The sequence below is a fragment of the Lactuca serriola genome, chromosome 4 (genome assembly GCF_051521515.1).
Source record: "Lactuca serriola cultivar US96UC23 chromosome 4, Lser_US96UC23_V15, whole genome shotgun sequence".
NCBI classification, from domain to species: Eukaryota; Viridiplantae; Streptophyta; class Magnoliopsida; order Asterales; family Asteraceae; genus Lactuca; species Lactuca serriola.
Window position 1 is genome coordinate 47269272 of NC_136411.1, and position 72089 is coordinate 47341360.

Genomic DNA, 72089 nt, shown 5'->3' on the forward strand with positions numbered 1-72089 from the left:
GCCCCATTGGGCCTGTAGTCTATCTGGGCCGCCCTGGGTATGTTGGCCTACAACACAAAGCAGGTCCACCTCAACCCAACCCCAAACATACAGTCAACACATATATAACAAATGCTATCATATATAAACAGTCAGACCGATCTAACAGTTCACTAATCATAGCATCATCCTGTAAACCAGGATACCGAGCTAACAGGTCACTAAACATAGCATCATCATATATACCAGGATACCGACCTAACAAGTCACTAAGCATATCATCATGCGATAACCAGGATAACAATCCAAAAGAAGGGTCGGCATTGGTGCCTTCAACCCTGTCAGTATAGTGAGGAAAACTCACCTCACAAATAGTGCTAAACTGATAATTAAATCCCAATTCACAGCTCCAACTCAACTGCGTGTAACCACTATATGACTAATTCCATTAAAAACCCAAATTACCAAAATATCCTTAGAAGTCAAACTTGGTCAACCATGGTCAAAGTCAAAGTCAACGGTCAAGGTCAATGGTCAACTTTCCTCATTATTCCATCCTCACGTCGTGACTGTGACATCCCCAAAATCACGGCCAGAAAAGACCGGTTTGTTTATGCTTTGTTTAAAAATCAGAGTAACATTTTAAATAAAAGTGTTGCGGAATTTGTCCCAAAACAAAATATGATAAAGATTTATCAAAAGCATTTCCATAGAAATGTATTTCATTAAAAGACTTGGGATGTCATGTTCGTACAGATCAAAAGCATAAACAGTACAATATAAGCCTTACTACATTATTTCATATCTACAGGCCTATATCCGTAATCCCTCGTCCAACATCATATCTATGCTCAAGCGCCACTACCTGTAATACATAAAACTGAGTGGGTCAGGCTTGGGAGCCTGGTGAGCACATAGAGTTTTCAACCCACAATAAATAAGTTTATTAATTTCACCAATCAACAATAACCCGATTACCCATTCCCGTTATCCTCACTTTACGTCCCTAAACACCTATCATAAGGGACCTAGCCTAAGGATCATCATCGGGACGGACACTACTGCTAAGGGGATTCCTCAGCAATAAATGTCCTAAAGGCAACCATGTGGGGGATGGAGTACACCGGTGAACACATCGTTCACAAACACCTACAGGTTGCGAGCCTGCTAGTGTTCCACTGGACTGTCTAGAAGAGTCTGTGGTCGTCATCCATACTCCGCTAGATGACAAAATCAACAACATCAACATCGAGGCCTCTCATCATTTTATCACACATCACCTATTACATCTACCCATGTTTTACCCCAACATTTTCATAGATATAAAATACATATACAGTTTAAATCATTGAAAACATGTATAACAATGTTCATCCAGCATAGATAGCAAATATTCAGATAATATGCACACATAGCACGTAATTTATATAAAATACTTCATATCTATGTGTAAGCTGAAAGTAAATATGCACTCACCTGAGTAGGTGGTGACTCGACGCTTGGACAACACTTCGTTACTCTTAACATACTTTTTCTTCGGCAAAACCTAGTATCATTGCCACTAGGGTTTAGTCTAATATTCACCGCGACTAATTAGTAGTCTAGCTATTATTACTATTATATAAGCGTTAAACGATACTTATATAACCCATAATAATAGCCCAAGTACTTATTATAAGGTCCTAATAACATTACTATATTAAAACATAAGCTAAACTAAAGATAGGATAGGTACAGCTCACTTACAGCGGGTTTTCTCGAAAACCGGGCTTCGCTGGAGCAGCGTTCCCAAGCCGAAAGGCTCTTTTCTCGGGACTCCAGGAGCCTCGGGGCTTCCTTCGGGTGCTAGGGGGTTTACCTAGGCTTTATGGGGGTTAGGATAGGCTAGAGAGAGAGTGTAGAGAGAGAAAGAAGTGGGGAAAGGTGTGAGAAATGAGAGAACCCGACACTTCTATTTATAGGGTGAAATCCTGACGGACTCGCCGAGTCGGTTCACTGACTTGCCGATTCAGTGCCACGTGTCATCATCTGATGGCTTTCCTTGGGGAGAAAGCCTTGGCCCATATTCACCCACGTCACCTCTTTTGCAGCAGCACTCTGCCAACTTCTAAACCCCGTAACTTTTGCATACGAGATCCGTTTTCGACGTTCTTTTTTTCCACGCGTAGGTAAAAACAAGATCTAAAACTTTCATTTAGGTTCTGTCGGCTAATTCTCGACCGATCTCAAATTTAACAGTAAGAGGCGTTTAGACTGTTAAATGACCGCGAAGAATTCGTAACTCCTTCATAGGAACTCCGTTTTCATCCATCTTTTTACCGTTGAGTTCCTATTAATGAGATCTTCAACTCTCATTTAGGTCGCGTAAGCCAAAAACCGCTCGAACAAAAATTCGAGTTTCGGGTCGTGCATTGCTAAGCCGAATCTTAGAAAAATCATAACTTCCTCATACGAAGTCAGATTTGGGCGTTCTTTTTATCGAAGTTATTAGTTTAACATATTCTACAACTTTCGTTTAGATTGCTAAGGCTAAATCTCACTCTATCGTAAATTCACTATTTACGCTTCCCGGTGTCATGCCGGTTTTGCCGTAAAACTTCGACGGGCCATAACTTCTTCGTTTTAACTCGGATTTCGGCGTTCTTTATATGTACGGAAACCTTGAGACATATTATACAACTTTATGTAGAGATGTCGGGCTTATCTCACACTTTAATTTTGACGCTTATTTTTATTCTTTATTTATAATTAAATTGTAAGCACATAAATACACATAATTCACATAATACTCAAATATTTCATCTTTATTACTTCAAAAAGAGTTACAATAGTTGACCTAGACTATTAAATTGACAAATATGCTTAGCCCTGAAACCCGGGCATTACAGTGACCATCCCTGGCTCACGTCGTGAGAGTCAACTCATCTTGGGTCGACACAGCGAGTCAACTCAGTTCACTCATTTCAGGGTTTCAGATCGAGGCAAAGCCATTCTCACGTTGTGAGACCATACTTCTCAAGTCATGAGAACTGTTCTATGAGCATTAAGCTCTTAATCCTTTTTGATGCACGCTGGGACTTTCTAGGATACCATATCTAGCCTAAAGGACCATAAAAATCATATCTTTTCAGTCATGCATAACTTAAACACTAGTTAGGTCAAAAGATAGGTATAAACATCAAGATTCAAACTTGGAGTCCAAAATTTGCACCAAAATCCAGATCCAAGGGTTCTACCACGGAAAATAACTTAATGGTCCATAAAGTTGCTAACTTTATGGACCTCATGCATGATAATTCAATATCCCATGCAAAGAAGGTAACCATACCCTAGATCTAGCAAGGTTATAAGAGAAAGGTGGGATCTTTGAGACTTACAGAGGCTTATGTGTAACGTCCCAAAAATACGACCCAAAAATTTCGTTTTTCTACATAACCAAAAACCATAATCTGAGTGTCATATCATAAACCATACATGATGTATCTCAAAATAATAATAAAAACACTATGCGGAAAACTGTATCATATCCATGTTATATAAAAATCAAGAACCAATCAACTCCCAGGATAAAAGCTGAAGCTGTGGTGTGTGCGATGCCATCATCCCGAGCTCCTCTCTCTACAAGCGGAAGTACCTGAAACCAAAACTGAAACTGTAAGCACGAAGCTTAGTGAGCTCCCCCAAACTACCACATACCATACAATACATATAAATCATATACTGGGCCTTGCCCACTGCATCAGACCGAGGTCTGGAACTAGCTGCATCGGACCGAAGTCCGGAACTGACCGGAACCTTGTCCCCTGCATCGAACCAGAGTCCGGAACTAACTGCATCGGACCGGAGTCCGGAACTAACTGCATCGGACCGAAGTCCGGAACTGACTGCATCGGACCGAAGTCCGGAACTGACTGCATCGGACCGAAGTCCGGAACACATAACACAAATATGCTTGAATCACAAAGACGTCAAGCCAGCTAGCTACTACATCAACTAAAGACCGGAACTACTGATAATTACACGGGCTGGCATTGTGGCCGTAGACCCGTTCCTACTGAAGGGAGACTCACCTCGTGAACTGGCTGCTGAGTGAATAGCTCTGTGGGCTAACTGTTGCTGCTCCGGTATCTCCCCGGCTACAAGTCCATAAACATACTCAATCAAATACTAAACACTGCATTGGGTAAAATGACTCTTTTACCCCAGGTCAAAGTCAACTCTCAGACAAAGTCAACTCTCGGTCAAAGTCAACCCATAGTTGACCTGACTCGCCGAGTTGGGCCGCCAACTCGTCGAGTCCCTATTCTCACTCCTCGACTCAACTCGCTGCTACTCGTCGAGTATGGCATCGACTCGACGAGTACTCTCCCGATCCAAGAACTCAGACAATCTTCATCCGACTCGCCGAGTCCTATGAACAACTCGACGAGTTGTTCTTGAGCTTAAGAAGATTGCCTTGGATTCGCCGAGTTGTATGAACAACTCGCCGAGTCCCTCCATCACTGAGTCTACTCTCAACTCGCTGAGTCCACTCTCTAACTCACTGGATCCACTCGACACTGATAAAAATGAAGGAATCGGGGACTCGCGACCCAACTCGCCGAGTCGTTCTTCCCGACTCGCCGAGTTGCCGCCATGCAACTGATTTTTACTCGATTTTGTTTGAATCCAACACATACAATTGATAGATTTGAGTCCAATAAGCTGATTTACCACGTAAAGTTTCCAACTTTACGTGTACAACCTCATGAATAAGGGAAATAAGGCTAAAAGATGCACAAAGTGGGTAGATCTATGGTTAATATGCAAAGTAACTCCAAAAAGGCAGTAGATCTGGGCTCTACAACACCCAATCATTCAGATCTATAGATATCTCGACTTATTAAGGCATTCATGCAAACATAAGGCTTGGAACAAGCATCAACTAGATCCTAGGAGGGCTCTAATGGAGGTTTAAAGCATATAACAAGAGGGAAAGTCCGAAAATACCTCAAATAACTCAGATTTGCCCTTGGATCTTTGCACTACACCTCTTCTCCTTGCTCCTTGCTTCTTCTCCTTCTTCAAACCTTCACAAAATGGCACAAAACACTTAGCTCACACAAGGGTGGATTAGGGTTCTTTCTCACAGTGTTCTCAGGGTGAGGGAGGCGAGAATGGGGCTATAATGTGACTTAAATAGTGGGCAACCCGGGGATTTAGGGTTTCACCCAGACGGATGGACTCGCCGAGTCAGGGATATGGACTCGCCGAGTCCCCGGCTCACTCGTCCTCGAAGTCTGCTACGGCTGAATCTACAAATAACTCTGGGTAGTGCTCCCTCATCTCCTCCTCAGCCTCCCACGTCCACTCAGACCCCTTCCGGTGCTGCCACTGCACCTTTACTAACTGAATTTCCTTGTTCCTCAAGGTCTTGGTCTTCCGGTCTAGAATTGCGACCGGTCTCTCAATATAATTCAGGCTGCTATCAACCTGAATATCCTCTAAGGGAACGACTGCTGACTCATCCACCAGACACTTTCTCAACTGAGACACATGGAAAGTGTTGTGGATCTGGCTAAGCTCCTCAGGAAGATCTAACCGATAAGCAACCCGACCCACCCGGGCCAAAACCCTGAAAGGACCAATAAATTTGGGGCCCAGCTTGCCCCTCTTCCGGAACCTGATGACACCCTTCCAAGGTGAGACTTTCAGAAGGACCATATCCCCCACCTGGAACTCCAAGTCCGAACGCCTCCTATCGGCGTAGCTCTTCTGCCGACTCTGAGCAGTCTGCAGTCTACTACGGACCTGCTGGATCAACTCGGTCGTCTTGAGCACCACCTCTGTGCTCCCAATGACTCGCTGACCGACCTCGACCCAACAAATCGGGGTCCTACACTTCCTCCCATACAGCATCTCAAAGGGAGGTCGATCAATACTCGCATGATAACTGTTGTTATACGAGAATTCCGCTAACGGAAGATACGTATCCCAACTGCCACCGAAATCTAGGACACATGCCCTAAGCATATCCTCGAGAGTCTGAATCGTCCTCTCGCTCTGCCCGTCTGTCTGAGGGTGGAAAGCGGTGCTGAAATGGAGACGAGTACCCATCTCGTCGTGGAACCGCTTCCAAAATCTGGATGTGAAACGGACATCTCGGTCTGACACCACCGATACCGGCACTCCATGACGTGCCACAATCTCACGCACATAGATATCGGCTAACTTCTCCGCCGATATACTCTCCTGGATCGGGACAAAATGGGCACTCTTCGTCAACCGATCCACTACTACCCATATCGAATCCACTCCACGTGTGGTCCGGGGAAGCTTGGTGACAAAATCCATGGTAATGTCCTCCCATTTCCACACGGGAATGTCTAACGGCTGCATCCCGCCGTGAGGCCTCTGGTGCTCCGCCTTGACCTTCTGGCAGGTCAGGCATCTCTCGACGTACCAGGCGACGTCCCGCTTCATGCAGGGCCACCAATAATCGGGTCAAAGATCTCGGTACATCTTCGTCGCCCCTGGGTGGATAGAAAACCGAGACTTATGAGCCTCATCCATCAACACTTGCTGTACTCCACCCCAGTACGGTACCCACACTCTCCCGTGAAGCGTCAACAAACCCCGACTGTCGTAATCAAATGAAGCTACTCGGCCCACGATCCTCTCACACTTCTGTCTCTCCTCCTTGAGACCCTCTACCTGAGCCTCCTTGATCCGCTCCAACAACGAAGTGATCACTGTCATCCTCAAACATAGATCCCTGATAGGGGCCGCCGACACCTTGCGGCTCAGGGCATCGGCCACCACATTGGCCTTCCCTGGATGGTATAGGATCTCACAGTCGTAATCCTTTAGCACATCCAACCACCTCCTCTGCCTCATATTCAGACTCGGCTGATCCATAAGATACCTCAAACTCTTGTGATCCGTGTATATAGTACAACGGACCCCATAAAGGTAATGCCTCCAAATCTTTAGGGCAAACACAACTGCCCCCAGCTCCAAATCATGGGTAGGATAATTAGCCTCGTGAGGCTTCAACTGTCTCGAGGCATAAGCTATCACATGGCCTCGCTGCATCAGAACTGCTCCCAAACCTGTGATCGAGGCATCACAATAGACTACAAAGTCCTCTACTCCCTCTGGCAAGGTAAGGATCGGAGCCTCGCACAATCTCTGCCTGAGGGTCTCGAATGCTGTCTGCTGCTCCGGACCCCAACGAAATACCACTGACTTCTTGGTCAGTCGGGTGAGCGGCACTGCTATCTTGGAGAAATCCTGAATAAATCTCCGATAATACCCTGCCAACCCTAGGAAGCTCCGAATCTCAGATGGAGACTTCGGGACCTCCCACTGCATCACGGCCTCTATCTTGGCCGGATCTACCAGAATACCCTTCTGGTTGACGAGGTGACCAAGGAACTGCACCTCGCGCAACCAGAACTCACATTTGGAGAACTTTGCGAAAAGTCTCTCCCTCCTCAAAACCTCCAGCACCTCCCGCAGGTGCTCCTCGTGCTGCTCCTGCGTCTTGGAATATACCAAGATGTCATCTATGAACACTATCACTGACCGATCCAGCATCGGCCTACACACGCGGTTCATGAGATCCATGAACGCGGCTGGAGCATTGGTGAGCCCAAATGGCATCACCACAAACTCGTAATGACCATACCTGGTCCTGAAAGCAGTCTTCTGTACATCCTCATCTCTAACCCGCATCTGATGATATCCGGAGCGTAGATCGATCTTGGAGAACCAAGACGCTCCCTGAAGCTGATCAAACAAATCATCTATCCTCGGGAGTGGGTAACAGTTCTTCACCGTTACCTTATTCAACTCCCGATAATCAATACACATACGATGCGACCCATCCTTCTTCCTCACAAACAGGATCGGCGCTCCCCAAGGCGAACTGCTCGGCCGAATGAAACCCTTGTCTAACAGCTCCTGCAGCTGTGTAGACAACTCCTGCATCTCAGGGGGAGCTAGTCGATACGGTGCCTTGGCTATCGGAGCCGCACCAGGGATGAGGTCGATCCTGAACTCAACCTGTCTCTCAGGAGGTATCCCCGGCAAATCCTCAGGAAACACGTCCGGGTAGTCTCGAACAATAGGAACATCATCAACTGTCGACTTGCCCTTCTCCCGGGCATCCAAAACGTAAGCTACAAAACCGGCGCAACCCTGCTGAACATAGCGCCTCGCCCTTGCGGCGGAACAAAAGGTCGGTCCTCGCTGTGGCCTCTCGCCCTGAATCACCAACTCTCCCCCACTGGGAGTGTGAACCCTCACTAGCTGAAGCTCACAATCAATCACCGCCCTATTGGGGCTTAGCCAATCCATACCCACAATAACCTTATTCCCTCGCAAGGGAATAGGTACCAGATCCACTGAAAACTGCTCATCAAATAACTGAAGAGAACACCCTCTGTGCACTCTGCCGACCCTCACGGTCCTATCATCTGCTATCTCAACCTCTAATGGACAATCCAGCTCCCCTGGAGCTCTACTGAATCTCTTGCTAAGCGCAAGTGATACGAATGATCGGGTAGCCCCCGAATCGAATAATACCAAAGCAGAAATGTCGTTCACAGAGAACGACCCTGAATAAAACATACAATCATAAGCAACATTTAATCGATAATAATAAAGAGATAAAGGGAAGATACATACCCGTCACCACATCAGGAGTCGCTCGCGCCTCCTCTGCTGTCATCTGAAACGCCCTACTCTTCGCCACTGGCGCATCAGCTCGGCCCTGCCGGCCATCTGTAATCCTCAAGGTAGCAGGGGCAGGTGCAGCCACCTTCCCCGCTGCAGCTAAACTCGGACACTGGGACTTTTTATGTCCCCTCTGATTGCACTGAAAGCAAATCAGATATGATGCTGCGACGGCAGTAGCAGGGGCCGTACAATCCCTACTCAAATGCCCAATTCGACCGCACTTGTAGCAGCCGGAACTCCCTGCCTTGCACGCTCCCTCGTGCAATCTCCCACACTTGCCACATCGACCGTGGCTCTGCTGACTCCTAGATCTGTGATCCGAAACCTTGGGCTTTTTGCCCGAACCGCCTGAACCCGAAATCGCCTCCGGTTTCCTTTTCTTCTCCATCTCGAGATCAATCTCCCTCTCCCGAGCCCTAGCAATCATATCTTCCAGCGTTTTACAGCTGGACCGGCTCACAAACTGGCGGATATCGCTCCGCAACATCTCATGATAACGGGCCTTCTTCATTTCCTCATCAGCTACATACTGAGGAACGAGAAGAGCCCTCTCCCTGAACTTGGCGGTGATCTCCGCCACTGTCTCTGTAGTCTAGGTGAGGTCCTGAAACTCCCTAGCTAGCTGTTGCACCTCAATGACCGGTGCAAACTCCGCCCTGAACCTGGTAGAGAAATCAGCCCAGGTCATGGCGTCCAATGCTGCATCATCCCCAATGGCATGTCCGACCTCCTCCCACCAATCCCGTGCCCTGTCCTTCAGAAGACAGGACGCCAATCTGACCTTGTCCCCCTCGGGACATCTGCTAGTACGGAAAGCGTTGGCCACATCCGCCAACCATCTGGTGCTCGCTATGGGGTCTCGCGCCCCATGATAGTCCGGAGCTCCACATGCCCTGAACTCCCTGAAAATAAGGGTGCGCGTCCTCATCATGGCCGCCACCTCGGCACGGAAGGTGCCCAATCTCTCATCCATCAGCTCTAGAATCCCCTCCTTGATCGAACCGAAGATCACAGGAGTCTGCTCTATAATGATGCGCGTAATCTCCGAAGAAAGGAACTCTCGGGTCTGCTCATCCATGCGCTCATCCCCCGAACCTGAACCTGATCCCTCCCCGGCACCTCCGCTGCCGGCTGCTGGTCTCGAACGCAGAACCACCATTCTGAAACACATCACAACTACATCAGAAAACAGAAATATCTTGAGGGATCATTGATACTACAACTAGCTTCCTGGTCTTGGCTCAGCCTTTCTTGATTCGAGTACGGATCCTCTGCTTCCAGTAGTACGGGCCCATACTACCTTCCACATCTATCCGTACTTTCTTCAAGAACTGCCCTGACTCCACCAAGTCACTTCTACTATTACTGATCTCTGCTACTCTCATCCTAGGCTTGCCCCAGGGAAACCTCAAACTCAACTCAACTAGTCCTCAGCTGCTGCAGGTCTCCTTATAATGCTAATTAACCATCACCTAAACACCATCACATGTGACGAAGATCAGATAATCCTTCAAGTAAAAGATCCGTCCCTATAACGGTTGGACTCAAACAAGAGCTGCGCAATAGGGCCAGTTCCAGCACTCTGGGATTATTCAACCCTGATCACATGTGGTGTAACGTGCTCACCTAATGGCTAACTTCCATCACTCAGAACTCCCATAAAGCACGAAGCAAGCAGCATTCGGAATAAGGAAACATACTCAGGCAAAACTATTCTCAAAACGAGAAACTGATCTAGCATACAGTGCTAAGCTCATACTATCAGGCATAACCTAAACAGGCTATCCTACTGCTGTCTACTCAATACTAGCATGCAATACTCATAAAGATGTAACACATAAAGCAGGCACATAAGGCATCCTCCTAGATCCTTAGTCTTATACTAGCATGTTGTTCTACTGAAACTGAAACTGAACAAATAACTTGTATGGGTAATTTGGGAGTACTTACTTGAGCTCGGCTGATCGCATGCACCACACCCTTATCTTGTTTAAAAATCTCTTTCTTTCTAAGTACTTTCAAAATTCTTTTAGAAAACATTTTCCTTTTTAAAAAAAAAATCTTTTTATTTCCCCCTTAGTTTGAGTTCAGATACACCCGGAAGTGTATCCGAATCCCTCAAACCAGGGCTCTGATACCAACTTGTAACGTCCCAAAAATACGACCCAAAAATTTCGTTTTTCTACATAACCAAAAACCATAATCTGAGTGTCATATCATAAACCATACATGATGTATCTCAAAATAATAATAAAAACACTATGCGGAAAACTGTATCATATCCATGTTATATAAAAATCAAGAACCAATCAACTCCCAGGATAAAAGCTGAAGCTGTGGTGTGTGCGATGCCATCATCCCGAGCTCCTCTCTCTACAAGCGGAAGTACCTGAAACCAAAACTGAAACTGTAAGCACGAAGCTTAGTGAGCTCCCCTAAACTACCACATACCATACAATACATATAAATCACATATTGGGCCTTGCCCACTGCATCAGACCAAGGTCTGGAACTAGCTGCATCGGACCGAAGTCCGGAACTGACCGGGACCTTGTCCCCTGCATCAGACCAGAGTCCGGAACTAACTGCATCAGACCGGAGTCCGGAACTAACTGCATCGGACCGAAGTCCGGAACTCACTGCATCGGACCGAAGTCCGGAACTAACTGCATCGGACCGAAGTCCGGAACACATAACACAAATATGCTTGAATCACAAAGACGTCAAGCCAGCTAGCTACTACATCAACTAAAGACCGTAACTACTGATATTACACGGGCCGGCATTGTGGCCGTAGACCCGTTCCTACTGAAGGGAGACTCACCTCGTGAACTGGCTGCTGAGTGAATAGCTCTGTGGGCTAACTGCTGCTGCTCCGGTATCTCCCCGGCTACAAGTCCATAAACATACTCAATCAAATACTAAACACTGCATTGGGTAAAATGACTCTTTTACCCCAGGTCAAAGTCAACTCTCAGACAAAGTCAACTCTCGGTCAAAGTCAACCCATAGTTGACCTGACTCGCCGAGTTGGGCCGCCAACTCGCCGAGTCCCTATTCTCACTCCTCGACTCAACTCGCTGCTACTCGTCGAGTATGGCATCGACTCGACGAGTACTCTCTCGATCCAAGAACTCAGACAATCTTCATCCGACTCGTCGAGTCCTATGAACAACTCGACGAGTTGTTCTTGAGCTTAAGAAGATTGCCTTGGACTCGCCGAGTTGTATGAACAACTCGCCGAGTCCCTCCATCACTGAGTCTACTCTCAACTCGCTGAGTCCACTCTCTAACTCACTGGATCCACTCGACACTGATAAAAATGAAGGAATCGGGGACTCGCGACCCAACTCGCCGAGTCGTTCTTCCCGACTCGCCGAGTTGCCGCCATGCAACTGATTTTTACTCGATTTTGTTTGAATCCAACACATACAATTGATAGATCTGAGTCCAATAAGCTGATTTACCACGTAAAGTTTCCAACTTTACGTGTACAACCTCATGAATAAGGGAAATAAGGCTAAAAGATGCACAAAGTGGGTAGATCTATGGTTAATATGCAAAGTAACTCCAAAAAGGCAGTAGATCTGGGCTCTACAACACCCAATCATTCAGATCTATAGATATCTCGACTTATTAAGGCATTCATGCAAACATAAGGCTTGGAACAAGCATCAACTAGATCCTAGGAGGGCTCTAATGGAGGTTTAAAGCATATAACAAGAGGGAAAGTCCGAAAATACCTCAAATAACTCAGATTTGCCCTTGGATCTTTGCACTACACCTCTTCTCCTTGCTCCTTGCTTCTTCTCCTTCTTCAAACCTTCACAAAATGGCACAAAACACTTAGCTCACACAAGGGTGGATTAGGGTTCTTTCTCACAGTGTTCTCAGGGTGAGGGAGGCGAGAATGGGGCTATAATGTGACTTAAATAGTGGGCAACCCAGGGATTTAGGGTTTCACCCAGACGGATGGACTCGCCGAGTCAGGGATATGGACTCGCCGAGTCCCCGGCTCACACGTGCTCGAAGTCGCGACCCTACTCGGCGAGTCAGGCTATGAACTCGCCGAGTCCCTCTTGCAAAACTTCAAAATAAATACCAAGGAATTACCATACCGGACACGGGTCGTTACATTATGATCTCATAAATCCCACTAGAAGGAGCTTAACTCGTCTAAAGGAACCTCCATAAGAGCTTCTTCTTCTTCTTCAAGGAAATCAACCACTATAACACACCAATACCACCAACAATGGATTCAAGGGTTCAAGAAGGCCGAATTTAGGGTTTTTCAGTGACTTGGGAGTGAAAGAGGCTGAGGATGGACGACCCTAGCCTCCTAATTCTGTTTTATACCCGATTTTCAGGGTTTAGGATCATCAGGCATGACTCACGCCGTGAGGTCTTATGCCTCACGTCGTGAGGTCTGAGAACACGGGTCAAACAGTCAAGGGTCCTACTCATGACATGACCACTATGGCTCACGTCGTGAGCCTCTTCCAATTGCAATTAAATTAAATTAATATTTTTAATACCTCAGAATTCGGATGTTACATGGACACTTATAGATTGTGTGACATCAATGTGGGATACATTACCATCCTTCATCTTCCCTTATTTCTCCTCCATTACCACACTATCGCCACCTCTTCACCCTTCATCTATTGTCCACCCTCTTTCGATTCCTGAAAAACACTACACCATGACGCCACCATCATTGCATCACCTAGTCCCCTACACCATGACTTCACCACCATCAAGAATAATCGTGATTTCAGATACTTGAATTTGCTAATTTAATGATGGACGAAACCCTATATCTATGATTCATGAATAATCTTTTGAAGCTTTTATCACCATTTAACCAATTAAAATTGATATTTCATTTGATGTTGTATGTTAATGAGATTGAATATGATTTTTTAGGTTTCTAGTTTGTATATTTTGTTTTTTCTCAAATTTGTTTATTACTGCATTGATTTTAATTTTGTGGTGATGTACGATAGAGGAAATGGCATCGGTGAACGGTGGTAGGATTGGGCGGATAGTCGGAATCGGACCGAATCGACCCAAATCTAAATAACCCCAAGACCGAATAGGGTTGATTAGAGGAACCAAAACCCATACTGTTTAACCTAATACAGATTTGGTTCGTTCCAGGTATTAATCAGTCTGGGTCAATTGTTACCCGAATAACTCGAATAACACTCACAATATGATTAACAGCTTAATATAACTGAAAAGAACCAAATAAATAGTATTATGATTCCATAACCTGAATAACAATTACAGTATGATTATAAACACTGTTTTTTATTACTTTTGTAGCTTATGCTTTCATAACAGAACTTTTATAGAAACAAATTTGTTGATTACAAATTTATTGTAAACACGAATTAACTATTCTTGAGATATAAGAATGTAAAATACAAACACTAAAATCTTGAGATATAGTTATGAAGCAATATATTAAACTCGAAACATTAAACCAAAAAAATCCATATATAAGTATATAAGTTAAACATTAAACATTCAACACTCAAAACTAAAATATGAATCTTAATTTTTTAACCATATCCTTTACCAAACACGAATTAACTATTTAGAAATATTGATTGGTTGTTTTCTCTTTCTCTTCCAAAGCTTTCACGACCTCATCGTCTTTAAAAATATCATCAATGTTGTCAACAATTAATGAAAGAGGAATAAGGAGCGATCGACTGAATTTCGGTGTAGCTAGGTAAATTAGTATTAAAAATAAATGACTCTTCAATTTTGGGTCGGGTATTTAGAACTGAATAAGCTCTTATTTAGGTAACCCGAACCAAAAACCCCGAGAACCGAATAATCCTAATATAAATATCCGAAACCCAAACCGAATTACTTCTTCGGGCCTAATTCGGTTCGGTTCGAGTTTTTGGTTCAAACGCTCATCCCTAGGTGTGTCCCTTAATTCTTAAAAATGGTTAACAAAATTTAAAAAAAAAAAAAAAGACAAGATAACAAGAAAACAAAACATGGATAAATTGGTCATTTTACATGTTAACAAAGGGTCGTTAAGGGTAAAAGTCAGAGAGTCTAAAGGCCATAAGGACCATTGAAATCATGAAGACCATCCGTAACAATTTTAAAAGGGATAATGACTTAAAAGGGTAATATATTTTTCAATTTTTACACATTTTGTCACTGATTTTTTTTTCGTCCATATTTGCCCCTTCAACTTGTTTAACTGTACGCATTTCAGTCCTTGTTACCGACTACTTCAGGTAAACAGGAATAAATGACTTGGTAGGGTAATATATTTTTCATTTTGTACATATTTAGTCCTTAATATTTTTTAGCACGTGTAGTCTTTAGTATTTTTTTTGTTGCAAAATAAGTTTTTGTTGTTTTTGTACACATTCAGTACTTATGAACGATTTATTTAGGTTTTTCTCACTGTATCCTATATAGGAAAATCATTAATGAGGTGTTCGAGGTTGTTCATGCTTATGGTCACTGCGACCTCGATTGCTTGGTGCTTAGGTCTTGTGTTCTGAATGTCGTAAATTCTTCATACGATCTTAGATTTTAATGAACTTTATATCCACGTATTTATATTTGAGTCTACTACAACTTTCGTTTAAATTACTCTTGTTAAAAAATAATATATTTTTATTTACGATTTTATTAAAAAAAAAAACGTTCATACATACATTCATAAAGAACGCATGTATATAAAAATCATAAGTAAAAATATATTACTTTTTAACGGGAGTAATCTAAAAGAAAGTTGAAGTAGACTTAAATACAAACGTGTGGATATAAAGATTGTTAAAAACTAAGATTTTAATGAAGAAGTTATTCCGTTCAAAACACAAGACCTAAACAATCAAACAACTTAGATTACTCATTATTAATGATTGAATGTTTAAAAACCTAAAGAAACCGGTTATAAAATATCATAATAAAACCTAAAGAAACCGGTTATAAAATATTGAATGTTTAAAAAACAACAATTTATTTTGCAAAAAAAAAATAATAAAGACTAAATTTGAAAAGAAATATTAAGGACTAAATTTGTATAAAGTGATAAATATATTTCTGTTAAGTCATTCAGACATAAAAACACAAGTTGAAGGGATAAATATAGACGAAAAAATCAATGAGCAAATAAAAATAAATAAATATATAATTTATTATGCATTTTAATATTTAGAACCAAAATACCACGAGTGCCAACCACATGACCAAACTGTAATTTACTAAAAAAAACCCAAAAACATGTAAACGAGGCATGTATTTTTTTTTTTTTTTCATTAAAGCATAAGAGTGGGCCCATGCAAAAGGTGGCGGCGCTTCCCATTGATTCTCCTGTATACCAATTGACTCTCCTACATACAAAATTACAAAGCTTCCAACAAACTCCCCAGTTTCAGAGATGATCGGAGAAGGGAAGGTGGTCTGTGTCACAGGTGCATCGGGATTCATAGCTTCATGGCTCGTCAACCTGTTGCTTCAACGTGGCTACACTGTTCATGCTACTGTCCGATCCCTCGGTTAGCCTCTCCTTCTCTCTAATTTTGACTTTTAATCTGCTATCATTTCAAAACATTCGGAACCTACATTTCTACCTTTTTAAGGATCAGATTCGTTGTTTATGCTATTTTCTGCTTTCGAATCCAATCCAAGTACTAGCTATAGCGAATAATTAATCAGAATCAGATTATTGATCTGCGACCAAAATTGACCCGTCTCTTATCCCTAATATTGTTTAAGAGGCATTCAGATCGTTGATTTGAATTCTAATTACTAAGTTTTATAATCAATCCGACTTTGCGTCAACTTGTTGACCTTTTTCATTCTTCAGATTTGTTTATGTTTGATATCTTCTGATAGCATTAGCTACTGTTCCATTGAAATATGGTGCAGATGATCCTAAAAAGACACAACACCTACTTGATTTTGATGGAGCCAAGGAAAGGCTTTCATTGTTTGAAGCTAGCTTGCTTGAAGAAGGATCTTTCGATTCTGCTGTTAAGGGTTGCCATTGTGTCTTTCATACAGCGTCTCCTATTATGTTTCCAGTTTCTGGCCAACAGGTTGTTTTTCCTTCTTTTTCTCTCAATTAACTTTCCCATATGTTATCAACACACAATTCCTGATTGTTTTTTTTTCTTAATTTCTATTAGGCACAAGTGCTAGATCCTGCCTTGAAGGGGACACTTAATGTTCTTAAATCAGCTGCAAAAGTTCCATCTCTCAAAAGAGTGGTCTTAACATCTTCCATAGCTGCAGTTGTGTGCGGTGTAAAACCTCTCGAGTCTGGTGTTTTGGTGGATGAAACCTGGTTTTCAGATCCGGAAACCTGTGAACAACAAGAGGTATATATATATATATATATATATATATATATATATATATATATATATATATATATATATATATATATATATATATATATATATATATATAAATTGTTTTTTAAACTTTAACTTCTTTATTAATCAAATACTATTTTGTATTTTACAGTTATGGTATCCCCTTTCGAAGACACTGGCTGAGAATGCTGCAGTAGAATTTGCTAAAAATAAAGGTCTCGAGTTGGTGGTTATAAATCCCGGGTTTGTCATCGGCCCTATTTTACAACCAACTCTCAACATCTCTTCTGAGGGCTTTATCGGTTTAATTGAAACTGGTAATTGTCTTCAACAACTAATATTCATATGTATGATTGATCGATTCATAGTCTAAATTTTTATGTTGTGCAAGGTGTTGAATGATGTATTATGTTATTATGTATATGCAGGAAAGGAAATATTCCCAGATGGAATTTATGCACTTGTTGATGTGAGAAATGTTGCTAACGCTCATATTTTAGCATTTGAGAACCCCCAAGCAAATGGAAGATACTTAATAGTTGCAGATGTATATCACTCTTCAGATATCATGAAGATCATAAACCAAAACTATCCTGCTCTTGTCTCTTCTGAAAGGTAGGGGTGTTTTTAACATTATATGGACCCCAAAAAATTCCAAATCTGGAATACTTATTTTTTTATTTAAATTTTGACAGGTTTAAAGACAGCAAATATGTTGGGACACCACCTTTCGTTGCATCAAGAACAAAGGCAGAAAGTTTAGGCGTTAAGTTTACTACAGTTGAGGAAAGCATCAAGGACACTGTTGAAAGCCTAAAAGAGAAGAAGTTCTTAAGCTTCTAAAACACAAGATGATGTTCATGGATTTGTTGCAATAATCATATGAACAATGTATTGTATTATACTGTTTTCAACTCTGTTATAAACGAAATACAATGATCCTGTTACACAAATTATCAAAAAAAAACTGGACCACATGGTTATGAGTGTATGACGTTTTAAAATCTACATCTTGATATACATATAGTTTTTTTTTTCACTTTATGACAACACTTTAACTCATCCATAACTTCAAAACTCTATCTCTACCAACCGATGCAACTTTCTCTTTCTCACCATGAGGACTCCAATCCACGGCAAAAACCTAAAAACATATGGAAAAGAAAAATACTACTTTCTTATTTGAGTTTTTGGATTATTATCTTTTTTCCTGATGCATCTTCCATTTATCTTCAAGTAAAACAAAACAAAAAAGGAAATAAAAACAAACCTTATCTGCATGACCTGGAAGATCTTGCTTCAATTTCTTTCCCTCACATCCCAAACGTAAAAAACATATGTAAAACATCATAACTATTTATCATGTAAAAGAAGAAAATGAAAAAGAAAACACTTGATTTTGCCTTGAGGGTAGTCCTTGCTACTGTAAACTAACAAAAGAGAAGTAAGGTTTTTATATTGACATAATCAGTGTTACAAAAAAGAAAGCTAGAGAAAACAATATAAATAAAGAGAAAAATGGACTAAGGTTTGCTAAAGGGCTAAACAAGGTCCAAACACAAAATGAACCCAAACAATCTATTAGGCTAATAGCTACCACTCAAAAGAAGTCTACTTTCAGCAGCAGACCAATTGCACCAAATCCGTACAATGTGTGAGAAGCTAAACGAAGATAATATTGTCAAATTCATATAGTATAAGTTGAATAAAATTTAAACCTTATTTGTTAAACACAAGATCTTCGTGTAGTGGCGAGACTATGCACATTGGTGGGTCCCTCACCCACCTATTTTTTTTATATATAATTCGTGTAGTGGCGAGGCTATGCACATCGGTGGGTCCCCTCACCCACCTATTTTTTTATAAAACCATGTAGTTTAATATTCTAGACCGCCATTGCCCACGTGACCTTTCGTTTGATACCATCTAAGATATATGTGTAGTCCAAAATTGTCTCTATAAAAAAAATCATTATGAAGAGAATGGAGACTTCATCATATATAGATACTTATAAGATAGTGTGGCACCAATGTGGGATACTCAAACAGTAACATCCTTCATCTTCACTTCTTTCTCCTCCATTACCATACTGTCGACGCCTCTTCGCCCTTCATCTATGTTGTCCACCCTCTCCTGATTCTTGAAAAACACTACACCACGCCACCATGATCGCTTCACCTAGTCTCGTACACCATGACACCACCATCATCCCACTCCTGCCACCCCATCAAGAATAATTGTGATTCTAGATAACTGTATTTGCTAAATTAATGATCGACAAAACCCTAGAATTTATGATTCATGAATAATCTTTTAATTTGAAGCTTATGTCACCATTTAACCGATTGAAATTGTTGTTTCTTTTGATGTTGTAGGTTAATGATTTGGAATATGATTTTTTAGGTTTCTAGTTTTTAACGTATGTTTTGTTTTGTCTTAAATATGTTTTATTATTGCTTTGATTTTAATTTTGTGGCGGTATACAATGGAGGAAGTGGCGCCGTTGAATGGTGGCGGGGTTGAGCGACGAATCACGGTGGGTAGTGTATCCCTTAATTCTTAAAAATTGTTAATAAAATTTAAAAAGCACAAGACATAAAGATAAAACATGGATAAATTTGTCATTTTATATGTTAACGGAGGACCATTAACAGTAAAAGTCAGAGCCTATAAGGACCATTGAAACCACGAGGACGATCATAACAATTTTAAAATTTAGAACAAACTTGCAGATGAAGCATCCACCATGGTGAGTTCAATGAGAGAGTTGAATTAGGTGTTAAGTTTAGTTGTCATTCAATAGATGAAACTCTACCATAGTGAGATGTCACATTGGCATTCAATGAATTTGAAGTTCAATGACCATTGAACTTTTCAATGGGAAAAATGAAAGTTTTTTAACGTTAAATACATGCTATAAATTAGCTTTTGTAACTTTCTATTGAACTTTGTAGAGTTGAATGCATTGTAGGAAAAAATTGATTGAGTTGTATGGAATATAGAAAAATGACGTGGCAATCCATTGCACTCTATAAAATTCAATGCATTATGAAAAGTGCGAACCACACAACTAAACTGCCATTTACTAAAAAAACCACCAAAAACATGTCAAATGAGGCATGTATTTTTTTCCTTTTTTGTTTTTTTCATTAAGGCCCATGCTAAAGGTGGCGGCACTTTCCATTGATTCTCCTATATATACCAATTGATTCTCCAATATACAAAATTACAAAGTGTCCCTCTCTTCGTAGTCCAACAAACTCCCCGGTTTCAGAGAGATGATCGGAGAAGGTAAGGTAGTCTGTGTTACAGGAGCTTCGGGATTCATAGCTTCATGGCTCGTCAAGCTCTTGCTTCAGCGTGGCTACACTGTTCATGCTACTGTCCGCTCCCTTGGTTAGCTTCTCCTGCTCAACTAATTTTGACTTTTAATCTGCTATCATTTCAAAACCTTAGGAACCTACATTTCTACCTTCTGTACGGATGAAAAATTCGTTGTTTATGCTATTTTCTGCATTCGAATCCAATCCAGCTACTGGCTTTATTGAATAATTAATTAGAATCAGATTGTTATTGTGTGACCAAAATTGACCCATCTCTTATCCCTGTTAGTGTTTAAGAGGTATTCAGATTGTTGATTTGAGGTCTACGTAGTGAGTTTTGTAATCAATATTCCGACGGACTTTGCATCAACTGGTTGACCTTTTTCATTCTTGAGATTTGTTTATGTTTGATTTGTTCTGATTCCATTGAAATGTGGTGCAGATGATCCTAAAAAGACAAAACACCTACTGGATTTTGATGGAGCTATGGAAAGGCTTTCTTTGTTTGAAGCTAGCTTGCTTGAAGAAGGATCTTTCGAATCTGCTGTTAATGGTTGTCAATGTGTCTTCCATACAGCGTCACCTATTATGTTTCCAGTTTCTGGCCAACAGGTTGCTTTTCCTTCTTTTGCTCTCAATTAACTTTCCCATATTTTATCAACACAAATATGATACAATTCCTGATTGTTTTTTTTCTTAATTTCTATTAGGCTCGAGTGCTAGATCCTGCAGTGAAGGGGACACTTAATGTTCTTAAATCAGCTGCAAAAGTTCCATCTCTCAAAAGAGTGGTCTTGACATCTTCCATAGCTGCAGTTCTATTTGGTGCAAAACCTCCTGAGTTTGGTGCTGTGGCGGATGAAACCTGGTTTTCAGATCCTGAAACTTGTGAACAAAGAGAGGCATAATTGTTTTAAGCCTTTATTGTGTAGTTAGGGTCTCATTTCTTTATTAATCAAATACTATTTTTGTATTTTACAGTTATGGTATCCCCTTTCGAAGACACTGGCTGAGAATGCTGCAGTAGAATTTGCTAAAAATAAAGGTCTCGAGTTGGTGGTTATAAATCCCGGGTTTGTCATCGGCCCTATTTTACAACCAACTCTCAACATCTCTTCTGAGGGCTTTATCGGTTTAATTGAAAATGGTAATTGTCTCCCACAACAAAAAAAATTCATATGCATGATTGATCGATTCATGGTCTAATTTTTTATGTTGTGGAAGGTGTCGAATGATGTATTATGTATTATATGCAGGAACGGAATTTCTCCCATATGGAATTTATCAACTTGTTGATGTGAGAGATGTTGCTAATGCTCATATTTTAGCATTTGAGAACCCCCAAGCAAATGGAAGATACATTATGGCTGCAGATGTATATCACTCTTCAGATATCATGAAGATCATAAACCAAAACTATCCCGCTTTTGACTATTCTGAAAGGTAATTAAGTTATAACCTATTATTAGGTTCATTTTAACTTTATATATATGAACCCAAAAAAGGCAAAATCTGAAATACTTGTTTCTTTATTTAAATTTTGACAGGTATAAAGACAGCAAGTATGTTGGGACACCAAATTACTTTGTATCGAGAACAAAGGCAGAAAGTTTAGGCGTTAAGTTTACTACAGTTGAGGAAAGCATCAAGGACACTGTTGAAAGCCTAAAAGAGAAGAAGTTTCTAAGCTTCTAAAACACCGGATGATGTTTTCTAGATTTGTTTGAAGTTACCACATGAACAATGTCAATATTGTACGGTGTCTACTGTTTTCGACCCTGTTATAAAAAATAAAAAATAAATACAGTGATCATGTTACACATATTATCAAAAAACGGAACCACATGGTTTGTCACACTTGGAAACTACCTAAATTATGCAAAATTCAAAATACCACTGCCCAAATTTGCAGTTTAGGAGTGTATAGATGATGCTTTAAAATCTGCATCTTGATATGTATAGCATCGTACTCCTATGGGAGCTGATCCGTACACAACAAGATTTATCCATACACAACAAATTTTAATAAATAGACAATTTTAACCTTTTCTCTATTTAACCAAATTTTACACTTTACCCCTTGCTGTGAAGCCACAAAGATGTACAGTAAACGATCAAAAAACTAGAACTTCATTCCAAATAAGTTCACATTGATGTTTGGATTTGAAGACTGGATATAAATTAGAAAATTTGATAACCATAGACTGATACAATATTGTGCAAGAAACTATACAAAATTAGAACATTGATATTATACAGGGACGATCACAAAATAGAATCATGATTAAGCAATTATAAATCAATTCATGATTATATAGGAAATGATTTCAAATCAGTTCACAGTTCCAAATTCGTGCTTTTGCAAACTAGATAAGAGACGCATTGAGGTTGCAATTGTACTGGAACGATCAGAAAATTGAATCCATAATTAATCAAATCAAAATCAGTTCATGATTTTAGAAGAAAAGATTGTAAATTAGTTCACAATTCCAACTTAGTGCTTTTGCAAATAAGATAAGAGACACACTGATACAGGGAAACGGTCAAAATTAGAAACAAAATCGCAATTGTAACGAAAATTAGCGCGTACCTATGAAGCAAGCCTGAAGCAGTTGATGAACGACGGCAGTGGGATAAGCCGGAGGCTACAGAGACGATGAAGCAAGCCGGAGGCGGCAACAAGGTGAAGCAAGCAGTGGACGATGATTGAATTGAATCCGTATCTTATCGTGATCGTGGGAATGGGTTATACGTAGGGAAGGGTTTTAGAGTAGAAGGGTAAAAAATGTAAAATAATGAAAGGGTATAATTGTCCATTCGCATAAATTTGTTGTGCTTTGCAAAATCTTGTTGTGTATTTTCCTATTTATCATGTTACTAGATACTAAAAAAAGAAAAGAAAACATGAGGGTAGAGTCATTACTACCACTCAAGAGAAGTCTAATGTGGGCAAATCAACTTCACCAAAGCCCTATAAAATTTGTGAGAAGCTACCCTGGGTAAATAACATTAAATTTAAAGAAATTAAATTGCTTCCTATTTTTTATGTCTCTTCCTATCCAATAAAATTATGACAAGTGTCATCATTCTATATTTTTTTAACTAACTCATTAAGGCTATATTAGGAATATATCAATTACAATTAAATTGAATGATGATTTGTCATAATTTTAGTGGGTAGGAATAATTGTAGGCATAAAAGGTAGGAGGTAATTTAATTTCTCTTAAATTTATATTATTAAAAATTGAAAGAAAATCTAAACCTTATTTGATAAACGGGGTCCACGTGACCCCAAAAGGCGGCAGCAAACGCTCATGTAACTCCATTCCATAACTTGACACGCTTAATCCATAGCCAATCAGGTGAAAAGTAAACATGGTTTTAAATATTTTCAATTCAAAAATCATGACTAGACTCGCAAATGTTTTATTTTCAATGGGCAAATTGTGATACCGTATAAGATATATGTATAGTCAAAGATTGTCTCTATAAAAGAGTCATATGAAGATAATGGAGACTCTATCATATAGAAACACTTATAAGAGTGTGTGGCACCAATGTAGGATACATTAACAATACATCCTTCATCTTCCCTTCTTTCTTCTCCATTACCATACTGTCGACACCTCTTCGACCCTCAGCTATGTTTTCCACCCTCTCTCGATTCTTGAAAAACACTACACCACGGCACCATCATGATCGCCTCACCTAGTCCCCTATACCATGACACCACCACCATCACACTTTCGTTGCCCCATCAAGAACAATTGTGATTTCAGATAATTGCATTTGCTAAATTAATGATCGACAAAACCCTAGAATTTATGATTCATGAATAATCTTTTGAAGCTTATGTCACCATTTAACCGTTTAAAATTGATGTTTCTTTTGATGTTGTAGGTTAATGATTTTGAATATGATTTTTTAGGTTTTCTAGTTTTGAATGTATGTTTTGTTTTTGTCTTAAATTTGTTTATTACCGCTTTGATTTAATTTTGTGGTGGTGTATGATGGAGGAAGTGGCACCTTTGTACAGTGACGTGGTTGTCCAACTAATGAGTGGTGGGTGGTGTATCCCTTAATTCTTAAAAATGGTTAACAAATTTAAAAATGACAAGATAACAAAAAGACAAAACATGTCTAAATTGGTCACTTTATATGTTAAGGGAGGGTCATTGACGGTAAAAGTCAAAGCCTATAAAGACCATTGAAACCACCTACCAATTTTAAAATTTAGATAAAAAAAATTGCCGATTAGTGCAAAACACATGACCAAACTATAACTTACTCAAAAAAATAAAAAATAAAAAAGAACTCCAAAAACATGTAAAATGAGCCATGTATATTTTATTTCATTAAGGCCCATGCTAAAAGGTGGCGGCACTTCCCTCTGATTCTCCTATATACAAATTTACAAAACGTCACGCTCTTCATCTGCTCAAGTGTCGGACAAACTCCTCGGTTTCAGAGAGATGATCGGAGAAGGGAAGGTGGTCTGTGTCACAGGTGCATCGGGATTCATAGCTTCATGGCTCGTCAACCTGTTGCTTCAACGTGGCTACACTGTTCATGCTACTGTCCGATCCCTCGGTTAGCCTCTCCTTCTCTCTAATTTTGACTTTTAATCTGCTATCATTTCAAAACATTCAGAACAGGCCCGGTTTTAAGGGAGTTCAAGAGGTGCAGCCGCACAGGCCCCCAAAAAAATAAGGAGTTTTAATTAAATTATATATTTAATAATTAAATATATATGAAACTCTTCGAAATTTTCCGTAAAATGTGTATAGCGCAACTGGCAAAAGCGTTTTTCCTTTTCAACCAAGCGATAATCTGTTCGACTCATATTCACGACATTTTGATTTTTAAAATTCAAATTACAGTTTTGACCCTTACTTTATGCTATATATTTCATAATCAACCCTTACTTATGTTTAGCAAATCAGTTTTTAAAAGTTATATAATTAACCCTTGAACTTTTTATAAAATTCCATATGTTTCTTTTTAATTAATTTGTTTACTTTTAAGTTTTCCATAACGACAATTCACCGTCTTAAGTTTGTTTACCTTATATATTAAAAATTATATTTAGGGCCTCATTTTTTTTAGCACATGGCCTTTAAAATCTCCGAGCCGGCCCTGATTCAGAACATAAATTTCTACCTTCTTTAGGGATCAAAAATTCGTTGTTTATGCTATTTTCTGTGTTGGAATCCAATCAAACTACTAGCTTTATTGTATAATTAATCAGAATCAGATTGTTGATCTGGGACCAAAATTGACCCGTCTTTTAAACCAAATAGTGTTTAAGAGGTATTCAGATTGTTGATTTGAAGTCTACGTAGTAAGTTTAACAATCAATCATCAACTGTTTGACCTTTTTCATTCTTGAGATGTGTTTATGTTTGATATCTTCTGATAGCTGATGTTCCGTTGAAATGTGGTGCAGATGATCCAAAGAAGACAAAACACCTACTTGATTTTGATGGAGCTAAGGAAAGGCTTTCTTTGTTTGAAGCTAGCTTGCTTGAAGAAGGATCTTACGAATCTGCTGTTAATGGTTGTCAATGTGTCTTCCATACAGCGTCACCTATTATGTTTCCAGTTTCTGGCCAACAGGTCGCTTTTCCTTCTTTTGCTCTCAATTAACTTTCCCATATCTTATCAACACAAATATTATACAATTCCTGATTGTTTTTTTTCTTAATTTCTATTAGGCACAATTGCTAGATCCTGCAGTGAAGGGGACACTTAATGTTCTTAAATCTGCTGCAAAAGTTCCATCTCTCAAAAGAGTGGTCTTAACATCTTCCATAGCTGCAGTTCTATATGGTGTAAAACCTCCAGACTTTGGTGCTGTGGTGGATGAAACCTGGTTTTCAGATCCTGAAACTTGTGAACAAAAAGAGGTATAATTGTTTTTAAAACTTTTAACTTCTTTATTAATCAAATACTATTTTATATATTACAGTTATGGTATCCCCTTGCAAAGACCCTGGCTGAGAATGCTGCAGTAGAATTTTCTAAAAAGAATGGTCTCGAGTTGGTGGTTATAAATCCCGGGTTTGTCATCGGCCCTATTTTACAACCAACTCTCAACATCACTTCTGAGGGATTTATTCGTTTAATTGAAACCGGTAATTTTTTTCTACAACTAGTATTCATATACATGATTGATGGATTCATGGTCTAAATTTTTATGTTGTGCAAGGTGTTGAATGATGTATTATACATATGCAGGAAAGGAAATATTCCCAGATGGAATTTATAGACTTGTTGATGTGAGAGATGTTGCTAATGCTCATATTTTAGCATTTGAGAACCCCCAAGCAAATGGAAGATACTTATTAGTAGCAAACATATATCACTCTTCAGATATCATGAAGATCATAAACCAAAACTATCCTTCTCTTGACTATTCTGAAAGGTAGGTATTTATAACCTATTTTTAGCTTATTTTTAACTTTATATGGACCCAACAAAACGCAAAATCTGGAATATATTTTTTTTATTTAATTTTTGACAGGTATAAAGATAGCAAGTATGTTGGGACACCACCTTTCTTTGTATCGAGAACAAAGGCAGAAAGTTTAGGCGTTAAGTTTACTACAGTTGAGGAAAGCATCAAGGACACTGTTGAAAGCCTAAAAGAGAAGAAGTTTCTAAGCTTCTAAAACACCGGATGATGTTTTCTAGATTTGTTTGAAGTTACCAAATGAACAATGTATTATATCGTGTCTACTGTTTTCAACTCTGTTATAAATAAAAAATACAATGATCATGTTACACAAATTATCAAAATAAAACTGAACCACATGGTTTGTCACACTTGGAAACCACCTAAATTATGCAAAACTCATAATACCAGTGTATATATGATGCTTTAAAATCTACATATCTTGATATACATAAAGCTTTCTTAACTTTATGACACTTTAACCCATCCATAACTTCAAAACTCTATCCCTACCACCCGATGCAACTTTCTCACCATCTGGACTCCAATCCACAGCAAAAACCTAAAACATATACAAAATAAAAATATTACTTTTTTTTAATCATCTTTTTTTTCTGATACATCTTCCATGAGAAAAGAACTAAAAACAAACCTCATCTGCATGACCTGGAAGATCTTGTTTCAACTTCTTTTCCCTCACATCCCAAACCTAAAAAACATATGTACAATAACATCATAACTATTTTAACTATTTATTTTGTTACTAGAGTCTAAAAAAGAAAAAACTTGATTTTACCTTGAGGGTGGAGTCCTTGCTACCACTCAAGAGAAGTCTACTGTCAGCAGACCAACTGCACCAAAAGCCATATACAATTTGTGAGAAGCTAAACGGGGAAAATTATATTAAATTTAATATTTATATAAAAGTGAAAGAAAACGTAAACCTTATTTGATAAACGGGACCCACATGACCCCGAAAGGCAGCAACAAACGTCCCTGTAACCCCATTCCATAACTTGACAGACTTGTCAAATGAAGCACTTGCAATCCATAGTCCATCAGGTGAAAAGTAAACATGGTTTACCAGCTGTAAATATTTTCAATTCAAAAATCTTGATTCATTTTGCTAACAATATAGGCATTGTACTTTATTTGTTGCAAATTGCTAATTATGGTTATAAAGAAATGTAATATGTTATTATGAGTAAATAATTGTAAAACTAGTACCTGTTGATGACCTGTCATTCGAGTTTTGGGACGCTTGTCTTTAGAAGGTTCCCAGAGGAACATAGTGAAATCATCACTACCTGAAACTAACCTCTCAGGAGCATCACCCTTCATCTTGTTGTATCTTTCTAAAGCTGCCTGTTATATTAAGAATAAAAAAAAAATTCAATTCTCATACCAATAAATGACTACTAAAAACACAAGAACAAAAAAAGGAGCAACAATTTACCTCTTTCATCTCTTCTGGAGATGAATACTGTTTACGTGTATGATCAAAAGCTCCAGTCCGTAAAACATACTCAGTACTTAATGCCAATGAATTCACCCAATGTCCATGACCCTATAATATATATATATATATATATATATATATATATATATATATATATATATATACATTTACAGATTAATACATGTAATCATATATGATTGAACACGAATTAGTTAGCTTGTGTCATTGTGTGGTTATTACTTATTAATTATTATACCTTCAACTCACGAATCAATTTTCCTTGAGTTGTTTCCCATACTTTGATTGTACAATCTTGAGATCTGTATCATGTAAAATGTTGTTCACTTTTTTAATTACCATTTATTGGTATAATTTTAATTTGAAACAAGATACAAATTATGATATATGTATATATATAAATAGTTAAATACCCTGTGTATATGACTCCATCTCCACCCCATTTTACACAAGTGACTGCAAGAGTATGACCACTTAGAATAATAACAGTTTTCCTCAATGTAGCATCCCAAATTCGTGCATCACCATCTTTGCTGGAGGTGACAAAGCGGCGACATGGCGATCTGAGGTGTACTGGTTCCCAGGATATACCAGTAATCCATTTCTTGTGGCCCTGAAAGTTTATGTATTAATGTGAGATGAGAGCATATAAAATAATCAAATAACAAGATTGGGGGATGGATAAAGAGAGGATTTAATTACAGTAAGCAGATTGCCAGAAGCTTTTCCTGTCCGTGGGTCCCAGATTTGGATTTCTCCAGACTTGCTTCCACTTACTAAATGTTTACCATCTGGTGACCATGCAACACAGAGAACCCAGTTCTTGTGCCCTGAATAGATATGTAAAAATATAACAATTTGTTTGGTTTTTGTGATTATGAAGTTATGATAAAAACCATCATCTTCATTACATGGAACTTGAGTTTGTAAATGTTCTTTTTGTATCTTTAAAGAAAGTAAATTTTTTATACTGGTTTCTAACCTGTACAGGTGAACATAGGCGTTTGGGTATTCAAGTCCCAGAGGCGAACAGTTGTGTCACCTGAACCACTAGCCAGCTGTTGTCCATCAGGGCTAAAAACAACTGAAAGTACAGCCTCTGTATGACCTGCAAACACAAAATTTGAAGAAATGAAATAAAAACAATGTATTAGGGGTGTATTTGATGGGGATAAAAGAAACGCATTGAGGTGGAATTCATCTTCAAAAGATAGCCACCAATTGAAATTTATTAGCAAAGTGTTGGAAAGGTACCCGCAATTGTAGAAGAACATCGATTAACTGGACGAATGCGGAAGACTGCTTGTGGTTGATACACTATTGTGACTACCTTCTCCACAGAAACTGAAGGAAGTAGAAATAACATTTCATGAGTCAGCAACAGTGCATATAACATTCAAGACGATATTATACTTGAATTTCTAGGGGTTCTTTTTACCTTTTTTCTTCTGCAAATAATCTCCTAGTTGTATAACAAGCTCTTGATCGGATATATAAAAGGCGTATGGCAGCTTTTCCTCCTGAAACAACCAGAAAAGGATTTACAGCCTTGGGGAGATACCAATTCCAAAGCTACGCATTTAAACCGAACTTTTAGTTGAAGAAATACAATAAATCGTAAATAAGAAGGGTTTACATTGTTGAGCAACTTGTTAACCATCTGTTGAAGCTCCTTAGGGCCAACGCTTTGGGGAAGATACATGGAAGCACCGAGCGGCGTTCCCTCCGGGTCAGCTAATTGACACATGACGTTGTTAGTCAACTCCCTTGATTCTTCTGCTACTTCCACCTCCATTTTTCTAGGTTTTCAGAGCTGATTGAAATCCGCTTTTGATACGATGGAGGTGAGCGAGAAAAATGATACGATTTAGGGTTTTGGCGGGGTTTAGAGCAGGACGGACGTCACTCACGAACATAATTTTAGGTCAAAAAACTTGATATACATAATTTCCCCTTCAAATTTGTGTGGTGGGTTGGTTCTCCAAACAAGTATCACTTTCATTTTTTTTTCTTTAAATATTTAATAAAAAATAAGATAAAATATTGTTTCATTTCCGATCTAATTTTATTTTTTAACCTTAGGGTAAGACTCATGTATTATATAAGTTTACTAGGTGTGAAACTCGTGTATTACATGAGTTTATTAATAGAAAGTTTTGATAACCACAAAGACTATGTTCATAAAAAAATAATAATTAAGTTTGTGACCTTTTGGTAAACCGTATGGACTATTTATGTAATTTTGTCTTAATTAATCTATATTAATAAAATTAATTAATATGAATTCACAAATGGAATGTATTATCTACATTAATATACATATACATTAATTAACTAGGTGTGAGACCCATGTATTACATGGGTTTATTTAAAAAAAATTAAATATAAAATTTTAATAATTTGAAAACTTTAAATTTATAAGAAAAATAAGAAATTTTTTGAATTATTAAAATTAATAAGACTTTAATGCATTAGATACATTACATATATAAACCATTTTCTAATAAATACCTTACATATATATTACCTTATATATTAAATGTGGATTTTAATTTAATAAAATCAAAAATACAATAAAATGACAAGTGGAAAATAGAAAATTTTAAAATTTCTAGAAAATGCCATGTGTCCAAATGAATGAGAAGATGACATGTGGCAAAGTCATTTTCATTTATTAGGGTAGATATATTAATAGAAAGAGAAATTTAAAAATAGAAAGTTATTATGTACATTAATTAATATATTTATAGAATTAATTAACATAAGGTGACATTTAATAGGTGAGATTTGAATAAAAAAGAAAAAAACTATAAAAATGACAAGTGGATATTAAATAAATCAAAAAAAAATTTAGAAAATAACAAGTGTCAAAATAAATGAGGAGAGGACATGTGGCAAAATCATTCTTATTTATTATGGTAGATTTAAAAAAAAATATGAAAATTTAACAATTTGATAAGTTTGAGTTTATAAGAAAAATGAAAAGTTTGAATTTATAAGAAATATGAGAAAAATAAAATTTAAATACATTGAATACGTTACATATATAAACTTTTTCTAATAAATATTTTACATATATACTATCTTACATATTAAATATGAAATTTTAATTTAATAAAATGAAAATTACAATAAAATGACAAGTGGAAAATAAAAAAATTCAAAAATTCTAGAAATGTTATGTGTCCAAATGAAGGAGAAGATGACATGTGGCAAAAAAGATTTTGATTTATTAGGAAGGATTTTTATTTCATCTATAGTTGTATTTTATTTTTTATTTTTTACCCCAAAAGTATGTTCTTAGTATATTTTATTCTTTCAATTTACATAGATAATCAAACACATCTTTTCTATTAATTTAATTTTAATGAATATATAATCTATATTTTTTTCATTACAATAATATTATACATACATTTATAAAAATATCATAAATACATGCTTTTGTAATATATATTTTAAATTATAAGCTTTTGTAAAATACCTTATCATGTTTTAAAATTTCAAAATGTATTTTAATTTTTATATGAATTGGATACACAAAAAACAAACTTTATATTTATAATTAATTAATATAATTTATGTATAACAAAATATTGTAAATATTAAATATTACATTTAAATTATAACTAGTAGATAAAAAGATAGAAATATATAAATATATCAAAAATAGTGACTAAAACCGACAACTCAAAATTCATCCCCGTTTTGGGGGATATGAATAATATTCCACCAAATATGGTGTAATACTATTCATATCACCCAAAATGGGGAAATAAATGGGGTTGCTTCTAGAATAATTGTTGGTTCTCTATGATCGTCTCACGTGTATTGACCACGTCATGCGTTGGGAATAATACCCAAGACCAATACATGCAATCAATACTACATAGCATATACACATGACATTTGTATGGAAGATCATGGGGTAACCCATGACACTTGGATGTTAGACCATGGGGGCAGCCCATGACATTTCAAGGAAAGACCATGGAGGTAGCCCATGGCACTTGGATGTCAGACCATGGGGTAGCCCAGCGCATTTTAGGGAAAAGGGGAAAAGGCTACGGGGATAACCCATGGAAAATGTATGTATGGTATGTGGTATTTTGGGAAACTCACTAGACTTTGTGCTTACAATTTTATATGTAACATCCTGTTTCGGATCGTTTGTGATTTAAGGCTTGTGGGTCGTAACTCGGGCATGAGAAGGTTTTGAGGCTTTGAAGAAGAAAGGATTAGGCCCTTTTTGGATATGGATAAGGTAGGTTGTGTGATAAAAGGGTTCGGGTTGTGCTTTAGAGCCCAAGAGTATCGGTAAAGGTGTTGGCTTGGTCTTTTATTAATTTTGGGGTTTTGTTCGTGGAGTTTTAAGGTTATGGTGAGTTGCTAAAAGCATAGTGCTTCTCGCTATCTTTCCGTGGATATAAGGTTCGTTGGAAATGGACTTATAACAATGAAGTTATGATAGTTTGAAGTTTTAGCAAGTTTAGTCCTTATTGAGAATGGTGGCAATTGGGCGTACACTTATGTACGTGCAGCGTACTCATGCGCTTTACATGATCGTGGAGGCCACCTAGTACGCTGGGCATACTAGGTCCATAAAGAAACCCTAATATTTTTTAGGTGAACCTATTTAAGGAACATGATGGCCTCATTTTCAGCCACCATTTCCAGTCTCCAAGCCCTCTCAAACCCTAATCCCATTTCCCCTAGCTTGTGTGAGTATGGAGGCTCGTTTGAGTGTTCTTGGTGAAGCTCTTGGTGAAGAAGGAGCCTTGAAAGAGGATAGTTAGTGCTTCTAGCTTTTAGATCTGTGTTCTACTCTTGTTAGTGCATCTTCCAGAGGTATCAAGTTCGAAATATGCTCATTGTTGTGATAGTTTTGGTTTTGGGTCCATTTTTAGGGTTTTATATCCCAAAATTGGAGCTTTGTGAGTTTGGTGAACTCTAGAGTAAATCTCCTGTCCTATTAAGTGTATTGGGTTGCCTTGATTTATAAATATGAGAACTTAGTTGTCTAGACCTCTTCATGCATGTGTTAGGATGATTTCAGAGAGTCTTAATGGTTATTTTTGGAATTTGGGTCCCATTAAGACATGCAAACTGATAAAGTTGCCAACTTTATCAGCTAGGAGCTTATAATGAAGCTTCCCTGAGGATTGGATGCTTTGGGTTGAAGTGGTTAAGTCGAAAATAGAGTTTTTGGACCTGAGTCGTACGCCCCGCGTAAGTTCCAGTATGCCCCGCGTACTAGTCTAGTTTCCTCGATCAGGAGTCGCATGTACACTGAGCGTACCAAGAGAGGTACGCCCCGCGTAGTCTCGTTGTGGGCTTGTTGTGTTTTGGGATTCGTATCCGTGGTCCGTTTTGTTTGGACCTTTTGTTTGGGCCTCTGGGCCATCTGAGATTATTGTTAGGCTAAGAGAAGCCTTGGGCTTAGGATAAGGCCCATATGGGGGTTGGATCCCAATTTGGAAATGGGCCATTAGTGAGCCTTTTGTGGATCTCTTGGTTTAGGCCTTGGTGGGCCCATTAGGTTTGGGTCATTGTGAGCCTGTTTGGGTGGGGCCATCTTTGGTGCGTAGTGTTAGGGTGTAGTTTTGTATAGTTTTTTATTATGGTGGTGGATTGTTTTGGCCCAGTTTAAGAGTCAGTGTGCAGCAGCAGCGACAGTGTAGGATTTCTCGTGTAGCGGTTGAGGTGAGTCTTCTCACTATACTTACCTGTGTGGTAATCTATGAGTGACCGGAGGGTCTTATTCGTGTTATTGACCAGAGGGTCCTATTTGCTTAAATTGAGATATGTGTTATCGTGCATTCTGTCCTTGTGATTTGTGTTGTTACATTATCTTGTGCATATATTGAGTTATGACCGGAAGGTCCATAGCGAGCCGTGAGACCAGAGGGTCTTTACCGAGACACATGACCGAAGGGTCATACCGAGACGTGAGACCAGAGGGTCCTCACTGAGATTTATGACCGGAGGGTCCTTATCGAGACATAGCCATGAGAGGATAATTATTTGTGTATGTGGTATTTTTGGGGAACTCGCTAAGCTTCGTGCTTACCGTGTAGATTTATATGTGTTTCAGGTATTTATGTGGATTCTGGGAAGGCGGAGACATGATTGTACACATCTGTCGGCTTATGAAGATTTGAGGATTTTGGGATACTATGACGTTGTTTTGATAATAAATTAGAATTTATGTGAAGCCTTGAATTTATGAGTAATATTTTGAGAATTAAAAATGAAAAAAAATTGTCTTGAAATTTGAGATGTTACATTATGGTTATGTTTTCAGGTACCTCCGATTCGAAAGGGGAAGGGTTCGGCTTGATTGCAACGCATCCACTCATGTTTCCACCTTATAATGATTTTGGAATTGTACTCTGATAATTGTTTTCTTATGAAATACTTTTGAATAATTAGAAAAAATATATATAATGGGTGTTTAGCTAAAAGATAACTAGTGTTTTGATCGAATTAAAAATGAATTTTTTTACCTCGTAATTTTTGGGATGTTACAGATACACATATTATTGGCAGATCGTGAGCCATTATTTGTATGTATGTATATGTATTGTCGTATATGATATTTTGGAAAACTCACTAAGCTTTGTGCTTACCCAGTTGATTATAAATGTTTTCTAGGTACTTCATTGATTCGTGAGAAGGGCAAGGTTCGACTGTACACACGGACAATCACAACATGTTTGTGCATAATATAATTATACTATGATATATTTGGATAAATAAAAATGAAAATTTTGGGTCAAAAATGGGGACGTTACATACGCCCTTTAAGATTTGTTTTACATTTTTCTTTCTTGTTAAATTGGAATTTATATTAATGTTAAATCAAAAAAGGCTTCCACCATCACCACTACCATCATGAACCACCATTACCAACACCCCAACGTCCACCACCCTAATTGTAGCTGTCATAACCTTTAAACCACCGTCGGAAAAATTGGAGGGCCAATGAGTAACGCCGTCAAGCTTGTCACCACACATCACTCCGTTTTTCTCTCAGAAAATCAAGGCGGAGGATCTAAGATGAGTTGTAGATTTGAGAAATCGATCAACAAAAAAAAACAATTCAAGTACAATGAAACGATGCAGATACGGAATGAGATGCATATATGAAAAATAAGGGTTCAAGAACTTCATTTCTATGGTTGTGTTGGTTCTTAGACATGAAGGAGTGGTAGCCAAAGGCATTGAGTGATTTTCGGTGAAGGTGTAGATCTGAGACGAAGTATATCGGACGAGATGTGGTGGAAAAGAAATTCCAGTGAGATGCTACGAGGATTTGCTTAGCAGGGTTTTTACGCTCCTCTCAATGGTTCTGTAGTGGTTTTGGTTTTAAAAGTAGGTGACCGAAAGTGGCTGAAAAAGGCGACGATGGTGGCGGCATGGGGTGATCATGAAAGGTAGCTCTGGTGATTGTTTGGGGTTGTGGTTGGTTGTAGTTTTTCTACACATCGAGGGGAGTCCAATGGAGGCAATTTAAGCAAAAACCGTTGTTCGGAACGGCGATATGTGATTTTCAGCGACTTTGGAAGGGACACCGTACGGTGGTTAATGACGAAGGAAGGGGAATCGAGGGGTGGGGTTTTGATTGTACCCTATAGGGGTTCGATTTGTAGTGGTTCCTTGAAAATGCTACGGCGGGAAGTGGTTGTTCATTGGTTTCCGACAAATTCTTTATGTGAATGAAGGTGGAGGATGGAGTTGGTGGGTAAAGAGATAAAAAAAATGGAGTGGGGAAGAAAATGGATTGTATGTATTTTATTATTATTATTATTATTATTATTAAATAATTTTATATAAAGAAAAATGGTATAAAAGTCTTTTTATATGGGTAAATGACCTACTACAATAGAAAATGAAACCACACAACCTTCGTAAAACCAAAAAAAATCATAAACTAAACTTGATATTCCTTAAAATCTCAAAGACCAATTCTAAGATTACCCATTATTAAATTATAGTAAGTATTTCAATTTTATTTAAAAATAATATATGAGGAAGTTTTAAGAAGTCGGGGATAATTAAGAGGAAACGTCTAAATAGCATAGTAAAGTAAGTGAAAGTAAAGATGAGGGGAGAATACATCTTCTCTTTAATTAAATGAATAAAAACAAAAAACTTTATTATAAATCATAAAAATATATCAAATCCATCATGTTATATCATATTTAATTTGTATGAATCTACACAAGATAATTAATTCAATCGAATTAGTCTTGAGACATGCTACGAAACTATCCAAATTTATCTAAACACATTTTTACATATACCTAATTTAATTTGTTTTTGCAACATATTATCAAAAGTTCAACAATCACTGCCTCGCCACCGATGGGACATGGTGGCCGATATCATTGTCAGATAGATCCAGACAACTAAACTGATTATACGCAATAAAAACCTACATTACTCGTAATCATAATTAAATGTAGACTTAAATATCACCATGGCCTATAAATTAAAAAAACAATCACTAGATTATTAGACAAGTAAAAGAATTTAAAAAATAAAACTGATTATTTTGTAATCATCGCCCAATCATCTTTTTCTATCATCGTATTCCCCATTCCCCCGTACACTTCCTTTACTCATCCCATCTTCACCACCACCACCACCACAGAACAACGACTCCATCGTCGGTAGAATCACCTCTACTCATCTCGCCACACTTCATCACCACCACCGACGAAAAAAAAACATGATTGCTAACTTCCCTACTGATGTCATCGCTGCCACCCGTAAATACATTTATGTTTTCCGTCGCCGTGGCTTCATCAAGCCGACAAGTTACTTTGTCCTCCTCCTCTGTCTGTCCTATTACCTTGGCTACTTATCAACTGTTTCAAAGAATCCAACTCACGAACCACACCAACACTACTCCACCACCACTTCCAGCCCACCATCAAAAGTTGTCGTCGATCACTACCAATTCCAGACTCGATGCGCTGATCCGATTCCCTCCCAGTTCATCCGCGAGACAATCCTCAACTATGTCTTCAACGGAACATCCCCCTATCATGATTTCCCTCAACCCCATATCAAACCACTCTTACGACAGAAAAAAATCAACGGTTGGGGATCAACGGGCGCTGTCTTCAGGAACCTAATTCATAAAGTACGACCCAAGACCATCATAGAATTGGGCACCTTCCTTGGCGCCTCAGCTATACACATGGCTGAGTTGACCCGTGAACTCGGTCTCGACACTCAAATTCTTTGCATCGATGATTTTCGTGGTTGGCCCGGTTTACCAAACCAGTTTCAAGACATTAAAATGGTTAATGGTGACACGATGCTGATGTACCAATTCATGCAAAACGTTGTTCAGGTTAATGCAACGGAAGCCATTATATTTTTGCCGTTTTCGACGGCGTCAACTCTGGAGAAGCTATGTGAGTGGGGTGTTTTTGGTGATCTGATTGAAGTCGACGCCGGCCATGATTTTCACTCTGCATGGTTGGACATTAATCGTGCATATAAACTGTTGAGACCAGGTGGGGTTATTTTCGGGCATGATTATTTTACGGCGGCAGATAACAGAGGTGTTAGAAGGGCGGTTAATATGTTTGCCAGCGTCAACGGCCTTCGAGTTAAGGCCGATGGTCAACACTGGGTACTTGGCTCCTTCTGAGTTGTAATAGATTTTATGATATCTGCATAACTTTACTGTAGACGTACTTAAGAGGACGATTGCTACCTTCACAATCACTGCACACATGCAAATTTCTCATTAATAAACTAATTCCATGAGCCTCAAATCTCAATTCTCAAACACGAAAGTAGAAAGCATCGTCGGAAATGAAAAATTAACTTTTAGGGGGTGGTGTAGTTTTTTACTTAAATTAGTATGGAAAGCACAACATTTTCAAGACCAGACGTTGTAATCAGACGACAGTCCCACACTTTCCTTCTAGTAGATTTTCCCCTCAACTATCAACTCTCTCACTGTGAACCGAGATCTGATGATACTGAACTTTGTAAAAGTTCCACTTTATACATACCAATAGGACTAAAATTAAAAAGTACTAAATATAAAAATATGATAATTAGATATTACAATTATTGCAACGCTGTATGCATTACATATATTAAGCATAAATATCAAAATTTACAATACACAAACATCAAAGAACACAATCAATGTGATATATATAAACCTTGAAATACTACCTTGTAGACAACATTAGTTGTTTGGTTTGATAAGTTGAATTCTTCATCCATGATTGTCACTTTTATACCATTATTATTTGTTACTCTAGACCGACAAACCGAAATATAATTGTCCGTTGGTGAACACGAATCTTCACAAAAATACCCCAACTTTAGAAACCAATTGACCTTGGATTTTATTGAATATCAATGCAACATATAACATAAAGGGGAATTGTTACGAGTAAATTTGAATGACATTCGTTTGTTTGTCAGCTAGGGTTAAATGAATCACATATGCAAACATTTTGAGTTCTAACATTATTTTTAGAATGATTTCTATTTCAATCACACGTGTTGTTAGGCTAATTACACGCATGTGATCAAGATTATGCAACATTACCGGAGCACCTCATTCAATATTCTTGACAATTTGACGGAGTTTAGGACATAAGATGAGTATAAAGACTTGGTCACAAATTTGTATTATACTAAGTCGCATAATTGTCTGAACTTAAGTATGTATGCAAATCCTCGAACATCTGATTAAACATATACTCGTTTATCTGACTTATTTCTTCATTTGCAGGTGTCAAAACAACACGTCGATAAACATAGATGTTAATTTTAGTACTTTGTAATTCTAATAAGAAAGAAGGATACACAAAATCAACAATTGCATGGATAGGATCACAAACATCTTTAATCAACATGTGATCCGAGAATTTGAACATCTACGCTTCCATCATTATTCTCGCCAATGATACCATCACTCACTACTAGAAAACATGTGGTTTTCCTACGGAAAATAGCTATGGAAAATTTCCGTAGCTAATTAGCTACAGAATTGCTACGGATTAGCTACAGAATGGGATGCCCTAATTTAGTAACGGAATAGCTACGGACGTCAGTCCGTAGCTATTCCGTAGCTAATTAGCTACAGAATTGCTACGGAATAGCTACATATGCTATTCCGTAGCTAATTAGCTACGGGATACCTACAGATACTATTTACCTACGGAGTATGCTACGGATTTTTCTTATTTTTGATTTTTCGGGCACCAAACGTTGTTTTTTTTCGCTTCGTTTTTTTTACACCTCTACTATACATGGTTATCTATATTTTCACCAATTTATAGCTATTAATATCATATATAAAGGCGTGTATACATACGAGATCCATTGCTCGTTTAGTGGTTTAACACTATAATGCTTATGAATACGTTCGCATACATCTCACAAACACGTATACATACACATATACACGTACACATATACCACAACTCATTCATGTATATAAATATATATATAAAAACATAATCCATCAGAAGTTGGTGAAAAATATAGGCATTACAATGTTAAACTGTGAAACGAGTAATTGATCCCGAAAGGGCACACGACTTTATGAACGATATTAATAGCTATAAGTAGCTACGGAATAGCTACGGAATTCTAACGGAAAGCATATTCCGTAGCTAATCCGTAGGTAATTACCTACGGATTAGATACCGAATATGCTTTCCGTTAGAATTCCGTAGCTAATTAGCTACGAATTTTTCTTATTTTTGATTTTTCGGGCACCAAACGTCGTTTTTTTTCGCTCCATTTTTTTCACACCTCTATTATACATGATTATCTATATTTTCACCAATCTATAGCTATTAATATCATTTATAAAGTCGTGTATACATACGAGATCCATTGCTCGTTTAGTTGTTTAACACTATAATGCTTATGAATACGTTCACATACATCTCACAAACTCATATACATCATCATCAACAACATCAACGTCATCATCACTATCATCATCATCATCATCATCATCACCATCATCACCACCATCACCACCATCATCATCATCATCATCATCATCATCATCATCACCACCACCACCATCACCACCGTCATCACCATCACTATCACCGTTATCACCATCACCATCACCATCACCATCATCACCATCACCATCACCATCACCATCACCATCACCATCACCATCACTACCACCATCACCACCACCATCATTACACTTAAATTGAGGAGGTTTGTTGGTGATTTTATATCATCAATATTATTTAAGTGTAATATGGTTAAAAATTGTTGACCAAAAATGATCTTGTTTAATATTGAACACGTTAGGATGGTGTAGGAGTGCACACATGTTCAAGTTTTTCAATATTCAAAGTACATTATTATTTATGGGAGAAGCCCCTAAATGAACGGGGGTCCGGGGGCAGCGCCCCTGGCAGTGGGGTCCCAGGGGCGGCAACCCCTGGTGGGGTCCAAGGGGCAGAGCCCCTGGCTGGGATCGAGCTGTATTAAAAAATGCATCAAAAATCCAATTTTAGAAAGTTGACACTTTTTAGAAAGTTAACTGTTCGTGTTTAAAATATGTAAGAAAATTTATCCAAAAAAAATTAAGACTCGAATAATAATAATAATAATAATAATAATAATAATAATAATAATAATAGTAATAATAAATATAATAATAATAATAATAATAATAATAATAATAATAAATATAATAATAATAATAATAATAATAATAATAGTAATAATAAATATAATAATAATAATAATAATAATAATAATAATAAATATAATAATAATAATAATAAATATAATAATAATAATAATAATAATAATAATAAGGAAGTGTATATATATTCAATCAGAGGCCATTTGAGCATGGATGTGGTATTCCCAGCCTGTTAGTAAGTCGTTTGGTCGTTTCTGGTGGAGGTTTAAGTTCGAATCCGATCCGCAAAAAATTTTTTTTTCCCTCCTCACAGATTTGGCATCAGTTTTTATGTGGCTCCTCACGAAAAATTCCAATCTCCCCCCAATATGCCTCACGAAAATTTTAATCTCCCCCCAATATATCCATGTATCCCTAATCATCCCGCTTTCCTTTCCCTGTGTTATCTTCTTTTTCACGAGACCCTCCATCTTCTGGGTGCCATCTCAAACGTCGATCCCAGAGACATTCGACCACCTCCAGCCTTCATTCGTCACCGCCTCCGACGCCGATCCCAGAGACCTTCCACCACCTCCGGTGCTCCGTTCGTCACCATCTCCGGCTTTCTCTCTTCGATCGTTGCACACAGAGGTACGTTATCTTTCTGAAATCGTTTTTTTATGGTTGTCGTCGACGGCTATCTCAAACACTTTGCCCTAATAGCTAAACTCACTCCATAAAAATCGCATATCGACTCCACATCGCAGCACACCCTCTGACCTCCCATCTTCTGCGTGCCCGTTCGTCACCATCTCCGGCTGTCGTTGGTGATGGCTGATAGCGATTTCAGTGTTGTGGAGGCTGGAAAAACACGAAGAAACAGCCCAATCGTTATGATTTTCAGCTTGTGAACACAAGATGTGAAAGTAATTTCTATAAACCTAAGTTAACGTAGGTTTCGTTTGGAATTGTTGATTTCATGTTGAAATTGGTTTGATAAATCCTAAAATTGTTTATGGATGGAAGCTTTTGAGGACATTAGAAACCTCAATGCATGAATCGATTCTAGTTTGTATAAAGTAGATTGTCAAAATTTATATAAGATGACTAATTTCAAAGGTGTTTGACAACCTAAGCATTGGTTCTTCTTAAAAACAGGTTGGCATGAAAGATTCATGAAATTTCACTCTAGAACTTAAAGAAAACACATTTAGGCAAGTAGGATGCCTAAATGAGAAAAATATTAAAAGGGATCACTCCAAAAAATGGTTTAAAATATGCCTTGAAGTTTTATACATGTTTTGAACACTCTTTGCATATTATTTAACTATATGACATGGTTTTAAACACATTAATGCATGAAATTGGAGTAAACTGTTAAAATTGGACAAAAAGGGTAAAATTGACAAACTTGATTATGAAGCTTCATGGAGCATAAATAATTATTAGAATAGAGTTGAAAGATTGTTACAATGACTAGATGAGCATAGTCATTTTGTTATATGAGAATTGAAGCAATATGATTAGTTAAAGTCTATTGATAAAGAGAAATTACATTAATAAAATTGTGATTGTCAATATTGAAGGTTCAATGCAAATATCTTTTTATTTCATTATTAATTTCATTTGTTGTGTTTTAGGCGGTTATGCTTATGTATACAGTTTTTTGTTTTTTCCATTTTTTTTAGTTTGTAATTAACTCATGTATTAAATTTGGGATTTTATTACAGATCTTCATCCAAGGGCTTAAGGGCTATAAAAAAGTTATACTTCTGTATAGATTTGCTCATGTAAGTGGACATCCATTTGTATGATTTTTTTTATGTAAATTAATTACTAGTAATATCTTGTACAAAGTAGGATAATGCATTCAAATGTATTTTGTGTGTATGAATTGTATTGGTTTGTATTTAAATTACTTTTATGAAATAAATTGAGTAAATGCAAAGTACAATGTTGTATGGTATTTAAGATAATGGAATTGAATGTGTCAAAGTTGGTATTAGGGACATTTTTTGGTGTATTTTGGACAAATTGAATTGATATGGTATTTAACAAAAAATGGAAATTTTTAAATTTTTTTTTTATAAAATGAAATTAGCTACGGACTAGCTATGGAAATCCGTCGCTAAATAGGTCCGTAGGTATTCCGTAGGAAGAAAGTCAATTTTAGTCAAACTTGAGTTCTGTCGCTAATTCGTAGGAAATCCGTAGCTAAACAGTTCCGTAGCTATTCCGTAGGAAAATACTTGCGTGGGTAATCCGTAGGAAATCCGTAGCCATGTGATTCCGTAGCTATTCCGTAGGAACATTCACCCGTCGGCAATCCGTAGGTATTCCGTAGCAATCACTGTCCGTAGCTATTCCGTAGGTATTATACCTACGGAATAATCCGTAGCTATTCTGTAGCTAGTCTGTAGCAATTCCGTAGGTAAAAATTTCCCACGGGCATTTATGCTACAGGGCATTTTCCGTAGCAAATCCGTAGGTATCGCCTTATACCTACTGAATAGCTACGGATTGTGCCGTAGCTGTTGCCTTAGTTTTCTAGTAGTGACTAATCTTCAATATACATTATTTGAATTCTTGAACTTTGCGAAATTGTTCCAGATCACAACATACTCATAACAACATATTGACAGTCAGGTTCAGTTTATTGATTTTGAAGGCCTTGTACAAAAATCAAAAGTGGACCCCTAAAATTTCAGATTAGCAATAGATATATACATATTAACAATGGGCCCCTAAAATTTCAAATTAAAAACAAATAAGTAATGGGTTTTGCAGGTTACAAAATAAAGATTTACACAACGAAATTTACATAAAATAATTTATGGGCACATGCAACCTAGACATCTATGAGTTTTCTCATAATAGCAACATACTTTGCAAAACTAATCTAACCTATGTAAAATCGAAAACACAAGGTTAGGGTTACGTACCTTTATGCTACGATCGGATATAACAATATACTTTTCTTAAAACCCTCCTTGGAAAGCAAGCACCAAAATATATGATGCCTCTAATGGCTTACACCCAATATCCTAGTAGGCTATGAACGATTTAAAGAGAGAGAAGGGCGGGGGAATTTTTGGCTATAGCTTCATATGAGAATAGTGGCCCAAAATCATAGCCCTAAGGTTCTTATTTATATTTGTCAGGATACCAGGATAAACCCTAATCTGAATAATAAAATAATCCATATTTATCTTATTCAAGTGGTTATCCGTATCAGCTAAGGAAGGCTTCCAGAACCCTTATGGAACCTCTCCGAAACCGTCCACCACATGGAAGGTTCTAGAATTGCCTCATTTGCTCAAGTGATGAACAATTGCAATCCAACCATTACACCTTTAATTAATTTTAATTAATCCAAAAATAATGTCTAATTAATTCTAATTAATTCTAAATTAACTCTTAACCATTTTTACTTAATTTATTAATCAAATAATAAATTAAAAAATTAATTTCCTACTCTCCTAAAGTTATCTGTAGCTATTACTAGTTATTGAGGGCAACCCAAAAATGACTTTGCTTTTATTCAAAAGATCATATTAATCTATTTAAGACCATAGACACCTTAATCCAACACTCTCCCATTTAGATAAGTCGTCAACTACAATTGCATGTATAGAATTAAATAACCAACAAAATGTGCTTTCCAAAGCCACTGTCGAACTGTAATTCAAATCAAACATTAGCCCTAAGATAAGTGATCAATGATTCCATCATTCTACAAGATATTATATGGGCAAGAGACATGTATATCAATCAATCTCATAGCCCAAGATTCTATTTCTTGATTTTCGATTCATGATGGCCTTATTAGACTATGAATTGAACACATCAATTTAGTGTAGGCCGGACCCAACACTATAATGTCAACATCAAATCACCTAGGAGCCCAAAGATATCACTTTTCATTTCATAGGAAAAAAGAACGACCAAACTTTGACGACATAATTACAACATTTACTCATCATGCCACACATGGAACCACGTTTTACGACATGAAGTTATATATATGCGTTTACGTAATACCATTGCTTAAGAGACTTGAAAACTATAACTTATGTATATCCGCTTGAAGAATAGAATATATTATCATTTTAGAATTACTCGTGATTTAATCCATGAAGTAATCTCTAAGCGCAAGTTTAACCAATACTTAAACTCCCTATTTAAGGACTCGTGAGTATAACAACAATCTTTATGCCATGTCAAATCACCATGGGCAATCTACTAGTACTCCATGACAATCTTAAGTCATTACTTACTCCCTAAAAGTATGATTGACTGTCATATTTTGAACAAATTAACACTCTGGAAGTAAACATACAAACCGAAACACAAGAATAAATAATTCAAGAGTGTAGTACACATACTCATAAATAAATCTCCATTATTTAATCACCAAAAAAATTGCAATCTATTTTGGTACATTATTTCAAACTATCAACTAACTACTAAAACTAATATCAACTCTTAGCCCTATGCTCCTAGCATGTTCGATGTGCTTGTTCCTGCTTAACGCATTTATAAAAGAATCAATTGGATTATCCTCTGATGATACTCGATTCACCATGAGGTCGACATCTTCAACTCTATGTTGGACATAATGGTATTTCCTTAGAGTGTTCCTTGACCTCACATGATTCTTTGGTTGGTTCTTTAGTTAAAGCGACCACACCTTCATTGTCACATAAAAATTTTGTGGGTTCTTGCATTGATGGAACAACTCCAAGATGACCATTGAAATTCTTTAGCTAGGTCGCTGCCTTTCCCCCCCTCATATGTTGTGACGTACTTTAACTCACAAGTAGAATTATTCACTTCTTTCTGCTTGGAACTCTTCCAAGTCACTGCTCCACCATTCAATAGGAGCACCCAACCAGATTGTAAGAAAAAGTTGTCTCTATTTGTTTGAAATTTGGCATCACTATAACCACTCACTCTTAACTCGTCTTTACCACCGCGAACTAAGAAAATTTATTTGCTTCTCCACAAATACTTAAGAATGTTCTTAACTGATGTCCAATGAGTTTTGCCTGGATTATCTTGAAAAAGACTTGCCATGGTTAAGGAATAAGACACCTCAGGTCGAGTACAAGCCATATCATACATGATCGATCTAATAGTTGAAGCATATGGGACTCGACTCATAAGATGTAATTCTTCATCACTACTAGGATATTATGTCTTACTTAATTTAACAGTATAATGAATGGGCAAATCCCCTTTCTTAGAATTCTCCATATTGAAATGCTTCAATATTTTATCCATGTATGTACGTTGGCTAAGTCCAATTGGACGTTTCTTTCTATCCCTGTAAATCCTTATCCTAAGAATGTATGTTAATGGTGTACCTGGGCCAACCCATCAAATTAACACCGAACCGGCCGCATCACATCGGTTCATAAATGGCAAGGAACAAGTCGTTCGGCCCATCAAACAAACGTCGACCCGGCCAAAACGTACCGATTTATAAATGATAAAGCACAGTTGATCAAAGTATTCGACCCACAAGTCGACACTAATACACAACAAGCAAAAGATAAGAAACATGACATATCCCAAAAATACTACAAGTACAAGATGTGACATCCCCATTTTCACGGCCAGAAAAGACCGATTTTACTTATGCTTTGTTTTATAAAATCAGAGTAATCTTTTAAAGATACGGTTGCGGAATTTGTTCCCAAAACAAAATATGATAATAACTTATCAAAACATTTCTCAAAAAGAATGTATTTTTATTCAATAATAAAACCTCGGGATGTCATGTTCCGATACAGACATATAAGCATAAGCAGAACTTACATTTAATTACACAATTGATTTATATCTCCTTTAAATCTCTCTGTGAAATATGTCTTCGTATTTAATACCTGTGATACAAAGAAAACTGAGTGGGTCAGGCTTGGGAGCCTGGTGAGCATATAGGGTTTTCATCCCACAATGTTATATCATATATTTATAAATATAAAACATTCAAACTTGCACAATTTCACCATATAGAGGCAACTCTTCAACCTACCCCATCGATCCTCACAATGACACGATCTAAACTCTCGCATCAAATATTTTTCCTCTTTACCTGATCCCTACTCATGGATCTAAAACTATCCTCTTCACCTGATCCATACTCACGGATCTAAAACTACCTGATCCATACTCACGGATCTAAAACTAACCTCCTGATCTGATCCATACTCCCGGATCAATAATTGCACCCAATCCATACTCCCGGAATAGGGACAATTAACTATGCCTTAATCCTGATCTGATCCATACTCCCGGATCTATAACTGTGCCCAATCCATACTCCCAGACTAGGGACAATTAACTTAATCTTAATCCATATCTGATCCATACTCCCGGATCTATAACTGTGCCCAATCCATACTCCCGGACTAGGGACAATTAACTCAATGTTAATCCATATCTGATCCATACTCCCGGATCTATAACTGTGCCCAATCCATACTCCCGGACTAGGGACAATTAACTTAATCTTAATCCATACTCCCGGACTAAAAGCAAGTTTATCTCTTTACCTGATCCATACTCACGGATCTAAAACTAACCTCTTAATTTGATCCCTACTCACGGATCTAAACTAACCTCTTGATTTGATCCCTACTCACGGATCTAAACTAACCTCTTGATCTGATCCCTACTCACGGATCTCATCTACCCATGTCCTACCCAACATATTTGTAGATATAAAATACATATATAGTTTAACTCATTAAAAATCTATATAGTTCATCCATTCCACCAATACCTCAAATAAATAATATATAAACACATAGCACGTATTTCGTAGCAAATACTTCATACTTATGTGTTAGAAGAAAGTAACCACACACTCACACATATAAACCACAATATACTTAATACACTCAAACCATACTTGTATTATTATCGTGTTTATGAAAGGTAGTATACACTCACTTGATCAGAAGATGATCGGACAGCACTACGACTTGCAGAAGTAGTAATCCTCAGCAGATCTGGAAGATTTCTACAAAAATCAAACTTCTCGCGGGCAGAGCTTCGGCTCGGGAACCGCACTTCTCGGGATCTTCGGGATCTCGGAACTTGCTTCGGGTCTCGGGATGATACCAGGGCTTCGGGGGTACTTCGGGATGGCTATAGAGGGTATCAGGAGTGAGAGAGAGAAGCTGGAGCAACCCAAACTCGGCTGACCCTCGATTTCTATTTATAGGGCCATTTTCAGGTCTCACGTCGTGACTTTTAAGGCTCACGTCGTGGGGATTGATCGTCACTGCATGCGTCACTCATCCACTTGGGTCTGACAGCTTCGGAAGGTCAAATCTCAAAATTCACGTCGTGAACTCTGACACAGTACCGGGTTGCGTGCCCCGAACTTCAGAAATTCATAACTTTCGCATACGAACTCCGTTTTCGACGTTCTTTATATCGACGGGAAAGTGAGATTATGATCTACAACTCTCGATTAGACTCCATTGGCTAATTTTGACTTTATTTTTAATATATTATAAATATATTACTTTTAGTAGGCCGGGACAGGAAAACTCCGTTCGAAATTCATAACTCCTTCATCTGAACTCCGTTTTCGTCTGTCTTTTTATCGTTTTACTACAATTAATGAGATCTTCAATTCTCATTTAGATTGTTCCGGCTAAAAACCGCTCGGTCTCAAATCGAGCATTCGGGCGGCATACCGCTAAGTCGAAACTTCGAAAAATCATAACTTCCTCATACGAAGTCAGATTTGGGCGTTCTTTTTATGCATGCTCATGGTTTAACGTAATCTACGACTTTCATTTAGATTTCTAAGGCTAAATATCACTCTAACGTAAATTCACTTTTTACGTCGCGCTGTGTCGTGCCTGTTCTGTCGCGAAACTTCGACAGGTCATAACTTCTTCGTTATAACTCGGATTTCAGCGTTCTTTATATGTACGGAATCCTTGTAACATATACTACAACTTAGTTAAGATTATTCATTCTAAATAATATTTCATCAAAAATTCATTTTTTTGACGCCTATCGTCTCTAAATTGACTAGCCCTGATCTACGGGCGTTACACAAGATTTGGCCAATAATAAAATATAAAGTAATACACATAACCTAGCTGTCTTTATCTGGGTAACGCAACCTACCAGGTAAAACCAAATATCAGGGAATGTAGAAATGCCTATAAAAGCTTTCGAAGACACAAGGATCATGTAATGTTTTAAGAACAAACGAACTCTTGCGGTTTATATAACTTCAAACTGACATTTGAATTAGGCATCGGAGAGCAATACCGAGGTCCACCACTTGGTATGGCTTTCTAACCTATTGTTTGTCTCTTGTTTGTAATGTGTACTCCAAAGTGCTCATTAGATAAGGTTATCACTAACCAACTACAATGCACTTGAAGAACCACATAGCAACATTAACGGCATCCATATCATAAAAATGAGAGATGCATTTACAATAGCAACATAGTAAATGCCAATAACACTATAACGCATTACCGCAAGCCAAGGGGGAAACCCGATCATACAAGAAAGAGAATGAAACATTGCTCTTGCACCAAGATATTCACAACTCACCAAAGCCAAAGAAAGCAAAATAAAGGGCGACGGGCCGAATATTAATACATAGATGTATCCACGATATATGTCCATCGAAGATAATGTGACAACGGAAGTTCGACTTAAAATATGTTTTTTACTTTAGTAAATATCTTGGTTTTTAATTCGAAAAATATATTTTTCAGTTTTTTAAGCAAAATCTTGAAGGCATAACACTTCAACGTTTTTTATTTAACATAAACGAATAAATTGTAGCACTCATTTTCACTTATAAAAGTTAATAAATATAAAATTTTGTTTATAAAAATGAAAGTGAATATATTCTTTTTTGGCTAAAATTATCAACATAAAAGGTGTAGTAGTCGTCAAGATGAACACGTCGATACTAAGAACGTCGAAAATAGAGTTTATATAAAGAGGTTATGATTTTTATAATTTTTGACGAAAATAATAACAAATATAATGATGTTAATAATATAGTATGTGGGCACTTTTTCTTTCTTATGTTTTTTCATAATATTTTAACATATTTTTCACATATAAGAATCTTTTTTTAACAAAAAAAACGTTTAAAAAAAAGATTTTTATATATAGAAAAGAAGTTTTTTTTTATGTAAATATATTTTTTTTTGTATAAATATGATTTTATAAAGAAAAAAAAAACATATTCTAAACTAAATTTTGAAAAAAAAATGTAAAAACACTAAATTTAGGATTAAATTTGTAAAAAAAAATTCTGAAATTTATGCCAAAAGTGTAAATTTTGGATAAAATTTAAAATCTAGGTCAAAGTGAATAAAATTTCTAGTATTCGGGACTTAATTGAAATATATATATATATATATATATATATATATATATATATATATATATATATATATAAACTTAATCGAATATAAGTTAAAATATAAAACTTTATTGTAGATTTCCTTACTTATAATAAGAACAAATTTTGTTCATTATAGTGGGAAAAAAGTCATCTAATTTATTTAGAATGGAAAATTAAAAGAGATAGATAAAAAGAATATATTATTTTACTTTTTTTTAGATAATAATTTAAAACTTACCTACAAATAACTCATAACTAGTCACTGTAGCAATTGAAAATTTCTCTTCACCAATTTCATATATATATATATATATATATATATATATATATATATATATATATATATATATATATATATATATATATATATATATATTAAAAGAGATGCCCCTTATGAACAGTTTCATTCTCCTCTTCGTTACTTTTCTTTTTTAACATGTTCTATGTAACGTGTCTTCCACCGCCTTTGCTTTTACTACGTGTCCTCCACCGCAACCATCGTCCAATAGATACACACCGCCATATAGTCTCCTTCTAAAAGAACCTATCTCAATTTACTCACCTTCGATCTCTCACCAACACAACAAAGTGATCCCGATGATATAAGCGTTGAAAAAATCTTAATCTCTTATTAGAGGAGTTATAATTTTATAAAAGATAAGAACTAAATGCGTTAATAACGCTATTAATGTCAAGATAGCATATAGAGATCGATTTAGTTTTGGCTAACATCACTAAAAGGAAAATCGTAGTAACCCGTAAAATAAGGACTTTGAAAGGAAAATTGTCAAAAACGAAGTTCGTATGAAGGAGATACGATTTTTAGAAAAATATAAAATACTGGTTAAAAACGAAAGTCAAAATTTGGCAACGCGACCTTAAGGAAAGTTGTAATAGTAGAAGTGGACTCCACAAATATATAAAGTGCGTGAGTAACAAGATTAATATAAGGAATATATGAATTTTTATAGAAGATTTAGGGTGCATGACAGGTGCATGTCATGCGCGGTGCGCACACCTGACACCAAGATTCGTTGAATATTAGGGAGACATGGACCATCAGAAGTGTGACATGTGGCAATCTCTGGATTGAGTCACGAAGCGAGTGCACGTTGCGCATGGAGTGCGCCGTGCACACAACCTCTATAAATACATGTGCTCACTTTCTAATTTTCTCATCCCAAACACTCTCTCTATACCTCTCAATCTATTCCGGAGACCCTCCTAATGATGCAAAGCTTCTTATGCAATAACTAGGATGCTTCAGAATACGCTACTAGAGCGAGTAGACGGCCACTATTTTACTGTTTTAAATGTTTTATTGGGGGGAAATACAAGCTTATCAAATGGTTTTATCAAAATATATTTATAGTTGTAGATATCAAATCATTTTATAAAACTTAAAAGCCTTAGGATAATATAGCTATAGATACTATGTCTAGTTATAAGCTAGGATATTATACCTAAGAGATATGATGTCTGATAATCTAGGAAGAGATAATACATAGATGTTATAATGGCCAAATCTTTAGGATAACTTAGTACCTAGAAGTTATGTTGGTCAAATAAACGAATATGCACTGTACTTAGTTGTTACTCTGCCAAAATATCTTGTTTTCAAATAACCATAATTAGGGTGTACATATATATACACAAAATAATTATGATATCAAAGATTATAATTATCAAATATAAAACAAAAGATTTATATTGTGATAATTATAGGAAATCCCTAGGAAGGATTAAGATGAAAGATAAAAGATAAAAACCTAAGGTCAATGCGTTAGTGAGCTGTTCATTCATCCAAAGGCCTTGATTAAATTCAGCATTCCCAATATACCTATAATCGTTAATCTTGCGAGAGCTAGAAAGATATGTATAGATCTATACTAAGGATGGAAAAAAAACCCGAACCCGACGGGGAAACCCGAAACCCGATTATTTCAGGTTGGGTAATGGGTCATTATCGGGTTCAGGGTAGGGAGTGGGTTATCCTCGGCCCGACTCGACCCGCCCGGATTATATATATATATATATATATATATATATATATATATATATATATATATATATATATATATATATATATTGTTAATTGCATGCATTCAAAGATAAAATATATACTGTAGACAATCTTTTTAATTATTAACAATCCGGTGTGAAAGATCTTTTTTTATATTTTGACGTATTACACTAAAATTAAATCAAATAATTTTTAATATAACGTCAAGTTAATTTTATTAAAGTGATTCATCATATTTTTAATTTAAAAAGGAGACTAGAACACGTATTTTTATAAAACATCGGGGGTACCCTAAAACTAAATAAAGATTTCATTATGAATTGTTGTAAACCCGATAAGATACCCGAAACCCGACGGGAAAACCCGAACCCAACGGGGCGCCCCGATAAGATACCCGAAAGATATCGGGACGGGTTTGGGAAACCATGCCCCGCCCTGAACCCGCCCCATTGTCATTCCTAATCTATACGGGGATTGACAATCCCACATGCGATTTCTAGCTACAATCCAGGTAGGATAACTTTCTTGTTATTCACTATTCGACGTCCGATGAAGTGTCATGGCGGGGCACAATTATTATTCAAACAACATCGATTATGAGGGCTCATGGTAATACATTAGATCACCTTGGAGTTCAGACTATCATTAGGGACACTTTGAAATAATAGATAAAATACATTAGTATCGTTAGATAGACTACAATGATGGTAAATTAAGATTAATAAATATATCCTTATAAGATAATAAGATAGGATCGTTAGATATCATGGAAGATAATATGATAGGATCGTTAGATATCCTGTAAGATAATAAGATAGGATCGTTAGATATCCTGAAAGATAGTAAGCTAGGGTTGATAAAATACATTAGGAAAGACTTTTCTAAAAGAAAAAGGATTCTTAAATTAATAAAACACAATAAAATCCGAAAACTATAAAAACTTGTGCACTCACCAACATTATATTGATGTTTTCAAAAATTGCATGTGTTCTTAGGATGGAGTAGAGATCCAATCAAGAAAGGATATCGACATGGAAACTTGTAGATTTTTGCTAAATAGGTAATTATGATTAGCGCTCTATGATTTGGGAAATCTTTATACCGTCACCACTCAGTATTTTCCATCATCGGCCGGGGAGGGTGTGGCAATCATGTTTCACTATACAATAGGAAAATAACTTTCAATATACTCAACACAAGATCGTTAGGGAGAAACTATGAAATGCTCAAAACGACATGTTTTGTCTCGAAACAACATGGTTTTGTCATCTTAGGGTTCCTTTCTCCATGTTGGATATTGAATTTGTTAATAGTTACTTTGTCTAAAACTACATCGCGACATGTTTTGTTAGACTAGCCGGATTCGGTCGCTACCGATGCTCGCTGAGGGGTCAATAAGTAGGAGGCACACCACCCCTAGCTCTCGCTAGGGGACTTGCTAAGCAAAGTCGTTATAGACGTAGCGAGAGGAGAGAATGGGAAAGAGATTGTTGTGATTGGTTCTCCCATCTTTGACCATATTGCACTTTCCGTTTCACCATTCAAACCTACAAAATTCCTCTGCTACTTTTAATTAAAAAAAAACGTTTTTACCTATAAAATTCTAAATTTCAAATTATAATTCAACTACTATAAATTAACACTACACTTTCAACATTTCATACACACAAAAAATATCATTATCTTTCTCACAAATACTCTCAATTTACCAAACATAAATGTCTTCATTTACCCAAAACAAAACATTAAGAAAAAAAAAACTTCAAACTTTCCATCACTAAACCTTCCACCTCCAAACCCTCAATCACAAAAACCTCCCATCACCAACATGTTATCGACCTTCATTTGCTCAACCCATTCATTCACCCGCTAGTTACTACTATCCTAGTATGGTTCCATAAATGTTTCCATTCAACCTATACCATTTTACACAAACCAACCCCAAACTAATTTCTAATCCCAACTTTTACCTCGTCCAAATTTCTATATTTGATCCGTTTGAGACAGTTCAAGAAACCCAATTCTTTTCACAACCTCAACCCTAACTAATTTTCAATCCCAACCATACTGCCTACTCGATGAGTCAACCGATTCTTCCAATGAAAGACCAGGTCAAGAGTCGTTTTAAGAACCCGGAGTCGAACCAAAAGGAAAAAGTAAAGGAAAAGGGAAGGCTCCATGTAAAGGATGGACATATGATGAAGAAAGGACATTCACGCAAGAATGGCTAGATGTGTCGGAGGATCCGGCGACGGGCGACGACCAAGATTCAACAACCTATAAAAAGAGTTTGGAATAGTTTTTGTGACCGAATGAAAAAGGAGTATCGCAATCCTAATCAAATTTACTAGAAATGGAGGACCGTCAACAAAGCCTCAATGAAGTTCAATGACATCTATATGAACGCGACCTGTAACCCCAAAGCGATGCAAATAAGGTGAATGTCTTCTCAAAAGTTTGTAAGATTTATAAGGCGAAAGTCGAAAAACCTTTTGGCAATGAGCCGTTTTGGGCAATTGTGAAGGACAAACACAAATGACTTAATTTAAAATGATTACGCGGGCATATCCAAATGAAGCAAAACTTCATGGTCAACCCACGGTCAATCTTCTGATGCGCATATCGAGAGGATTTACCTCAATAATGAAGATCCATATGAAGCTTCAACTCGTCTGATGGGACGAGACAAAGCAAAAAGAAAGTTGAAGGGAGCACAAAGTTCAACGAGTGAAATGGAAGAGATAAGGAGCGAGTTCCAAAGGTTGGACGCTAAGCTTGATGGTTTTTTGGAATTAGGAAAGGAAAAAGAAATTAACTGTACGCTAAAACTTTTCTTAAACCCGTGACGATTTTCAACTACAAGGAAGGGTATTGCTAAACAATACAAGTGGGATAGGCCGTAGTATTTTTATGTCGATGTAGTTTTAGTTTAAGTCAAGTTTTTAGGTTTTAAGTAAGTTTTTAGATAGTAACTCAAGTTTTAATTTTTTTTAATCGTATTATATACTTTAAAATTATTGTAACATTTTTTTATTAATATTAAGTGTTTGTCTTTAAAAAAATATAATTTATGCAATATTAAAGGTTTGTGTATTAAAAAAATCTAATTTATTTTAATCTGAAAAAACATATAATTAATTTAAATTTGGAAAAGACAATCGTAAATTAAGAAAACATAATTTACTTAAATTAGAAAAAATCAAATAATTTATTTGAATTTGAAAAAGAAAATTAAAAAAAGAACGTGTTAAGAGTATTATTATTCCCTATAAAATATTAAGGATAAAGTACTAGAGATGATAGACAAAAAAAAAATGACATCACATCAAAAAAGTAATGTGTCAAAGTGCTAGGAATGCTACCAGGTTCCCCGCCCTTAGATGATATAAACATTTTGCGTCTCCCTACTCAAGTTTGTGTCTCATTGGATGTGTTTGGCAAAAATAGATGATAACGAGTAGCTTATAGGTGGTAGTGGGTAGCTTATAGTTGATAGCATTTTGTTCAACGTTATATGAAGTAGTTATTTGATTTGGAGCGTTTTGTTTAAACTAAACGTTAAAAGATTATAGTATCAAGTGACATTTTCTGTTCAAAACGAAATATTTTATCAAACGCTAAAAAATAAAATCTCTTAAAGTTTCCAAACCCTCTGTACCAAATAAAATCTCTTAAAGTTTCCAAACCCTCTGTACCAAACATACCTATTATGTGAACATATCTTTACATATACCTAATTCGATCTAATTTTGCAGGGCAAAAGGACCTCCGATATAGACAGGGCGGCCGATGTCATTTTCAAATAGATCCAGATAAGTAAACTGAATTTATACGCAATAAGAACCTATATCACTCGTACTCGTAATTAAATGTATATAAATATCGCCATGTGCTATCTTGTTTGAATTTATCTACCTCCCTAAATAATTCAATTAAATAAAAAAGAAAAAATCACTGGATCATTAGACAAGTAAAAGAATTTAATAAAATAAAATTGATTATTTCGTAATCATCACCCAATCATCTTTTTCTTCCATCATCTTCCTCCATACACTTCTTTTTCTCATCCCATCTTCACCACCACCACAAACACCGACTCCACCACCTGTAGTAAAATCACTTCCACTCACCGCCGCCACCGCCATCCTTCATCAGGCGGCAAACTTACTTTGTGCTTTGTTTTCTCTGCCCCATCAACCGCTAACAACCACCTAATTAAAGCTTATTTAATTCATTATCACCACCGACGAAAAACAACATGATCACTGACTTCCCTGCTGCCATCATCGCCGCCACCCGGAAAAAGATTTCTGCTTTCCTCCGCCGGGACTTCATCAAGCCTGCAGCTTACTTTATTCTCCTCTTCCTGACGTATTACCTTGGTTACTTATCGGCTGTTTCAAAGAATCCATTATGTGAACCACACCGGCACTACTCCACCACCACCACCACCAACAACACCACCAACATGATCAAACCACCATCACAAGCTGCTGCCGTGGACCACTACCAATTCAAGACTCGATGCGGTGATCCGATTCCCTCCCAGCTCATCCGCCAATCAATCCTCAACCGCGTATTCAACGGAACATCCCCCTATCATGATTTCCCTCAACCCCACATCAAACCTCTCTTACGTCAGCAAAGAATCAAAGGGTGGGGATCAACTGGGGCTGTCTTCAAGAACCTGATCAATAAAGTACGACCCAAAACCATCATAGAATTGGGTACCTTCCTTGGCGCCTCCGCTATACACATGGCTGAGTTGACCCGTCAACTCGGTCTCGACACTCAAATTCTATGCATCGATGACTTTCGTGGTTGGCCCGGTTTACCAAACCAGTTTCGAGACATTAAAATGGTTAACGGTGACACGATGCTGATGTACCAATTTATGCAAAACGTGGTTCAGTTTAATGCAACGGAAGCTATTATATTTATGCCATTTTCGACCGGGTCAGCTCTCGAGACGCTCTGTGCGTGGGGTGTGACCGGCGATCTGATTGAAGTTGACGCCGGCCATGATTTTCACTCTGCATGGTCGGACATTAATCGTGCATATAAACTGTTGAGACCAGGTGGGGTTATTTTCGGGCATGATTATTTTACGGTGGCAGATAACAGAGGTGTTAGACGGGCGGTTAATATGTTTGCCCGAGTCAACGGCCTTCGAGTTAAGGCCGATGGCCAACACTGGGTACTTGGCTCCTTGTGAGTTCTGACAGATCTTACGTTATCTGCATAACTTTACTGTAAACGTACTTAAAAGGACGATTGCTACATCCACAATTACTCTTCACGTCCAAATTAAATTTCTAAATAATAAACTAATTCCATGAGTTAAGGCTCTCAAAACACAAAAGTAGAAAGCTTTGTTAGAAAATTGAGTAATTAAACACATATAAATGCCTTTTAGATAAAGAATGATAAATTTTATATTTGTAAAAATAGCCATTTAATTCGAAACAAGGGCATTATGGAGGAACCTTTGACATACCGGAGGAGTAGCATTTCGGAATGTATTTTTTTTTCCCGGAGAATATGGCTTTATGTATTTTTTTGTGTATGTTATTTTTTCTTTTTATGTATATTTTTATTTGTTTTTAATGAGCAATTAAAACTTTGTCATTTTCTTGTGGAAAAATTGAACTTTGTGCGTTCATTCTCGTGTTTTATTATGGTTTTTAAAAAATAACTATTCGTATGGTAAATAATAACAAACAAAAGTAATAATTACATAAACTTAAATATGTTTTAAATAGTATATAATGTTCGAATGGACCCCTATTTTTTATTGGTACCTTTATAATTTCCGTAATTCATTTGCGAAATGTGATCGTCCACATTTTGGTTAAACCCTCTATCCTTCAAGATTTTCTAGTGAGAAACATCTCTAGGAACAAACATAAGACACTCAACAATCATCTTTCACGTTAGACTGTTGTGGTACGTTTGCATCCTTTATAAGGGTGATTTTGAAAGTCTCAAGGTGGTTACATCAATGAGTTTGGTACCCCTATAGTTGATACCCACTAGGAGTTTGTGGATACGGGCCCGCATAGCTATAAACCAAGATTCATCTTCTGAAAAATAGTTGTCCACCTAGTGAGTATCGTATATAATCATTGTGACTGTCTTGAAATCTAACACTCCCAAAAACCAATGGACATGCGGTATATTGATAGGGATGTAAAGTTGCATAAAATGTTGAAATTAAGTAATCTTTAGATAACATTTTCTTATAAGTGATTATTACTCATGTAATGACCATGAAATATAAGTATATCGTATCACACTCAGACAAAGCTGAGTAAATGGATCCATGAGGCATGTTACACCAGTCCTTAAGTTGTCGATACAAATGTCCACCTAACATCATCAGGTCTTCGCTCTATCATTAACAAAATCTAGAGCATGATGTGTTGTCAATCAACACATGTACACAATAAAGTAAGTGACCAAAGTGGATGTTTAATGTGTAATGATCACATACGTATATAATTTACATCACATTCCAACCATCCAGAGTCATAGTCCCCATATAAGTGCGTCTATAACTCCATTGTCGGTATATAAGTGAGAAAATGATGGCGAAAATCTAGTAAAACATCTTGGTGTTCCTATAGATTGTGAATGCTAGGGTTTATACAATTGTTCAACAGTGCTTGGAGTTGGTGTGCAACATCTTTCCTTTTCATTTGTACCTATGGGGACTTCATCCATGCATATAGATGCTTTTGTCGATATGGACGCCTAAAAGCTAGCGGTGGTGATTTGTACTTTTCCCGTGGAATCACTTTTACATTCGACGAGTCATTATATGCAGACATCTGCTCATGTTCTTCATTCAGTGGCTACAAAGGCGTACCTAACCCATATCCATTGTTCTATAAGTCATTTTCTTGTGGAGTACCAATGTCATTTAATTATAAACAATGCAATTACGGGTATAACATAAAGTTAAACAAAAATATACAGGCGTAAAATAATTTACAATGTACCTCCCCATGTGAGGTACCACCATCATCTTCAACACCTTTTTGGATATGTTATGGAAGCATGGCTATTGTAGCTTCGAGTTATACAACATGCATCTCATGTGCTATCAACTGCTCACAACATTCATTAACGTCCTTTTACAACTCAAAAATAATTTAGCCCTTATCAGTTGATGGTACGGTGGGTAGTGGTGGGTAGGCCTGCCAATCGTGTCGTGTTCGGGTTGGCATGTCGCGGGTTGGCGAGTCAAAATATGCCAACCTAAACACGACCCATTTAAATATACAGGTCACTTGTTGGCGGGTCACGGGTTGGCGGGTTTGGAACATAAACCCATATATGACCCATCAACCCATTTATTTATACGGGTTCACAGGTTGGCGGGTTCGTAGCTCAGATTTGGGCTTGTGGGTCAGATTCTATAAATAAAATTGACAATTAAACATGAATAAATTCTTGATGGTTGATGTAAACATATCCGAATTTTAGACATTTAAGTTTTAAACATCAAAATGAAAATTAAAAACATTCATAGAAACATTTTACAGACTTAGCCTTATAGGTTACGACTTACAACCTTAGACCATCCACCATGAGTCAAAATGTCAAAACAGTCAAATGGTCTATGAGTCAATGGTATATATAATATAATACTTATTAAATATTAATACTTGATACATAAATACATTTAAAAACAAAATAATTTTTTTAATTAAAAATATAAATGGGTTGGCGGGTCAACCCGTTTATTTTTTGAGAAACTCATATATGATCGGTTTAATAAATGGGTTGGCGGGTTGAAAAACTCAACCCAAACCCATTTATTTGGTGTCGTGTCGTGGGTCGTGTCGAGAATTTCCAGCCCTAATAGTGGGTCAGATACATATAAATCTTTGCCAGAATCTGGTTGTGCCTTCTTTTGTGGAGGATCGTAGCTAGGTGACTTGCGAAGTGATCGTTTTAAAGAAGGTGCCATGTGAACATGTCTGATAGCTAAAGCAGGGAGTTTAATCCACACGGAGCTAAAATACCACTAGTCAGCATGAGTCCCGAATTGTCCCCCTCCCCCCTCACCAATATCTGCGACATAAAAAAGTGAAAAATTAATTTTGTAAAAAATATTAGTAATAATAATTATAAAGGAATGACATGATACTTGTTGATTTCATCAAGGTTGGATGACAAAGCCAAAATCGGATATGTCACAAGCTAACAAGGCAACCGTCTATTAAAACTCTTATCTAACAGATATAGAAGACATACATGGATTGGATCCTCTTCTAATAAGTTATTAATCAATCTTTCAAACACATAAATAACATCTTTCAAATTGACAGTGTCATTCTTCTTAACCATAGGGAATACATGGGATTTGAAGGCAAGACCAGGTGCGAAGGCAACAAAATATTTACCAATCAGTTCACTTGAGGAGATATAGGTGAACCAAGTACAATCCCAGAAGTTGCTGCATCTCAGGATTTATGGACATGGCATTTTTTTGGAGTCGAGGGGTCTAATAACGCCATTAACATTCTTGTCCAGTCTCCACTTTTCAACGATCTTTGGACCGGCAAGGCACCTTATATGACGTTCACGGTGAACGTGTTAGTATAGGTCCTTGAAAACACACACAATCACACACACGCAATGTAGATTTTGAGTTTTACTACCTGAACATTTTTCATTGATCTCACAACTTACATTAAATAAGAAACAAAAAAACTTAATCCTAAAGAAAAGGTGACTAACCTAGTATTGCTACGTGAACTCCCTAAAAGCTAGGAAAAACAAGCCCATCACTTGTGACCTAGTAAACTCTAATTAAACTTGTGCATACAGAAATATAGGACCGATATTATATGACCAATTCAAGCTCTGACCCGTTGAACCGTATCCGCAACTTCGACCCATGACCCGGGTGATCGACAAACCGATTAACCCAACAATCACCCCTTAATCGGTTGTTCACAGCATTTTTTCACAGAAGCCTTCAATCACCCTCTTTTCATCTTGATTCAAGACCTTTCCCGGACACCCGACTTTCACATCGGTCACGTCCAAAGTCTTCACCTAATCCCGACTTTTCCTGGACGCCCAACCTTCACCTCGGTCACGTCCAAAGTCCTTCATATCCGACTATTGTTTGTCACCACACAGAATCCATTTTCACCTAACACTTCTGTGAAACGAGAACCTTCTTCCACCGATCAAGAAAAACAAAGCAACTCACTTTTCTCGTCTTCTTTCACCTGTAAAATGAAACAAACCCAAAGCCACCTGCTTTAACGAATCTTTTCTCTTTGTTTTCTCACGTAACTTTGGTAACTCTCTCAATTTTCCGGTGACATACCCACAATCTACCGCCGGAATCACCACCTTGTCGGACACCACCAAAAACTAAAGACAGATGGCAAAGAAACCCACCAACTTAAACACCTTCTCCGACATTAATGTGACAACGTCAATTTTTGGTCAAGTCAAAGTCAAACAAAGTCAACAGGTCAAACTGGTCGACTCAACTAGTGCTTATATGTTAGGGCTTACTCTATGCTCACTAATGTACAACTCTATATCTTAATGCAAAGTATCACTTGGAAGGTTCAAATGTTTAGAAATTCTAAGCCCTAATCAGGTTGAGTGATGTAACAACTCTATAAAATACTATTTCGTGCCCTTCGGGGGTGTATAACACTCAAAATATGGTGTAACGAAGCCTACAGTCCTTGCACTATGAAGAAAAACACTAATAAAGGGCCCGACAAAGTCTCTCTAAATCTCTCTCACTCTATCTCTCTCTCTCTCTCTCTCTCTCCCAAATCTCTCCCAAATATCTCTCTGTATCTCAAATCTCTCGTATACCTCTCTCAAACTTTTATAAACATCCGTACCAACCCAATCCTTTCCTTTGTTAAAAACAGCTCAAACCCGAAGGAGAAAACCCAAAAGAACCCTCTTGGTCCGGAGACATTTTGATTCGGAATCTTCTTAGTCGGACAATTTCGCATGCTCCAGACCTTGTACACTTCGGAATTTCCTTCACTCCGGAAGGATTCGCTCCGAAATCATCGCTTCGGACCATCTCGCACGGGCTAGGAAGACTCAGCCCTGGAAAGTCTCGCACCTCGGAAGACTCGGATCCGCTCCGGAAGCTGCTGACCCACTCCAAAACTTAGAGTATCACTTTGGAATTTATGGTTTGGCTCCGGATTTTACCATTTGACTCCGAATTTTCAACCATTTCGGACTTTTTAGTAATTTTAAGTGATTTTGACTCCGGAAAGTCCCTCAAACACATAATTTTCCTAAGTAAAACCCACAAAACTCCTATTTTATGCCGAAATTGAAGCCTTAAAGCACATTTTCATGAAACAATATCTAAGGTTATATTATTTTATTAACCCACTTGGCCACTTATATGGACTTGATTGGTTGAAAACTTACCTTACCAAGGTGATATCACACTTACCCAAACAAACGTCACTTCACCATCAATTCTCATCACCTTTTTCTTATCCCACATGCATATATACGAACTAAAGGCCCTCCTAAACCCATTCACAGTAAACATTTTCTCATACTTTCTCCTAATGGCACTTTCCCTCCTTTTCCCTTTTCTCTTCAAGATCTTCATTTAATATTCCCACGAGATCCCATATTTCTTTCAAGCAAGACTCTTAAGGATTTTTGGTAAGTATTTATATATAATGTAAGTGTTTATGCACATATTTTCATAAGGGTTCATTTTATTCACACATTATTGTGTGTTAAACATAATAGGATACGAAGCTTCACGTACTTCTAAACTCAAAGATCATCGTTTTTATCTCGTGAATCTAACTGCGACTACACATAAGGTGAGTTCATACCCCTATATTTTCATGGCTTTACTATATTTTAGGGGGGGAAATACAAGTGAAACACAAGAAAAACTTATGTTAAAATACGAATCTTTTCATATAGTTTCTAATGATTCGTCTACATTTTGTATAAATGTTGAATACGTATAATTACGTTACTACTAATGTTATACTTTACATGCAAAGTGGGTAATGCACCAAGGTTTTTCATTCAAACGGAACACACTTTTAAAACTATAATAAGTATAGTTTACGAGATATTCATGATATTTTACATACTATAAACACTATAAAGAGGAAATACTTACTTTTACAAGAAAGACGGACTTTTCATATGTAAATCTATTGATACTAAATTTTGTGAGACAATTTGACTTCTCCGTACTTTTATGTACGCATTTTAAAGTCCTGTATTATAAACCATAATCTCTTGTAGGGAGAGCGTGATATTTTTGTATAGATCTGTACGGGACTGACAATACCACACCTAAACTATTACCTACAGTTAGATCGGCAGGTCTAGGGTGAGAAACGTCATACCATTTCAACGCCTGAAGAATGTTGTTACAGGCAGTCTGGGTCAATAGCACGGTTATAAAACCTCACATGGAGTATTAATAATACATTTTGGTTTACAAAGCTATCAAGCGCCTTAGTGATTATATATACTTATAAAACCACCACATATTTATAGAAAATATTGGATTTTCTAGAAACAAACTCTGTTACTTTATACAGAAAGGCATATAATTCTTATGCAAAAACGCTTATGAACTCACCAACTTAATTGTTGACACTTTTTCAAAACTACTTGTATTTCTCAGGGATTCAGTAATATAGGTAAACACCAGTTTTTGGGGAAAGGACGCTAAGGCGTCAGTTCAAAACTCATTTTGTCATCATATTGTAATTTATTTTGAAACATGCATCACATGCAGCAATGTAACTTTTTAAATTATATTTATGATGGTTGTGTTACTTTCTTTACTATTACTAAAACGTTATGATACTACATGAAGTCATCTGCCCCCGAATGTGTCCGCCGTTCTGATTTGGGGGTGTGACAATTAACCATTGACAAACACCAACACCTTCACCACCTCTGTTGTCTCGAACCTCCTTGTGTGATAAGACCTTCAGTTTTTCTGCTCCCTGCAACGAAAAAGGTAACTGCCAACCACTCGACTTCTACTGTGATGGCAGCCCCGCACCCGAAGGCTCCTCCCCTTCGAAAGTCGACTCTCAAAATAGCCTTGTACCTCTTCACAAGCCCTAGGATCTGATACCAATTGTTGGTATAGGTCCTTGAAAACACACACAATCTGTGACAACCCAAGTTGTTCCGTTACATTTCCCCGTTACCGTTAACGGAATATTCCAGTTATAAAAGTTCTGTTAATTAGAGGTCGTCAATTAAATAAAAATTTCATTTGTTTATTAGGCCGTTAAGTCGTGATGAAAGGAAATAAAAACACATAACATAGATTCCCATTTAATTGGAAAAAGTTAGTTTTTATTATTACGACCACTAAATCGGGTGCGACCAAAAGCCCCGTTTAACGGCAGTATTGCGTAGAATTCCACTGAGCCCCGACTCAAAACCCTATATAAGGGTGAGTGGAGTCCATTGGAGACTTTTTACACTCCCCAAACCTCCTCTCTCTACAACTCAATTTCGAGCCAAAAATCGTCCGTTTCGAGCCTCAAACGAGTAGGTAAACTATCCTAACTCGTTGTATGACATATCTGGCCTGCAATTTCGAGTTTAAAACATAAAATAGGGACTTAATCATGTGTTTATGGCCCAAGAACACTCTTGGACCGTAAACACCAATTATTGGGGGGTTTTTAAGCCCCAAAACCCCTCCAAATTGCCCTTAAGGCTTAGATATTATTTTTAGGCATGCATATTCGGACTTAGAACACCTTGAACTAGCATTTTGAAGAGTAAACATGAGTTTATTGCCCAAGAACATGCTTGGGCCGTAAACTCCTCTTCATGGGGAGTAAACTCATATTTGTGTGTTAAAAATGCCCTTAAACACACCTATGACCTTGGATTAAATTCTAGAATTGACCACCAACAAGCTAGGGACCTTAAACCCAATTAAACACATAGATTTGAGGGGTAAAAAGGATTTTACGGCCCAAGCACATGCCTAGGCCGTAAACACCTCCAAACCATGTCAAATGATGGTTTTAACCCCCCAAATGGCATCATACTTCATTATAAATCACTAGAATTGAACCAAGGGCCTTAAACTTCAATGAAACCTAAGGGATAGGAGCTCATGGCCGTGAACTCCCATAGGGGTGGTTCATGGGCCATAAACTCCCAATTAGTGCCCAAGTGATGCCCAAAACTCTCCATATGACTTAGAAAAATGCTTAGGAATTTACCCTCCACCATTTAAGACTTGAAAACACCAAAAGAAAGAGGGTATAGGAGCTTACGGCCGTAAGCTCCCTTTCTTAGGGCCGTAAACTCCTCAATGGTCCATATGATGCCATAAATCCATTCATACCTTTTATATTTGGACCTAGGAAAAATCCCACAATTGATATGAGGCATTTTAGCACACTAGATACCCTCACCATGAGTTTACGGCCGTAAACTCATGGTGAGTAGTCCTTGGGCTGTAAACTAAGTGTTAAGGGTTTACTCTCGGAGAGTAAACTCCATTCCTAAGTCATACACACCCTTAGACGCTACCCGGGACACCCAAACACTTAACCAAAGTGTTTTCCGCTCCTTTGAGTGCGTATATTTGTTTAATTAGTATTAAATATACTAATTGTATGTGAACATATGTTATCATATGTTAAATAGTTCATTGTGTGTGTTCAAGTCCTTGCGTGACACCGAACGCCCAAACGGCACCTTCGTCGGACCTACTTACACCAGGTGAGTTCATACCCTTGAATGAACCTTTCAATGTTTTTACATGTTTTATAGGGGGGAATACAAGTTAAACATGCCAGTTATCATATCAATCACATGTGATTGATAACCTGCATGCACAAGATTTTACCACACTTTACACTGTTTTACCGAGTAGGATACTATGATGACTTTCAATAAGGTTTTCAAACTGTTTCAAACTCTTACTTATACTGTTTTATCTAAAATCATTTCAAACTGGTTTATAAAGGTTCCAAAGATTTCTAAAGGTTTTCCCACTTATTTTACCAAAGAATACAAATGCGATTTTCCTGAGTATAACAGTTTTTCCAAGGTTTTCATGTATACTTTTACTTGTTAGTTACTGCTGCTTCACTTATACTTATTTTTAAACTCCTACTCGATAACGCTTTCACTTCGTGATGCGTTTATACTTGTTATTGTCTCTATTTCGCTTATACTTTTAGTCGCTTATACTTGATAGACGCTCTTACTTCACTTATCGTCGTTTCCACTTCGTGATACACTTACACTTGGTACACTTATACTTCACGATTCGATTATCCCACTCTGTACACTTATACTTCACGACTCAGATGTTCCACTGTAAGCTTATACTTCACGACTCGGATGTTCCTCTGTACACTTATACTTCACGATATGATTTCACTTGATACACACTCAAGCGTAGTTAGATGTATGTCTGTGCTTGTATAGATTCATATAAATAATGAATAAAGGACTTAGGAAGGCTTGTCCGCCCTATTTCCTTTTCTTCGTTGAGATGTGGTCTGGTGGATCGGATGTCCATCCGAAGGTCGTTGATTCATTAGTTATATATTATGTACACAAGTATAGACATATGGGTTACTTCAGTCAGTTCAGTTATGAGTCTCTACCTCTAGTTCAACACTTGTATTAGAAACCCACTAGTTTGAAGTCTCTACCCACTATTTGGGATGCATCTTCAGAACACGACCTTCTCCGTCGTCTAGTTGGTAACCAGAGTCTCCTGTAGGGAGAGCGGACATTGTGTGTATAGATCTATACAGGATTGACACCCCCGCACCCTGACTGCTAGCTACAGTCCATGGCTCACCAAGCCAAGGGGTGACAAATGTCACATTATATAGACGCTTGTAGGGCATCTGGTACTCTAGTGTCGGTTAGTATGGTTACGAGTATCCCGGGTTACCTTATAATTCATGGCCTTAAGGTAACAGTATTCACCGGCAATCTACACTATATGCTGGTAATTCAATTTCAGAGTCACTCTGTTTTGACCTTACAAGACGTATCTCCCACTTGATGCTGTCTGGGGTCTGTATTCACTGTATTAAGCCTTGCTAGACATATATTTCATTTGATATTGTCTGTGGTCTGTATTCACTATTTTGGACCTTACCAGCTGTACCTTTCATTTGGTACCTTCTGGGGTCTGTGTCTCTATTTGTTAGACTGAACCAGGCGTGTCGTTCGTTCGATACTCTCCTGGAGTCTATGATTCCTTTGCCTTAGTCAGCAGTCCTCACTGTTGAGGCATATGTTATTTCCCTATTTGTCTCTTGCTTTCTTTAATAATCAAATTCAAAATTTTGATAATGATAGCAATTAAGGGAAAACCACTTTTTACCACATAACACTGACCAGTCTTGGTAGAAGGTTGCTTTGATTAAAGAAAATATAGGATTTTCTGGAAAGAACTCTAATACACTGTAAACACTTAAACTATTACTTTATAAAGTTATTTGAATGAAATGTCACTAAATACTTATGAACTCACCAGCATTTGTAAAAATGCTGATACTCGCTTTTCAAATAACTTGTATTCTCAGGTTAGCATTAGACAGGTACATCTTGGAGCCGTTGATGAAGATAGCTTAGTATCATGTTGTATCTATTCTATTACTTGTATTACTTGAATTGATGTATTAATGTAACCATGTAAAACTATTACTATTAATGCAATGTTTTGTTGTATTTTGATTACTATAATGCATGTGTTGTGATACTTGACATGACGTCATCCACCCCAGAACGTTTCCGCCGTTCCGGTTTTGGGGTGTGACACAATCACACGCACGCAATGTAGATTTTGAGTTTTACTAACTGAACATTTTTCATTGATCTCACAACTTACATTAAATAAGAAACAATAAAAACTTAATCCTAAAGAAAAGGTAGCTAACCTACTATTGTTACGTGAACTCCCTAAAATATAGGAAAAACAAGCCCATCACTTGTGACCTAGTAAACTCTAATAAAACTTGTGCATAAAGAAATATAGGACCGATATTATATGAGCAATTCAAGCTCTGACCCGTTGAACCGTATCCGCAACTTCGACCCATGACCCGGGTGATCAACAAACTGATTAACCCAACAGAACAGACATTCATACAAATACGGTTACTACCTTTGTGATGGGATATACCTGAATTACTCTACACTTATGAAGGCGTATTCGGTTCCTCGAAGTGAAAAGGTGAAGTTGTTCACAAAGAGACCGGAATCAGTAAGGAAGGATATTGAGGGGGCATTTGGAGTCCTCAACCAAACATGACATGTAGTGAAATACATACACGACTTTAGGATAAGGAAAGAATTAAAAAAAAGGTCCTAGCATGTATTATAATGCATAATATGATCATTGAAGATCAAGGTCGAGCGATTTGCATGTATGATCCGGATGACGTCGTCATCCCTCTTGAAGAGTTCGTGTCTGTAATGAATGAACTTTTATCACGAGTTGTTGAAATCCATAACAGCGAAACATGTTTCAATCTTCGAGAAGATGTCATGGATCATTTATACCAACTCAGCATGAACGAATATTAGTATTTTTTTTACTTATGTTTTTTTTTCAAATTTAGGTTATTTAAGTTAATGTAATGTTTTTTTTATTCTAGGTTAATTAAGTATTGTAGTTTGAAGTTGTATTTGTACTTTTATAATTAATGAAATGCTAATTAAAAAATTCAATGTTTTTTTTTTCAAAAAATGTAATTTTATTGTATTTTTGAATTAAAAGTAATATAAAAAATGATGTGGAGTGGCGTAGAGTGGTTAGTGGTAGCTATCTCATAGGTTTAGTGGTAGTTAGTGGTGATGTAACACCCCGACTCCCAGGTATAAATTTTACCCCTTTATATTCATATTTAAAGGCATACTCGACGAGTTGGATGCCCCATCTCGTCGTGTAGAAACAGTTGTGGCCTCGTGACTTATGCGATCTACTCGACGAGTTGTAGGACCCAACTCGACGAGTTGGAGCTGGAATATGAAACCCTAATATTTAGGGTTTGCACCCTATTTAAAGGACCTTAAGTTGTTTCCTCCAGCCTCCTTACCACCTTTTGACGGCCAGAAGCAACCCTAATCGATCTAAACCCTATTCTTGAGTGTGTAACAGGCTAAAGTGTGTTTTTGGTGCATTTGATGAAGAAACTTGAAGATTAAGAAGCTTGGAACGAGAAGAAGCTTGCAGATCCAGTATTTACATCATATTCGCTTGCATTTGAAGGTAAAAAGCATTTACCTTGACCTTCCATCTATTTGATCTCTTATTATGTGAGAATATGGGCATTTTGGTGCAAAATGGAGTTACTTTCGGATTTGAGCTTGTCATAAGGGTATAGTTTTAGATATGGACTCCTCTAGGCCCTTATGGACAAAAAGCCTCAAGCTTTAGGAAGATTTGGCCCTCCTCCATGTCCAAAATCTTCTTCTAAAACTAGTTATGAGTTTTTTAGCTTCATGGAGCCTTGCATGCACGTAAAGTTTGCAACTTTACATGTAAACCATACCCTAGGAGCTTAGATCTACAGTTTGGAGCTTTGGTTTCACGTACAAGCATCTAAATGAGCAATGGACTGAAGGGACTCGACGAGTTGGATACCAACTCGACGAGTTAAGAAGGGTTTTCCCATCTTCTGGATTCTGCATGAACTCGGCGAGTTAGGGAGGTAACTCGACAAGTTGGTTAGGGTTTTCTCGACATTCTGGATACTAAATACACTCGACGAGTTGGCTGGATACTTGGCGAGTCGACTAGGGTTTTCACAATTTCTTGTGTTTTGAAGGAACTCGACGAGTCAATGAGCTACACTCGACGAGTTAGGTAAACATGGATTGTTGACCTTGACCGTTGACTTTGACTTTGACCAAAGGTTGACCAGTTAACTTCTGAGGGTATTTTGGTAAATTGGTTATTTATGGAAATGGATAATTGGTGGTTGCAGGTGTAGGTGTTGGTGTTTGGAGCCGTATCTCGGGAGTTTGACATTTCAGTTCCAGTCGACATTGTGAGTTGAGTTGTCCTCACTATACTAAATGGGTCGAAGTCACCAATGTCGGCCCTTTTCGGATTTGTATCTGGGTTTATTGCAAGTTGATATGTTAGTGACCCGTTAGTTCGGTATCCTGGTATATAGGATGATGTTATGCTAGTGACATGCTAGGTCGGTATCCTAGTATATAGGATGATGCTATGTTAGTGACCTGTTAGGTCGGTATCCTGGTATATAGGATGATGCTATGTTAGTGACATGTTAGGTCAGTATCTTGGTATATAGGATGATGCTATGATTAGTGATCTGTTAGATCAGTTTGACTATAATCTATGCTAGCGTATGATATTTATGTGTAGATGATTGTTTGATTGGCGGTCGGTTTGAGGTGATCATGCTTTGTGCTCTAGGCCAACATACCCAGGGCGGACCGAATAGACTGCAGACCCGGTAAGGGCGTACCAGTCAGACGTAAGGCCCGACGAGAGCTCCGAATAGGCTGAAGGCCTTGAGAGGCGGTCCAGACGCACCAATGGCTCGGAGAGCTATCCAGCTAGACTGATGGCCCTGCGAGACAGTCCAATCAGGCTGATGACTCATTATGCATGATGTTTATTTGTTTGCTATGATATAGCTATGATTTTTATGGCATTTGTACTTGGGGAAACTCACTAAGCTTCGGGTTTATAGTTGTTGATTATGTTTCAGGTACTTTTGATGATCGCGGGAAGGCGAAGGCGTGATCATGCACCTCCTTATATTTTTATGATTTGATTTTGGGATACTATAACATGAAACCATTTTGTAATAATCTTTGGTTTTTGAATGATTTAAAAAGTTTTAAATTGGCATGATTCTTATGGATGTTACATGTTGGTATCAGAGCCTTGGTTTGTGTGAATTGGAGGAAAAACCCGTGTGTATCCAGTCTCAAACTAAGGATAAGATTTTAAAATGATTTTTTTTAAAATGGTTTTCAAAATACTAAAGGAGGATGCAAGTGTACGATCAGCCGAAGCCAGTAAGTAGACCCCAAAATACCTTAAGGATTATTTGATTGTGTGATATGTCAGAACAACATGCTAGTACTAGACTAGGGATCTTTAGGAATTGCATGATCGAAATTGCCTGATTATATGATGCCTGATAGCCTAGGGTTTTTCCTTATATGAAATTGACATCATTATTGTAGTTGCTTAGTGTATGCATCATAGTTGTACATAATTAAGATCTTATAGCCTGAGAATGTTCAGTTTAGCCTTATTTCCTGTTCTTGTCTTATTAAGGGCTTAAGGTAGGATCAGATAGTCAAAAGTCTATAGGGTCTAGCGTTATGTATGATTAGCATACACGAGTGTTGCAGGGTTAGTGAAAGTTTCATGGGTGAGTTATGCGGGGTCGTTCGGCCAGTTATGATATATTTAGCCTCCCTCTAGGAGTGAGGATTGAGCGCTCGCTATGCTTATGTATATTGTTAGGGCATTGTGATGATACTTAAGACGAATATGGGTATGTGTGGAAGGTAGTATGGGCCCATACTACTGAAAGCAGAGGACCCATATGTGTAGCAAGGAAGTCACAAGCCCTGGGGTTTAGTTGGGAGTTGGTTCCCCATTATGTATGTGGATTATCTGATATCTTCCTGGTGTATT

The 72089-nt window shown here is 37.4% G+C and overlaps 6 protein-coding genes and 2 long non-coding RNA genes across 8 annotated transcripts; 6 read left to right on the forward strand and 2 right to left on the reverse strand.

The window, feature by feature from the left end:
- The first annotated feature begins 16064 nt into the window (after positions 1 to 16064).
- LOC145101497 (phenylacetaldehyde reductase-like) lies at positions 16065 to 18099 on the forward strand. The gene is made up of 6 exons (XM_079038709.1): positions 16065 to 16238; positions 16612 to 16781; positions 16872 to 17063; positions 17212 to 17377; positions 17489 to 17675; positions 17756 to 18099. Exons 1-6 carry the CDS (start codon positions 16121 to 16123, stop codon positions 17901 to 17903), a joined length of 981 nt encoding a protein of 326 aa, XP_078894835.1. The 5' UTR covers positions 16065 to 16120; the 3' UTR covers positions 17904 to 18099.
- A 2180-nt stretch (positions 18100 to 20279) lies between these two features.
- Positions 20280 to 22207, forward strand: LOC145101499 (phenylacetaldehyde reductase-like). The gene is made up of 6 exons (XM_079038711.1): positions 20280 to 20456; positions 20826 to 20995; positions 21094 to 21285; positions 21365 to 21530; positions 21640 to 21826; positions 21931 to 22207. Exons 1-6 carry the CDS (start codon positions 20339 to 20341, stop codon positions 22076 to 22078), a joined length of 981 nt encoding a protein of 326 aa, XP_078894837.1. The 5' UTR covers positions 20280 to 20338; the 3' UTR covers positions 22079 to 22207.
- Positions 21895 to 23208, reverse strand: LOC145101502 (uncharacterized). Its single transcript, XR_013705691.1, has 2 exons — positions 22974 to 23208; positions 21895 to 22909 (listed from the first exon to the last, which is right to left on the reverse strand). It is a non-coding gene; the product is annotated as an uncharacterized LOC145101502 (long non-coding RNA).
- A 1588-nt stretch (positions 23209 to 24796) lies between these two features.
- On the forward strand, positions 24797 to 27173 carry LOC145101500 (phenylacetaldehyde reductase-like). The gene is made up of 6 exons (XM_079038712.1): positions 24797 to 24974; positions 25831 to 26000; positions 26099 to 26290; positions 26353 to 26518; positions 26622 to 26808; positions 26908 to 27173. Exons 1-6 carry the CDS (start codon positions 24857 to 24859, stop codon positions 27053 to 27055), a joined length of 981 nt encoding a protein of 326 aa, XP_078894838.1. The 5' UTR covers positions 24797 to 24856; the 3' UTR covers positions 27056 to 27173.
- On the reverse strand, positions 27109 to 30247 carry LOC145101495 (WD-40 repeat family protein / notchless protein). Its single transcript, XM_079038707.1, has 13 exons — positions 29952 to 30247; positions 29754 to 29835; positions 29570 to 29659; positions 29298 to 29423; positions 29018 to 29145; positions 28729 to 28928; positions 28554 to 28617; positions 28295 to 28405; positions 28066 to 28203; positions 27783 to 27925; positions 27635 to 27689; positions 27491 to 27547; positions 27109 to 27400 (listed from the first exon to the last, which is right to left on the reverse strand). The coding sequence occupies exons 1-13, from the start codon at positions 30108 to 30110 to the stop codon at positions 27317 to 27319; spliced, it is 1437 nt and encodes a 478-aa protein (XP_078894833.1). The 5' UTR covers positions 30111 to 30247; the 3' UTR covers positions 27109 to 27316.
- Positions 30248 to 37049: 6802 nt separating this feature from the next.
- LOC145098330 (uncharacterized) lies at positions 37050 to 37982 on the forward strand. Its single transcript, XM_079035968.1, has one exon. It carries the CDS (start codon positions 37050 to 37052, stop codon positions 37980 to 37982), a length of 933 nt encoding a protein of 310 aa, XP_078892094.1.
- A 3283-nt stretch (positions 37983 to 41265) lies between these two features.
- LOC145101503 (uncharacterized) lies at positions 41266 to 42912 on the forward strand. Its single transcript, XR_013705692.1, has 3 exons — positions 41266 to 41615; positions 41732 to 41890; positions 42695 to 42912. It is a non-coding gene; the product is annotated as an uncharacterized LOC145101503 (long non-coding RNA).
- Positions 42913 to 56250: 13338 nt separating this feature from the next.
- LOC145101504 (uncharacterized) lies at positions 56251 to 58018 on the forward strand. The gene has a single exon (XM_079038714.1). It carries the CDS (start codon positions 56649 to 56651, stop codon positions 57603 to 57605), a length of 957 nt encoding a protein of 318 aa, XP_078894840.1. The 5' UTR covers positions 56251 to 56648; the 3' UTR covers positions 57606 to 58018.
- Positions 58019 to 72089: the final 14071 nt, after the last annotated feature.

Excerpts from the sequence above, each read along its gene's own strand:
- LOC145101497 (XM_079038709.1), top strand. The coding sequence starts at position 16,121 with ATGATCGGAGAAGGGAAGGTGGTCTGTGTCACAGGTGCATCGGGATTC. Across the intron at positions 16,782-16,871 it reads TTCCAGTTTCTGGCCAACAG|GCACAAGTGCTAGATCCTGC; the intron begins GTTGTTTTTCCT and ends AATTTCTATTAG. Across the intron at positions 17,378-17,488 it reads TATCGGTTTAATTGAAACTG|GAAAGGAAATATTCCCAGAT; the intron begins GTAATTGTCTTC and ends ATGTATATGCAG.
- LOC145101499 (XM_079038711.1), top strand. The coding sequence starts at position 20,339 with ATGATCGGAGAAGGTAAGGTAGTCTGTGTTACAGGAGCTTCGGGATTC. Across the intron at positions 21,286-21,364 it reads AAACTTGTGAACAAAGAGAG|TTATGGTATCCCCTTTCGAA; the intron begins GCATAATTGTTT and ends TGTATTTTACAG. Across the intron at positions 21,531-21,639 it reads TATCGGTTTAATTGAAAATG|GAACGGAATTTCTCCCATAT; the intron begins GTAATTGTCTCC and ends TATTATATGCAG.
- LOC145101500 (XM_079038712.1), top strand. The coding sequence starts at position 24,857 with ATGATCGGAGAAGGGAAGGTGGTCTGTGTCACAGGTGCATCGGGATTC. Across the intron at positions 24,975-25,830 it reads TGCTACTGTCCGATCCCTCG|ATGATCCAAAGAAGACAAAA; the intron begins GTTAGCCTCTCC and ends AATGTGGTGCAG. Across the intron at positions 26,001-26,098 it reads TTCCAGTTTCTGGCCAACAG|GCACAATTGCTAGATCCTGC; the intron begins GTCGCTTTTCCT and ends AATTTCTATTAG.
- LOC145101495 (XM_079038707.1), bottom strand. The coding sequence starts at position 30,110 with ATGGAGGTGGAAGTAGCAGAAGAATCAAGGGAGTTGACTAACAACGTC. Across the intron at positions 29,836-29,951 it reads TTAACAAGTTGCTCAACAAT|GAGGAAAAGCTGCCATACGC; the intron begins GTAAACCCTTCT and ends TGGTTGTTTCAG. Across the intron at positions 28,929-29,017 it reads CTTCTGGCAATCTGCTTACT|GGCCACAAGAAATGGATTAC; the intron begins GTAATTAAATCC and ends ATAAACTTTCAG.
- LOC145098330 (XM_079035968.1), top strand. The coding sequence starts at position 37,050 with ATGATTGCTAACTTCCCTACTGATGTCATCGCTGCCACCCGTAAATAC.
- LOC145101504 (XM_079038714.1), top strand. The coding sequence starts at position 56,649 with ATGATCACTGACTTCCCTGCTGCCATCATCGCCGCCACCCGGAAAAAG.